The 72,089-nt window shown below is 40.5% G+C and overlaps 1 protein-coding gene across 1 annotated transcript; it reads left to right on the top strand.

The window, feature by feature from the left end:
- The first annotated feature begins 22,439 nt into the window (after positions 1–22,439).
- SLC17A6 (solute carrier family 17 member 6) lies at positions 22,440–51,584 on the top strand. The gene is made up of 12 exons (XM_046638162.1): positions 22,440–22,525; positions 25,156–25,408; positions 26,860–26,978; positions 37,900–38,014; positions 39,112–39,199; positions 39,733–39,819; positions 42,600–42,742; positions 45,392–45,541; positions 49,284–49,416; positions 49,834–49,944; positions 50,412–50,539; positions 51,249–51,584. Exons 1-12 carry the CDS (start codon positions 22,440–22,442, stop codon positions 51,582–51,584), a joined length of 1,749 nt encoding a protein of 582 aa, XP_046494118.1.
- Positions 51,585–72,089: the final 20,505 nt, after the last annotated feature.

The following is a 72,089-nucleotide window of genomic DNA, read 5'->3' as shown; positions in this document are numbered from 1 at the left end:
AGTAAAATAAAGAGGAGTGAATGCCTGATATTTGTAACAACATGGGTAAATATCAGAAATATTATCCTGAGTGGAAGAAGTCATATACCAGAGTACATATTATATGATTTCAATGACATGAAATTCTAGAACATGCAAAACTTATCCATAGTCACAGAAAATGGGTCAGTAGTTGCCTAGGGCTAGAGGTAGAGAGGGCACTGACAAGAAAACTGCATGAGGAAGGATTTAGGAGTTAAGGAAATGTTCTATTCTTGATCATGGTTGTGGTTACGTGCGTATTCATTTGTCAAAACTCATCCAATTCAACTTAAAATGGGTGACATATATAAATTATGTGTCAATGGCACTAACTAAACTTTTTAAAAAATGAAGTAGATATCACTATACCATCCATTCATGGAGCATTAAATATCTAGCCGTAGGTCTTCTTACAAGTATTTGGCAGAGCCGGGGTTCAAATCTGTGTTTCTGATTCTTTTTTTTTTTTTTTTGTGAGTAAGATTAGCCCTGAGATAACATCCACCACCAATCCTCCTCTTTTTGCTGAGGAAGACTGGCCCTGAGCTAACATCTGTGCCCATCTTCCTCTACTTTATACGTGGGACGCCTTCCACAGCATGGCTTGCCAAGTGGTGCATAGGTCCACACCTGGGACCTTTCTACTATGTCCCCACTTTCTGGCATTTTTATTGGAGGAATTTCTGCAGAATAAAAATAAGTGATAAAGTTCCATTATTAGCTTCTGCTAGAGCAGGTTATTGTAAGGGATGCCACCTCCTATCCCAGGAAACTTCCTTTGTTCCCAAGCTCAGATCCTTTGAGTATTTTATTGCCATGCTATTTGTCGCAAAATTTTCTAAGAATACATATTCTAGACCCACTCCTCTACTCTGTCAAAATACAGTCTTAGAAACTCCAGTGCTAGCACAGGTAGGAACCAGGAGGGGGAAATCAGCATTCCCTTATGTGCTGGGCCCTGTGTTAAGCGCTTTACACATTCTCTCGCTTTTATTTGTCAATGCAGTTTTGGAAAATAGGATTGCTATCTTCATATCAAAGCAGGAGCAAAGATACCAACAAGGGGCTACGTAAGGGTGGCTTAGGTTCCTGATACAGGAGACACAGCTCCAGTACATCAGCAGCACGTCCATTTGGTGAGTCTCTGATGGATCACAGACCTTGAGAGAGTAGGGCTTGATCCGTGGGAACATGATGCCTGCATCGCCTGTGTCATGGCAGCAGGAAGATTCCAGGGTGAAGGACACATGGGCTGGAAGCACTGTGCTTGCTGATAATTTCTTGTCTTGGCAAAATGCTCTTTCTGGGAAGACAGAGGTCACCTTGCTTCTTATGAAATCACTAACACATCGAAGAGAAAAAAAAATTACAAGGATTAAGTGAAAGAGTTTTTAAATGAGATGACACATGAGGGTGTAGCTTATAAGCAAGTCAGGTAATGTGTATTCATAATCACTTGCTTTTCATACCGGAACTCCAGTTTGGATTACTCTTTTCTTTCTCACATCCTTTATCATTTTTGTTTCTTTGTTCTTTTTCTCACTCTTTCCTTCTTTCCTTCCTTGCTCCCTCTCTCCTTCCCTCCTTTCCTTTCTTCCTTCTTTCCTCCCCTCCTTTCCTGCCTTCCTTCCTTCTTTCCTTCCTTCCTTCCTTCCCTATCCTTTCCTTTCTTTCTCCTCTCCTCTCTTAATCATCTGACCAGAGCAAACCAGTAAAATTTCTCACAACTGAAAACTGTCTCCTTCCTTGTTTGGAAGAGGCATAAGATGTTCCAAGGTATCTCTTCTAGGACGTAAAGTTTTGAGGGAGCAAAAAAGATGTAAAGTAATTCTTTAGTTCTGTAGAAATCTGTGCTGCAACAGAAATTATCCATCAGCTTTTACATAGCAATTTGTTTTTTACCATTTTTAAAAGTATTTTATGTCTAGTGTTTATCAATACATTCAAATATAACAACGTTTTTACTCTCATATTTTATTAAAATTTTATCAACCAACTCATATAAGACAGGGACCCCAAAATTATTAGAAAACAGTTCAAAACACAGATGAATGAGGCTTTGTGGGAAAAGGGGATGGGGCATCCAAGGAAAGTTAGGGTTCCCATCATCATAGATGCTGTCAACCTACATGATTGGCAGAGACAAATGAAGTCACACAGTACTGAGTTAGGAAAAGAGCAGGTTACATAATAGCATGCTTATCATGAGCCCATATCAGTTAAGACAGCTACTTAACTGGAGTACAATGACTTCAAACCAGACATTTGTAATCTCAGGTACAAGGAATCTTATAGATAGGCAGTTCCAGGACTTGTTCATTGTTTAATCATACCAGCAAGAACGTAAGCTCATTCTTTCTTTCTACATCGTCATCCTCAACTGTCGTTTTTTGTCCTTGTTTTCATTTCATCTTACAAAATGGCTACTCTATCTCTAGGCGTCGTGGTAGTATTTGAAGCAGGAAGAAGGAGTATTGGTAGGGGACCTTGGTTGAAAACAATAAGTTCATTCTTGCTAGTTTAAGCTTAAAAATAATTTACAATGTATTCAGCAGCTTGTGAAACCATTGGAAGTGTGGGGGAAAAGACCCTTGGCTGAGATTCTGGAAGAAAATCCGATAAACTGACTGCAAAACACACCAGAAACTTCAACCACTGCCATTGCTTAGCACTAAATTTCAGGATCTTGGTTGCACTGAAACTTGAGTTTACTACTAAACCTGCATGAAGCATGTCATCCTAGCCTTAAGGTAACCAACTACCCAGATTTGCCCGGGACTGAGCAGTTTCCTGGGGACACAAGACTTTCAGTGGCAAACTGTGAAAGCCCTGGGCAAACTAGGATGGGCAGGACACCCTGCCTCACCACCACTAGGAAACGGCCACCATTGCCACTGATGATGCCAAAATCCATCTACCTCAACCGTCAACCATCCGTGATAGCAAGTGGAAACTCCATAAGAGCTGTTTTCCAAGAGCGCTCACTTTCACAGCCTTCTCATGAGGATGTCTGAAGATGGAGCTTAGATTGTATGCCTGCCCACTTACAAGATCCTAACTTCTATATCAGGCAATTCAAAAGATAATGAGTAGTCATAACTGTGATAAATGTCTGCCTCCAAGGCTGATGGCGCAGTGGGGATCAGTTTCCCCCTTGTACCCTTTTGTTCTATGAGGAAACAGATTAGATTTCCCAGAAGATCTAGTTGCCCAGAACTGGATCATATGGCCAATAGTAACTGCAGGAGAGCCTGGCCCCTATAAGGAAAGCCCTATAGGTGAAGGCCACAGCGAGAAATGAGTTGGAAATGGCACTGGAGGAGCCAACCAGCCATGCCGGTCACAAGAACAAGCGTGAATTCGCATACCTTTTCCGTATTGATACTGAATGTTCTCTGCAGCAGTGATTTTCTAGCTGCTGTTTGTTTTTTGCTTCTAGACATGGTCTGCAGATCATCAGCATCAGAATTGCCTCCGATTTCAAAAACGTCTCCTGATATTTTAAATTTAGAATCCTCAACCCACCCTGGATACACTAAGTCACAATTCCCTGGGTGTTGAGCCTGGGAGATCTTGCATTCTTGCCAACTTCCTGGGTGATTGTGGTGCGCATAACTCTGAGAAGTGCCAGTATGGAGACGCATTTCCTAAAATGTAAAGAAAAGTTATGTCTGGGTGGGAGAATTTTAGAGGAATTAAAAATTTTTTGTTCTTATTTTACTGTTTTAAATTTTAGAATGAGCAAGAGCAACTTTTTAATGCTGTCTTTAAATTGAAAAAGGAAGAATCAAACAAAAACACTCATAATTTGCTCAAAGTAAAATGAAGGAAAGAATGAAGCAATGAATGAATATATGAATAACATGACAAGTGGAAGCAGAATCAGAAGATTCTATGGGAACAATGCCAAACTCCACATGCTGATGACACCCCACGGAAGAGTGGTGGGGTGGGCCCCACGCAGGTCGAGCACAGAGGGCTGTAACCAAGCTGTGTGAAGACAGACTATGGTTGTCAGATGGCTTGGCCTACGAAAGAGAAGGTTAGAAAGTGAGGAAATGGTTTGGTCAGAGTTCTTAATGTTAATAACCATGCTGCTTCACATCTTCATCAGACACTATCTTTCATGAAGTCATCCCTCACTTCTTATCCTATGTGAGCTCGCAAGCTACTCCACTCCAGGAATGGGGCAGGTATCATGAACTCTGTTCCATATCTGAAAAAAGGGGCTATCAGAAATTTCAGCCATTTTTCACACACTGTGAATTAGAAACAAAGTCGGCTCTAGAACCTTGGTGAGTGTCTCCCTCCCATCCTGCTTCTACCACTGAGTCACGCAGCCGCCTTGCTCGATGCAATGGCACCAAGAAAAGAAAGGGAATTCTACACGGTGATGGATGCAGCTCAGTGCCATTTCCTCCTGAGACTCATGTCACTGTCTAGATGGAAGAGACCTTTCTCTCTTCATTGGCTGCTCCTTCTACAGTCCCCTAGCAAAGTTCTCATAGCACGTCATTGCAGGAGTTATTTTTATGTCTGTGTCCTCTGCCAACTGGATGTTTCTTAATGGTAAAGACAGTCTTATTTATCTTTGTTTTTTCAGTATTTAGAATAACACCCAAGACACTGATTGCTTAATAATATTGGAAAATGAAGGATGAAAAAACATAAATGCATATATGTGTACCTTGCTTCAGATGAATCTGAGTTTAGGTCCTACCTCAGACACTGAAGAACTGTGGGACCTTGGGTTTTTGTACGTTTCTCATCTGCAACATATTGCATTACTATACCATGAAATATTATATTATCTCATATCATGTTATGTAATGTTACACACCTACTTCATAGAGTTGCAATGCAGATTAAATGAAACATCATTTATAAAGCATTTCAGTGTCTTGATCTTGATAAATGGTTGATGATTTGTAATGCTTTCAGAAATTGGGATCGCATATTGCTGTGTTTTATCTTTCCAACCAGAATAAAACTCCATTACGATGGAAAATTGTCTGTCGCGTTCACCCCTTTATCCCTAGTATCTGGAATAGAGTCTGGCACATAGCAGATGCTTCCTAGATGTTTTTTGAATAAATGAGCAAATTGAATTTTGATGGAAATACATTGAGGAATCCATAAATGCCTAAATTCTGCCCTATGAATCATGTTTCTCCTCCTCTGTATGTTCACTAAGGAGACTTTGTACCTAAGAATTCCGAAGATGAACCAAAGGACTCCTTTATTATAATTTTTATTACAAGTGTTTATAAGTTTTATTATAGGTGCACCCCAGTTCAGAGCTCTGAGATGGAACATGAGCTTGTGACCTAAATGACAAATGATGCCTTCCTCTCCATTTAGTTTTTGGAATTGTACCAAGCTCCGTATAGTCACGTGAAGGGAGAAAGTCAAAACAGAGGAGACAAGAGGGTCAAATCCTCTTCGTGGAGCAAAAGAAGTCTTCCTTAAAAAATATATATATAATAAATTTTATATATATTGTTTGTTTGTTTAGAAATAAAACCATTTTTATTTATACTCACACAGCCTTCCCAGTTATTAAACACAGTCTGTTACTAACAGAGCAAGAGTCTAGCTTCTTTCCTGGGTCACAATACAAACGGAATCCAGGGAGGGACTCTCACCTGTGGGGGTCATAGAACTGTGCCCTTGGAACTCAGTGAGCAGGTGAAATCAATCCTCACAGCCCTTGTGGTCCAGGAGTTGCATGATGCTGCGTCTGAACCTTAGATGGAACAGCTTCCCCTGGTAGGTGAGCCAAGGGGGCCAGGAGGATAGGTCTCTGAAAACTGTGAGATGACCTAGTTTTGAATCCTGAATCCAAAATACCAAATTGCCTTGTGACCCTGGGCAAGTCACCTAACCTCTCTCCTCCTCACGTCATTTGTGAACTAAGGGCTTTAGACTAAAAGTTCTAAAATTATGTATCTCAGCAAAAACTGTGTTTCAGCTACCTCTATTTAAGGAAATATAAATGACTTCAGCCATCAAATCATCAACCCTGCAAAGTGGATTGAGACCTGTGTGATTCATGACTCACTTTAAAAAAGAAAGTGACACTGCCACCAGAGTTTTCAACTGGGTCAGTCCGATGGCACAGCCGTGCCGCTAAGTTGTCTCTCCTGCTGTACGGGCAAGGCAGAAACAAATACGGCATGCTCTTCAATTGGTGTATTTCTTCCAGAACACCAATTCATTCTCAGGTAGTGAATAATTTTCTTTTAAATTTTGAAGCTGTCTTTTTATGTTCAGGCGACATTGTTCTGTCCCTGGACTGTAGAGAAGCACAGGAAAGGCCACACTGTCCTGATGACTTTCTCTCCCTCCTCCGCTGTGGCGTTGGTGCCTACAGCCATGCTTCACCTGCTGAGGAATCAGACTTGCCCTGGCCTGAGCTTTCCACCGCCTTCCCGGAAGCCTTGCTCCGTCTCCGGAAGACCACCCTGCGGCTAGAAACAAATTGGATTCTCTGAACCTTTTTTTTTTTAATTTTGGTTCTAAATGGGATTGTAAAGTCTCTAATAGAGGAAATTATTTGGGGGCAGCGGTGGCAGGCAGCTCTTCCCTTGGGCTTTCTAGCTCCTCTGGTTAGAGAAAATCCCTAATGAGGACAAGGTCACTAGAACCTATTGAATTGCCACACTATTCCAGGGCACAGGTTGTATTCCTAGATTTGGCCAATAACCTGGCTCATTCATTTGGCATTAATTCACTCACTTAACCAGACAGATGCCAGGAGCTGAAAGAAAAATTAATACTAATTAGCAGTTTCTAAGCTCTTAGGATGTGCCAGGCGCTGTGGGCTCTGTGTGGTACATACAGGATCTCATTTAATCCTCACAACAATTGCTGGAGGTAAGTAATGTTATTATAGCCATTTCATACAAAGAAACTGGGACCTGAGCAGATTCAGGAACTCAGCCAAGGAGGCAGAGTGAAGGGGCCAGGATTGAATCCCAGGCAATCTGAATCCATGTGAAACTGAACAGAGCCCTTTTTCCTCTGGAGTGGATACCTCCACGGGGAGCCGGCTATTAAATGTTAGTTACCTAAAGTGCATTAAATTATTATTTGATTGTAATAATTAACCAATCATTATATAATTTTAACAGGGACTGAGGTCTGTTAGATTCTATTGAGATGTCGGAGAATGCCTCCCTGAGGAAGTGACACCTCAGCTGAGACACAAATGTCTAGAGGGAGTGAGTCGGGTAAAAAGTGGGAGAGGTGGTGAGTTTTCCAGGCAGACAGACCTGCCCTATTAAAAAGAAAAAAGAGATAAAAGAAGGGGCCAACATTTATTAACTGATTAATAACAACCAGGCTACGCTAAGCCCTTTATAAGGTTTCTCTCTTTTCATCCACACGGAAACTCTTTAAGGTGGATATTATTATTATTATCTTCATTTCACCTGTGCAGAGGCTGAAACAGGGTATAGGTAAGCAATGTAAGCAATGTAACCAAAGCTACACATTGTGTAAGGGTGGGACAGGCCTGCACCTCTGCAGCCCAGCTAGAATCCATATTCTTCATCATAACGTAAGTGGGAGGGAGCCTTGTACATACTTGCAATGGGTTGAATAGTCTCCACAAAGTTCACGTCTACCCAAACCTCAGAATGTGACCCTATTTGGGCCTTGAGATTAAATGGCTCTGGATTTCGGGTGGGCCCCAACCCAATGACCGATGTCCCTGTGAGGAGAGACGACACAGACACTGAGAAGAAAGCAATGTGAAGACAGAGGCAGAGATTTGATTGATGCATCTACAGACTAAGGAACTACAAGAATTGCCACTGACCACTAGAAGCTAGGAGAGAGACACGGGACAATCCCCCTCACAGAAGGAACCAGTCCTGCTGACACCTTGAAGTTGGATTTCTAGCCTCCCAAACTTTAAATCTCTGTTTCTTCTCCAATATGTGGCAATTTGTTATGGCAGCCCCAGGAAACTAATGCAATATGCTTTGCCACAAGGGGAGCCTAGTAATAAAGTTTAGGAACATTATTTATTTATTCAACTTTATTCACTGTTTATATTGTTTGTCAGATATTTTGGCAAGAGGAATGAAAAATGCACGTGGTGCAAATATGGACTCTATTTTCAAAGACTGCAATGGAGAAAGTGACAAGGATCATATAAGAAGTATAGGTTACAAGGCTGGCCCAGTGGCATAGCAGTTAAGTTCGTGTGCTCTGCTTTGGTGACCTGGGGTTTGCCAGTTAAGATCCTGAATGTGGACCTACATACCACTCAACAAGCCATGCTGTGGCAGGCATCCCACACATAAAATAGAGAAAGATGGGCACAGATGTTAGCTGAGGGCCAATCTTCCTCAGCAAAAAGAGGAGGATTGGAGGCCGATGTTATCTCAGGGCTATCTTCCTCAAAAAAAAAAAAAGTAGAACAGGTTAATAACAATATTAACCATCATCATAATCACAATTGCTCTCATATATTAAGTACTTACTTTCCAGGCACTGTGAGAGGTGGCTTACATGCATTATTTAATTTGATCTGCAAAAGGTAGATATGACTCATTCTATTTAATAGATAAACTGAGGTATGATGAAATTTACTTACCTTCTTCAAGAGTGTGCATTTCTGCCAATGACTAGGCAGGATCTCAATTTCCAGTGAGGATAAAAGAAGGGACTTCATTAGAGAGCATGCCTTTGATCTGGGTCTTGAATGATGAGTGACGTTGGGCTCTGGTGAACAGAGGGCAGGGGAGAGGGCATTATGAGTGAGAATGACAGTAAGTGTGAAGGCAGAGGAGCAGAGATTGGGGATTTGTGACTAACAGAGTGCTCCACTTTGTTGGAGTGTCTAGAACACTGACAAAGAAAGTGGGAAATCAATTTGGAATGATAGATTCAGTTGTTGACCAAGGAGCAAATGTCAGGAGGAACTGGGAAATTATTCTTTAAAGAGATTGAAGTTCAGAAAGGTTTTGCTAAAGCAAGTGGAATGATCCACATGTTGCTTCAGGGAGCTGAATCCCACGGGGTGTGAAAATGGACTGCTAACTGGGAGACACTGGCCACCAAAGATCCATTTAGGAGCCAAATGTCATAAGAGAGAGGGGCCAAATCCATTCACATTCCTTAGAAAATAACTCTAAGTCCAAACTCCAATTACTCACTTATTCAAAAATGTCCATTGAGCCTGTCTATGCTACCCAACAGGGTTCCAACGGCAACGTCCTGGGTTCCCATCATAACTTAAAGGGAAACTTTCACAATGTTTGGAGCCCTTGATATCCTGAAAATGAAGAAAGAGGATGTCCTCAAATTTCTTGCAGCAGGAATCCACCTAGGTGGCGACAAAATTTGACTTCCAAATAACCATACGTAAAAGGAGATAAATGATGGCTTCTGTGTCATAAATATAAAGGGGACCAGGAGAAGCTTCTGCTGATGGCTTGTGCCATTGTTCCCATTGAAAATCAGTGTCATATCCTCCAGGAATCCTGGGCAGGGGGCTGGGCTGAAGTCTGCTTCTGCTGCTAGAGTCACTCTTATTTCTGGCTGCTTCACTTCTGGAACCTTCACTAACCTCATCCAGGAGTCATGTCTTCTGGTGTTACTGATTCCAGGGCTGACCACTAGCCTCTCACAGAGCTGTCTTATGTTAACCTGTCTACATCACTCTAGTAACATAGATTCTCCTCTGCACCATGTGGACATGGCATCCTGTGCAACAACAGGGGGTCTGATGTGGTGGATGCTGGCCCAGGAAGAGGTCATGCCTCTCTACAGAGATCCTGAAGAAATGGAAAAGGAAGAGCAAGCCTCTGCTGAAAAGGCTGTGGCCAAAGAGGAGTTTCAGAGTAAATGGACTGCTCCCGCTCCCAAATTTTCTGCTCTTTAACCCAGGGTTGCAGACTGGTCTAAAGGTGCGTGGGTGCCTTCCGTGTCAATCCAGCAGTTCCCTACTGAAGACTGGAGCGCTCAGCCTGCCACTGATGACTGGTCTGCAATTCCCACTGCTCAGGCCACCGAGTGGGTAGGAAACACCACTGAGCGGTCTTAAACTGGTCTCCCACAGGCTCTTACACAGAAAAACAGATATATGATTGACTGAAAATAAACATCAGTTTCTTTAAAACAAACAGACAACAATGACAAAATGTATTGAGTGCCTTCTTTGCAGTGGGGAGAATTCTAGGTGCTGGGAATAGAATTGAGCATTAGGATGGGCACAGTTTCTGCCATTTAGGATTTTTCTCTAGTTGGCTTGGAAAGATACAAATACACAAAAAAACAAAGAACCCACAGACAGTGTGGTAGGCAGAATAGGCAAGCTGTTCTCGTCAAAAGCCACAGCACCATGAGTATGTCTTATGCGGCAAAGGGGACTTTGCAGATGTGATTAAGGATCTTGCAACGTAGCAAGTGTCCTAAATTATCCAGGTGAGCCCAGTGCAATCTTAGGGTCCTTATAAATGAAAGCGGGAGGCAGTGGAGTCAGAGAGGCAGATGTGGTAGAGGAAGCAGGGGTCTGAGTGATTGGACTGGTGACTGGAGGCCACAAACTGAGGAACGCAGGAAGCTTCTAGAAGCTGGAAAAGGCAAGGAATGGATTCTCCCCTAGAGCCTTGAGAAGAATGCAGCTCTGCTGACAGCTTGATTTCAGCCCTGTGAGACCCGTGTCAGACCTGTAACCCACAAAACTCGAGATAAGAAAATTGTCTTTTAAGCCACTAAGTTTGTGTCCATTCGTTACAGTAGCAACAGGGAACTAAAACAGATAGGAAGCAGAAAAATAAGGTATTTTGGGGTAATGATATGACCTAGAATGAAGAAGGTATTAAAAAGGATAATATGGTAGTGAGCCAGGGAAAAGGCCTGGACACAGAAAGGCACCCGGCCTGTGTTCATGGTGTGTCCAGAGCAGGAATGGGAACAGCTGAGATGAAGATGGAGAGGTAGCTTTCACTGGAGAGGAAGTGCTTTAAAATGTGTGTAATCATCCAAGCTTGGTCACAGTGAGGAAATTCAAAATTGGCATAAGCTCAAATAGTAGAATTTTTTCTGTGATGAATGTTGTTATGTTTTTTCTACCCTTGAAAATGAGAGACATGGGCCCTCCTTCAAAGTTTACACAGTAAATATAGTTAATATAAAATTAACACTTTATCTTTTTAGAGAACTTTTAGGTTCACAGTCAAATTGAAGGGAAAGTACAGAGATTTCCCATATACTCCCTTCCTCCCCCATTATCAACATCTCTTACTAAAGGGTACATTTGTTACATTGATGAATCTAGATGGACATGTCATAATCACCCAAAGTCCATAGTTTACATTAGGGTTCACTCTTGGTGTTATACGTTCTACGGGTTTAGACAAATGTATAATGACATGTATGCATCAATATGGTAACGTGTTTTCCCTGCTCTAAAAATTCTCTGTGCTCCAGCTATTCATCCCTCCCCTCCAGCCCCACTCCCCATACCCCTGACAACCACTGATATTTTGATTGTCTCCATAGTTTTGCCTTTTCCAGAATGTCATATAGTTGGAAGCATACAGCATGTAGCCTTTTCAAATTGGCTTCTGTCACTTAATAATATAAATTTAAGGTGCCTCCATGTCTTTTCATGGCTTGATAGCTCATTTCTTTTTAGTTCTGAATAATATTCCACTGTCTAGATGGACCAAAGTTTATTTATCCATTCACCTACTGAAGGACACTTGTTTCTTGGTTGCTTCCAAGTTTTAGCAATTATGAGTAAAGCTACTAAAAACATCCATGTTCAGGTTTTCATGTAGACATGTTTTCAACTGAGTTTTGTTTTAAGTATAAAATGGACACAGATTTCTAATTGAGTATGATTGAACATATGGGTCTATGTTCATTTTCTCTTGGGACCTCACTAAAATGATAGGAAAGCAGTTTTTTAAAAAGCTATAAACCCTCAAAGATAAAGAGAATGAGGCCACAATATTTAGAAGATGTCAACAAGAATTCAGAAGATGGAAAGCTAATGGGCAAGTGGAAAGTGACCCAGATAGCGAGGAAGGATGAAATCTAAATGCCTTTTGGGGGAATCGAATAAGGAGCACTCTGATTGGTGCACAAACCCTGGAAAAGCTTGCCAGTTGAAATGAGCAGTAACTCTGGAAGCAGCGTTGTGGGCCCGGCGTTAAAACCAGATGGTTTGCTGCAATTCCATGTAGAGAGGACTTTGACCTATCCCAGCCTATACAGACAAGCAAATGGACCCCATCTATCATGGCAGAATGCAGAAATTCGTCTCTGGAGAATCATATAGACCCAGGCCTCGAGGACAGCAGGCACAGCTGAGGTCTGGAGTGAGATGCCTTACTTAAAACAGGAGGAGAAATGATGGTTTGAATGCTGAATAGCATGACTCTATCCCCAGCTCCTTTCTCCACTCAGCTTCTAGGCTGCTGGTTGCCAGATGTATAAACTTCTCTCAGAAAGAGATGGGAGGACTCCTATAGGAAAGAGACTGGAGAAGCTCATCAACTAGAGAAAAAAGTCATATTGTTGCTATCTGGGGCCTGTAATTGAAGGGGGAGCTCTCGTGTGATTAATCTCAGCTGGTGAGCTCCATCCCCACAGCGCCTTGCTGTTGAACAGAAATGGATAGCGAGGACCACTAGAAATTTAAGGAAAGACTAACAGAATCTAAAACAAACTGAAAAAGAGGAACTAAACAGAAACAGGGAACAGAAGAAAACTAAAAATAGAAACAGTTAAAATTAATATTTTCAGAAAGAGAAAATAGTGCATCCTTCAAACAAGAATAAGATGCTGTTGGAAGGAAGATTCCGAGAATAAAGGGCTCTTAGAAATCAAAAATCTAACAGCAAAAGCTTTAAGAATTAATTGATAAGTTGGAAGAAAAAAGAAGGAAATCTACAAAAAAAATTTTAAGTAAATAAACAGTTGGAGAGAAGAAGATCCTAAACATTAAGGATCAATTCAGGATGGCCAATAGCCAACTAGCAGGGTTCCAGAAAGAAGAGAAATTGGAGGAGAGGAAATTATCAAGAATATTGAAGAAGAGCATTTCCAGACTTGCAGGACATGAAAGTGTCTGCCTCTGAGGGACAAGCAGAGAGACTACAAAAAAGTCCCCTATTAATATGTGTCATAAATTTTCATAACACTTGACACAGAGCACCATAAAGTTTCCAGAGAAGAATTTCTTAAAAAGTAAACACAATGCTCCTGGAATTAGAATGACATTGATCTGTTCAATGACGACGCTAGGTGATAGAAAGCAGTGGGGCATTGCCGTCAACATCATCAGGGAAAATTACTGTGCTTAGAATTCACAGAAGCACAACTACCAAGTGTGAAGATAGAAAAAGATCAATTTTCAGATATGCAAGTTTTCAAATAACAAGCCCTTGTTATTAATTAATAAATGAATGAACAGAGCTTTGTTTCAGGAAACTGCAGGAGTATGTAATCCAGGAAAGATATGGGATCCAGAAAACAAGAAGGTGACTCAGAAGAAAGGCAGAAAGACCTCCCAGAATGCTGGTGACAGATGACTCCAAGTTGGCATCTGTCTAATAGAACTGGAGAGCGTCTGGTTCAGACTGAGGCAGGAGGGCGAGGAGCACCAGGAGAAATATATCCGAGAAGAAAATGGAATCAATAGGTTACCTGAGGAGTTTGATTATATCCAGGGAATTTTATGGTACTCTTGGAATGTTTTGAGATGGATTGATGGCAGGAACAAAGAAGCATAAGAAAACCACATCAACAAATAGAAGGATGCAATTAGGAACCCTAAGAAAAAGAAAATGCTGTTTAAGAAAGGAAATGAAAGCAAAGTTGCTGCACAGTTTGGCTGTGAGAAATAAGATGAGGATTGCTTGAGTGGCCATTCTAATTCTGCCGCTGAATTGTGTGACCGTGGGAGAGTTGTTTAACATCATTATGGTTGTTATATAAACATCACATTTTGATTTAAATAAAATTAGTGAGAGGATGAGGGATGGTAAGTGTGTGTGTGTGTGTGTGTGTGACAGAGAGAAAGAGAAAGAAAGAAGGGGAAGCACAATTAAAATTAATTCCTCATCTTTCATAGGAGGATGTCAATAAACATATCAAAAATTGAAAATCAGCCAACAGCAGTGTAATGATTACAATAGCTGACACATATAGTGCTTATTCTAGTCCAGAAAATCCTTCATCCTTTAAGACACACACACACACACACACACACACAATCATCTAATCTTCTCCACAAACGTGGTGCAATCTTGTAGCAAGAAATGTCAGCAGGTGAAATAAGTCAAAGGATTCCTGCTTTTAAAAAATGATTTAGCTTTTAAATCTACGTACGTGCATCACTTTGATAAAATAAAAGCTAAACTAAATGTAAAATATGTAATGGATTAGAGATATTTTGTATTGTCTTGTTTGCTAAGATAGAAAAGTGCTTTAAATTCTGTCATTAGCAAAGTTTTGCCTCCCTTGAATATGAAGTAATGAGCTGTTGAAAATTACTGTCCCTGCCACCCCCCTGCCTCTGATGTTCCAGCCTTCGGGGTGGGAAGCACTATAAGAATACTGAGCTCCATTCAAATGGTGGGCCTGCTATGGTATACATTTTGCAATTCTGATGTTGTTTCAAGACCCAGGTGAACCTTGTAGGCTTTCCCTAGGATAAAAACACAAATGGCCAGAAAATGGGGGTCCATTTGCTTCCAAGTCAACCCATCTAAGAGGAGTCAGTCACACCAGATCCACTGTCAGCTGTCCTGGGGAGGAATGTCCTGTGGGAGGCACAAGGGTAGGAAGAGTAAGGACTGTTGATTGATGCCATTTGCCGTTGACATTTCCTCTTGTCCACTCACTAAATAAATGCTCTTATTTTTTCTTTTATAATGTCTGGGGTCATACCATTTATGAAACAGGAGAGTCAGCTAAGGATAAATGAAATATGCTTGCTAGAAATTAAGTTATCCACAGAAGCACATCTGAGTCAATAATTTTCAAACTGATGTAAGCAATTGTTCTAATTTTGGCTCTGGTGTACTATCTGTGTGTCCCTGAGTGAGTTGAAACCCTGATCATCATGTGGGAAAGAAGACTAATTTTTAAAATCTTTTACCAGCTGACGCATAGACCATTGCAAGAGACTATTGTCTCCTGAACCGAGAGCCCTGCCTCCATCTTCTCTCCACGCAATTTATCACACTTTATTGCCTGGTTAAACTTTTAAGAATGTTACTGTGCTTGATCAAAGCATCGCTTTGCTCATAATTAACTTTTTTATCAATTATCCATAAGAAAAAATCCAAATTTCTCAATTGAGATCTGAGTTCTCTGAGAGCAAGATCTATGTCTTATTTACCTGTTTCCCTGGTGTCCCACAAAAGGCCCGGCATATTGTCATAACTTAGAAATGTTGAGTAAAAGTTTAATCGAATTAGCTCAAAATTCAAGGTTTTCTTTTGTCTTACTCTATTCTGCTTTTCTAGTATTTTGTTCTGTGGTTACTCTTATATGACCTTTCCTTCCTGCCAGTGCTTTAAATTATCTTCTAAACCTTGGATCCATCTATCCAACCTTTTTTCCATTCATCCATTCATCCATCCATAAAATACTTTTAAGGTGATATATCAAGATTCTCTCAGTTGCAAGTAATAGAAACTCCAACTCCAACTTAAATATTAGTTAAATGGGGTTCATTGGCTCAAAAGTTTGGAAAGTCAGTCTAGGTAGAGATCAAGTTTCAGGCGTGGTTTGATCAGATCTCTGACTCTGTTTTTCCACAATGAATGACTGAAGGTGTTGACACTCAATATCCAAAAGCATTTCAGTGACTGACCACAACCTCTCCATTTTCCACAATAAGATTTGCCCACCACGGTTCTCACCACAGTCTAACAGTGTCTTTACCATTAGTATAATCCACAGGAAGGCACAAAAAATTAAGTTGTGGCACAATTTTTCAATTCGGATTTATCAGCACCCTTCTACCTTTGTGCTAGGGGAAAAAAGCCACACATTTTATATGAATATTATTTGGAACATGTTTACCCACTCCTTTCAAAACAATGTAAATCAACCTGCTTTAGGTTTGCCTTTTTAAGGCAAAGACATCTTTTTCTTTTTTCACCACAAGAGGGCAGCAGTTAGAAAATATTTCTAGCCAGCACTGCATTTCATTGTTTTTGTTGTTGCTATTGTTAATGTTTTTCACCTCTCCAAAATTATGATTAGAGTATGCTTACAGCAGTGAAATATTCAATACTTTAAATATTCTGTCCTATTACCAAACTGTGTATTCAGATCTTTACTTTTGAAAACGTCACTCTAAATATTCTGGAAGTGAAATCCCCCGCCTCCTGCCTCTGATATCTTAAGTAACTTAGAAAATAGTGTGAAGAAGTTAAATAGAAATTCTCCAGCTGTTTGCAGCCAAGTGGGAGATTTCTATGATGTTATAAGCTTTCCTTCATGGAAGATAATGTTCCGCAATCTGCAATGATAAACATGGTACCCAAAGGAAGGGATCAGTAACCTGGGAGGATGACAGCTGAATAGGACCCCTATAGGACCCAGAGAGAGAGACGTTTCAATGAGGTGAGATGTCATCAGACTCGAAGAATATTACATAGCACTTGTCATAGAATCTATTTATTTATCTGTAAAATACCTTAAGTCATGGTGATCTCTTCTTTGGTCTCCTTCATATTGAAGTGTATATTTCTTTTATTCTCTTTCCAAGATGCATCTCTTTCCCATTCTTAATGTTTCCCAATATTGCCTTATACAATCATATCTTTTACTTTAAGAAAATATTTTTTGAACGTTTAAAGAGGCTAATATTTTTAAAGTTATTCTGTAATTTATCACATTACTCTATGTATATAGTGCAGGATTCAAAATTAGAAATACTTTTCTGGAATTAGAAGAACACTATTTGGTCTCTATTCACTTTAAAACTTAGGTTTTTCCAAGGCACAATGGCATGTAGTGAATAAGTTATTTTTCCTTGAGTACAGAAAGAAAAGACTGGAATAAGATGTATAAATCTTTCTTGTGGCAAATTATACAGAGTAAGATGCACACAAAAAGAAAGATACTTTGTGTATATGATTATACACTGTACATACATTTTTGGAAGTTAAAACCTATACTCAAGATTACAATGTATCTTTATTTAAAACTTCTTGCTTCTAGTTTTTTAATCAGACAGGTCACAGAGAAATCAAAAGATGTTTATACTAGGCTATTAAATATAGCAGTGAAAAGTATTGAGTTGTGTCCACAGACATGAGGAAGACAAACTAAGTTATTCTATCTCTGGCTCTGAAGAAATTGTATAATCATAATTTCTTGGAAATGTCTCTGAGGCTAACACTGCAAAGTCAAGTCAAATAAAGCTGGACTAAATACAACCCACTTAAAAACTGTGGATAAGAAAAAAGTCACAGATGAATCTTCCAGCTTATTTGTACAGCCTCAGCCTGAAAGAAGTGTGTAATTATGAGAGTGAACGTTGATTTAGGAATTCAAAATCAAATAAAGCGATACTGTAAAAAAGCTTTCGAGGCACTTTTCTCTTTAAGAATGTGCAATCTCTACATCTATTATAAAAAGCTATACAACTGGCCTGAGTTAATTGGTTTACTATATCCCAGAAGAGGGCCTAGCCCACAAGAGGTGCAAAGTATCTGTTGAGTGAATATTTGTTGAAATAATATATAGAAAATATTGTATTTAAAATACCCTCAGAGTTAGACAACTTGAAGTATTTTTCTAAACAAATTTGCCTTGAAAACAGCCTAGCAATGATTTATGAGTAGCGGTAAATATAATGCCTTTAAAATAATTTTTGTGGTAATGGGGAAAGAAGCATCAAACTTATACTACTATTTCAAAATATTTATAAAATTATCACAATTTATTCTACTGGGATTAGAAACTTTAACCTATTCTTTCCCTATGTGATAGCCACACCATTCCTAAATCTTGATAAGAGTTAAGTTTCCTTGTAATAACTCTTTGGTTAACTGAGAGGTTCTCAGACAATCAAGTTATTTCTAAAGACATTTAGTACCTGGTCAGCAATTGCAAATGTATTCCCTTCATATTTTTAGGTGTAGATATTAATTTAACAAGTACAAAGAAAAGTGGAAAGAATACAGTAGTTTTAATTACATAATTAAGGACTACATTTGCTTCTAAAATAATAACATGTCCTTCCACCAGAGGGCAACATTTGCAAGACATTTAAATGATCTGTCAAAAGTATTTCCTCACTCAAGGATATACACAAGTGCAAACCTATCACATTGCTACTGGTGGTATCTTATGCAAATTTCAAAGAATACTATGAAGACAATTGTTTAGACTACTGCAAATAAAACTCCATATCTACTCATAGTAAAACAAGCAATAAATTTACTCTTTTCAAAATATATCAGAAGACAGAACTTCAGAAGGGAGCACATTTCTCTATATTATTAGCATTTTTTCAGTTCATTTTTAAGCCTTTAGCTCAAATACAGTGGAATAATCTCAGGGTAGAATAAACAGAGACAAAGTAATTTTACATTGATAGTTAAATTAATGAAACAGTCATAAAATTTTATAGGTGGAAGGGATAATAGAGATCGATTACTATAAACCCTCATTTGTGCAAATAAGGAAACTGAAGTTTATTAACATTAAGTGATTGATTCTTAGCTACAGGGATGATAATCAGCAGAATCAGGACCCAAACCCAAGTCAACTGATGTCACATTTCAACGTTCACACCATTGGTATTCAAAGTGTGACCCACTGGCAGGTGATCCTGGAAACTTGTTAGAACTGCTGAATCTTGGGCTCCATTCTAGACCTATTGAATCAGAATCATTAAAGATATTAAATTGTGAGAAACTACTCTAACCCATGCTGCTTCATCACTGGTTGCATGTCTTCCGGCAATTCATTAAATGTCATTTGCCACCTCAATAAAATGGGAATAAAATGAGTTTAGTTTGAAGAAGAATTATAAGGATAATTGAGATCATGTAAATGAAAGTCATTCATAAATTGTAATACACTACGTACGTTAAGTATATTCGATGAAACTTTCTCCTTTTATTTTTGAGTGCTTGGGAAGAGGGGACAATTTTTCTCCAATAGGAAAAGTTGTCTAATAATTCAACTTAAGGCACTGCTAAAATTGGGTGGAAGATGTTGGGGGTGAGGGAGGGTGTCCAGAAAAAGGAAGGCTTTTTCAATATCACTAAATTAATACCATATATAACTGCTAACATTTCCTTGCATAAAGAATAATCTAGTGAAGTAGGTTACAAAAGTCTATGTTTGGAGTTCGGATTTTGGGACCACACCTGAAGAAAATTGGTTGGATTAGTAAATAGTGTCTGAATATGTATCTCTCGTATTCGGAGTAGCTATTAATTTAAGAACAGCCTAAACGGCATTCTTTGGTCTCAGGCAGCGTAGTAAAAATTCTTGTAATTTTCCACATACAGCATTTTTCCCTTGTTTATGACTTTGCTCAAGATGTCCCCTCTAGCTGGGATACTCTCCAAGTAGCATCATCCCTCCCCACCAATTGCACTGGGCTGCCATCATCTTCATAGGGCTAAGCTCCTCTTAAAATATTAAGACAGACAAGGAAACCTCACCTCCTGGAAGTTTTTCTGTCCACTTTCACTCCCAGGCTGGGTTGTTTAACTTGTCCAATTTCACCCATAATTATTTGTAATTGTATTTATGTGTCTATTTCCCATGTAGCTTGTGAGATCTTTTAGGGGACATTCCCAGAACCTAGTGCAATTCTTGGTGCTAAAAGAATATTTTTAGAATGAATAAATCAATATTAGAAGTAATTCTGATTCAAGTACTCACCTTGTTATCAAGAGAGTGGAAGAGAGAGTCAGATGACATTTATTTCAATAAAGGTGAATGTAAGCACTTTACTCTGGAAAGAACGCTGTCATGTTGGATTTGTGTTGCTTTGTGCCCCTTCAGATGTATACAGTGCAGACTTAGCAATCAGGTTACTGGTGGGTTAGATCTCTAGTCCTCTGGAGTCAGACTTAAGCAGGAGTGCTTAGGAGAATCATTTTTATGTCATCATCCTGGCTTCACAGATATTTATTCAACTTTTATTTTTTGCATAACTTTTTAGAATTTCAAAATCATGGGTATCCTTAAATGAATTAAATTTAATGAATTTGGCCCCCAAAGAGTTGAAAAACATACATATTTTGAAAAGCACCTAGATGAGTCAAGTCCTGAGCAGCTTGAATCTTTTGTTTGAAAGGAGGTAGTTTAATGTGTTTTTATATCCTCATACTGATCGCCTTTGGGGATAGAAAATATTCTGAGGCATTCCAGAGTTTTAGAAAAATCTGGTTCAGTTTTTTATAGGAGATGTATATTTTAATACGTATTTATCAAAATACTAGAAAGATGCCTCTAGTGTCCTTTTCTTTATCATAATTTATAATGAAATATGACTATCAAATTTAATAATGGCAGATCATTTTAGCTACTTTTGATAATTTTTCCACCTATCCGTTCAGTGTATACATATCCGTTATATTATTTGGCCTATTCAGGAAGCATTCTTACATGAATCTGTATTTAGATCCATACTTCTGAGATTTGGTCCCAGAATCCCAAAGAAAAATTTACTCCCCCTGTTGGCTTAAGTGAAATCCAAGGACTTCGACCTTGAGAATGTGGTTCAAGGACAATCTGTTTTGTAATCATTTGCCTGAATTACATCTAAAAGGTTTGTGATTCATGTCAAATGCATTAATAATTAAACTAAGCTAGCATAGTTTTCTTGCTTTGATTAATGAAATAGATTCATTGATGGGATACCTATACATGAAAACAGGAGTCTTACATGAATATCTGCTTTAGGAGAAGATAGCACAAAGGAAAAAAGTCACATTTTAAAGGAATATGAGTAATTTAAAATCAATCTTGAAAATATCGTCAGTGATAATTTGCTGACAAGCACAAGGTATAGCCACAAATTTCATCAGTATATTGATATTTCAGTAGTGTGCTGTAAATTAGTTAAGTGAAGAATCACAAAATTCCAAGGAATTTCTATTAAATTGCCTGTCCTTTATTTATCCAAGGGCACTGAGGTTACAGCTATTCTTTTTCTCTTTCTCTCCTCTCTCCCTCCCTCCCTCCTTTCTTTCCTTCTTTCTTTCTTCATCAGGGCTTAAAACAAAACACATGAACAATATAATTATGCATTTTGTGTACATATATTTTGTATTCAAGGGGGCCCAGGTGCCCCAGAAGACCACAAACATAAGTGTAATGTGCTGTACCCATCCCTCCCTGTGACCCTCTCAGAGCTGGCATCAGCGTGCTGGACAGAACGTAGGAAACTAGAAGTAACTTGTCAATTTTTAATAAAGTCTTCCTCCCTTGCAGAGCCAAATGCACCATTCTCTCTACAAACTCTGGCGATGATGACATCTTCCCACTTGGTTTCCATAGCATCCGTTCCTGAAGATCCCCAGAATGGTCCTTGGTCAGGGCGATCCGCCCAGCTCCCCTAGAAAGTTGGAACCCTGGCCAGCCCAAAGAAGCTTCCCCTTTTGCTGAAACTTACTCTGTCCGTGGTGCTGAACCATTCTGCCGAGACGCGCCCAGATGGGCGCTGTCAGCCGTGCTGAAAAAAAATCTTTCCTGACGCTGCCCAAATCAGAGCAGTGTATCTGCTGTTTACTCACGTCCTCAAAGAGCAGCAAGCTTTCTCCATCTTAATTCGACTCTACCGCAGAGCAGAGTTGCGCCGGCGTGATGGGAGGGGATCACAGGCAAGGAGGAAAAACTAACAGCAGCATTGCTCACCTGAGACCTAAGATACTCCCGTGAGTTTTGGAAGCCGCTCTGCTCCTTACAGCAAAGACACCATTTTCAAAAGTACTATTCTTTTGACTTTGCCCTTACACAAGGGTTCTGTGATATTTCTGCCATCCGTTTAAAAGCCAGAAGATTTGACAGCAATAAGGCTTTCAAAACCGAGAATTTACATTGTTTTTCCGTGGACTGACTTCCAGGACAAGGACTTATCTGCACCCGCCCAAATATCATGGCACTGCGTGCGCCCTTCGCCGCCGGATCCTCCCCTTCCAATGAGACTTTCTGATTGTGTCTACCAACTCTCCTATTAGGAACCCCGTGGGTTGCATGCAGCTATTCTGTTGTATTCTCGTTCTTACTCTCCCTCCCCTCTCTCACTCACTCTCGGGCTGGAGGCACACCAATACCATTCTGCTGAGAAGGAAAAGCCCACAACTACCTTAAGAGATTAAGGCAATATGCGCAACCTTCGCCTTTCACCTTTCATAGCGATCACTATTTAAATCTGGCAAGAGCCGACACCAGTCTTTGCAAGAATGGAGTCGGTAAAACAAAGGATTTTGACCCCAGGAAAAGAGGGGCTAAAGAATTTTGCCGGAAAGTCCCTTGGCCAGATCTACAGGTAAGAGAAAGCAAACCCATGTTTGCCTGGGGCTCAGCATGAAAAAATCTGCAGGGCTATTTCCGTGAATCCTGGTTGCTTAGAGAGATTGTAATACGATCAGAAAGTCTTTTTTTGTTGCTCATTGCTGGAGTGGGGCTGCTCTGGAAACCTGCTTATTAATTCAGGAATGTTGAACTAAATGAACCTGTCCTCTTTGTGTATGTATGTGTGTGTGATTTTGGTTTTGGTACCTGCAGATTCTCATCCTTTCCTTCCAGGATTTATCTCCCTTTACAATTGAGAAATGACGAGCACCTGTTCAAAGAACCTTTCTTTTGGTGCTTATAGTGACACCAAGTTAAATTCCTTTGATGCAGACAAATTAAAATATACAACCCTCTAAAAAAATTAACCAAGAAATTTCAAAGAATAATGGCAAAAAGAAATTTAGATCCCAGCTTCAAAACCACTCGAGTAGAGAACCCCCCAGTGGACTCTTCCTCTGCACTGAAGGAAGAAGAATCAAAATATATAAATAATTGATGCTGAAGCAATTCCTTTCTGAACCCAATACCATGTATATGCATTTTGAGTTATTTGACCCATCCTAGAAGTCTGTTTCTTGCATGGGAAATGTCACAGTGCTTATAAGAAAAACGATAAATAATAACCAGAAAAAATGACTTTGAAAGTACTAGAAATGGTTTAATTGTTTTATCCTCCCTGTAGTAACTGTACTAATTATGCTGTAAGTTTCACAACTTTTAAATTCTTTCAAGAATATTACGTGAATACACTTTTTCTTAGTAACATGAGCAAAATCGAGAAGAGGGGACAGAAACAAAAGGATAAACGAATCCAAGAGAGCGCTCATTTTCACATTTGGGAAATTGAAGCCTGTAGAAATGTATAGGAAATGTAAAGAAAATGACAAATGCACCTCCCAGTTTTCCAGATCTCTTAGGTTCTGGGGGGCTTCATGTAGGCAGGATCATGCACCTATGCGGCAGTACATACCGCAAGGGCCCTGCAGTCCGCAGTTGCCCTGGAGAAAGCAGTTCTTGCCCAGCCCAGCTGCCATCAGGTGGGGAGTTCAGGTGCCCAGTTCAACTTTGCATATATGAGCCTATGAAGCCAATAGTCAAAAGATCACAGTAGCTGAAATTTTCTATCCCAGAATAAATAAATTGCCATGTTTTCTAACATTGGAACTGGCTTTTAGGACTAAGCATTAACATAGCCCCAAACATCTTTATGACCTATTCTCCAGGTGATATTTTGCAGAATTTGGAAGTCTGATTTTTTTTTTTCTGGTAGCCGCAAACTGCTTGACAGCCATCTCCCAAACTGTGTATTCTTGGAATAGATCTTAAAATTTCATTTGCTTTACCATGTGAATGAAAACAACTGTGTGGGGATATATAATTTTAAAAGGCACACATAATAATAAATTATAGGGTGGACTGGAAAAGATCTGCAAATTGTAAACGGAGAGGTTCTTTGTTTGAATATCGAAAGTCTCCATCTCAGGGGCCCACGGTGACGTTCCGGCTCACCTTCTTCTTTAACAGAAATTCCAAGGATCTATTGTGAACTAGAACTACACTACCAGCTTTAAGTAAAACCATTCCGCCTCTCCTCTTTCCCCTCCTCCCTTCCACCTTCCGCCAAGGACAAAAACCTAAAAGGAATTGAATCAGACGGGTGAAATACTATGCAAATTTAAAAACAAAACCAAAGCCAAATGTGAGATCTTCTACCCCGGTGGGGAACATCTTGCCAGAGTTGATTTGGGGGCGCGTTTGTCTATCTGGGAGTACCATTTTACGTCTTTGGAAACGGGCCCATGACATCTTTCGGTGTTGGTAACCGAGATAGTAATGACGCAAGATTGTGAATAATTAATTATTCATGTTCTGGCGGTAGAAAGCTTAGGTGTCGGCCATATGTTGCGGAGGCCTTTGTTTCAAACTCGAGTAACAAGGAGGGAGAAAGTAAGATGTGTAACTGGGGAGTAAAAGTTGCACTGGCACCGGGGCTGGAGGAGGGCAGGTGGAGCGTGTGACACCCTCAGAGGGCGTTCGCAGACCCTCTCGGCGCGGGCTCTGGACTGGGGCGGCCTTGGTCTCCCGGGCCCGCGCTCCGCTATTGGGCGCGATCGCCGCGTCCTCTACCCGGGAAGGAAGGAAGAAGGGGCCGCGCGGGGCAGGGCTGAGGCTGGGCCCGCCCGCAACAGAGGGCCCGCGGGAGGCTGGGCGGCTGGATGAAACCGCCTGTCGCTGGGGTAAACCCCTGCAGGTGGGAGGCGTCTACGCAGGTGCTGAGAAGGCCCGCCCGCATAGCCCCTTCCCTCGCAAGCCGCAGTCCTGCAGGAAAGAGAGGCCCAAGCCGTGCAGGGGAACCCGGGCGCTGTGGGAGTATCCTGAGGGATTGGGGACTGCCCTCCTTAGGCCTGAAGGTATTAAATTTGAAGAGAGGCCGCCGCGGGGAGGGACACCGGCCCAAGGCTGGAGAGCCTGGGAGGTCCTGAGCCCAGTGTCCCCTAGTACCCTCCCCCCAGCCCTGGCGTGTCCGGGTAATTGGGAGTGGGCCGGCGTCGGAGGTGCCTAACCCGCGGCGTCCTTGCCTCCCCCTGCTCTGCTGCGCAGGGTGCTGGAAAAGAAGCAAGAGACCGGGGAGACCATCGAGTTGACGGAGGATGGGAAGCCCCTGGAGGTGCCCGAGAAGAAGGCGCCCATGTGCGACTGCACGTGCTTCGGCCTGCCGCGTCGCTACATCATCGCCATCATGAGTGGCCTGGGCTTCTGCATCTCCTTCGGCATCCGCTGCAATCTGGGCGTGGCCATCGTGGACATGGTCAACAACAGCACCATCCACCGCGGGGGCAAGGTCATCAAGGAGGTGGGCACCTGCTCACTGGCCTTGTGGTTTCCACAAAGCCAAATCACCTGTTTGAGCCCATTTCTGGGGAATGAGGAAGGCCTGGATGCTCCCTCGGCCCCCTTCCGCACTGCCCTTGTAGAACGCACCGCGGTCGTGGTACCGCCTCCCTGTTCGCTCCTGAAGCAAGTCGCTTCTGCTCTCTGGGCCTTCCTTTCTCATCTGCAAAGTGGAAAATAGCGTCTAGCTCACTAGGTTTTTGTGAAGTGTGACTTCATAAAAGAAGTTGGTGCCTAATAATGTCCGCTAAATCTAAATGGGAACATTTTTCTTTTGCTCGGAGGAATAGGACAGCATATCAGTTATAATGCCCTCCCCCTGGCTTCCTCCAATTCCCGCCAAATATTCTTAATCAAAATGAAACAAATCAAAAAACAAATCAAATCAACTGTGCGCATATCAGCAGCTTCCGCCCGCGGGCCTCTAGGTGCAGACCACCTAACGAGCCGTGAGAGGACCCACAGGCAGCGCAGGTGTCTGAGGTCGCGGGGAGTCCAGGCCCGCGGTCTTATGGCGCGTGTGTTGGGGAGACGCCCGGGGAATGAGGGTCAACGTCAAGGTCACGGAAACCCGTGGGTCTTGACTTCCTATTCAGGGAGATGAGAGACGGTAAGCCAGGCAGAGCAAGGGTTGGGAGGAGAAAGGGAGAGGACTGTGGATGAGAAGCGGTGAGAGCCGCTGGGCCCTGGAGATTCCCGGAGGCCCTGCAAAGTGCAGGCTTCAAAATTTTACTCAAAGAGGGGAGAAGGATCGCCAGTTCCCCGGCAGATTCGCTCTCTTTCCCTTCCGCGATGCAGATACGTCGCTCCAGTTTACTTTGAGGTTCACCTTGTGGGGCCGCCCAGCCTGGCAAGGGCGGAGTTAGGCCTCGACCTTCAGACACACCCCCTCGCCGGCTCTCTGAACCACCCCTGGGCAACCCCTCCCTCTCCCCCGACTCCCCAGGCCACTCCAAATCTTCTGGCCCACGCCCATTGCCATTCTGCGGGACCGCCCTTCCCCCTCAGCTCCTCCGACCTCCGCACCCTCACCCCGGCGTCAGCTCAATGGGGCCCGGCCAGGCGGCTAACGGAATCTCTTCCTGGAGGGTCCAGATTTCCCAAACTCAGGCCCTGCTGATGCCGCATTCATCGAGGTGGTCCCACCTGCCTGACAGTATCGGGGAGCAAAGCCAGGGCTCCCAGATTCGCTATTAATCACAATACATTTCAAACGAGCACCGTTTTTCAATTTTCGATAAGAAGGTATAGATTCAATTTTGTTAGGAAACGAAAGTTAAGCCGCTCCCCGCTGGAATGCAGGGAAGACCCGGGGGTTGAAGGCTCTTTGGTCCGAGAATGACTGAACGTGCATCTTCAGCCCAAGCACTGACTCTGCTCTCTCCCTCCACCCGTTTTCTTCCTCCTCCATAGAAAGCCAAATTCAACTGGGACCCGGAAACCGTGGGGATGATCCACGGGTCCTTCTTTTGGGGCTACATCATCACCCAGATTCCAGGCGGCTACATCGCGTCTCGGCTGGCCGCCAACAGGTAAGGCGCCGGGCGGCGGGGGCTCGGGCCGTGGGCTTGTGCCCTCGGAAGGGGCAGCAGGGCTGGGGCAGGGCGGGAACCCCTGGGCGGAGTCTCCTAGGGTTTGGGCTCTGGTGACGAGTGCACGCTCTCTCGCCCTCTCTGCGCTGCTGAGCCGGCGTTTCGTGCAGTGGTCGACGTGCCTTACAGCCTGGTGAGAGCGGAGGCCGGGGAGGGCCAGGGCGCTGGGTGCCCCGAGGGCTGGGGGTCGCGTGCTGCTCCCTCGCCCGCGCGTCCCGCGGGGCCCCGGCTTTCTGCCACGCAGACCTCCCGGCAGGGCGCGTCGAAAGCCCGGCGGGGAGCCCGCCCAGATGGTGCTCTGGGTCTGTAGGATTTGTTTCTATGGAGGCGGGCGGGATTTCAGGCGCCTGGGGTGCGATTCCACCTGTTAATGAGCTCCGCTGAGCAGGGGCGGGGGTGGGAGGGCGCTCAGCTGCGTCCAGCGGCCTCCGGCCCTGCTGCGGTGGCTGCAGCCGAGGTCCTAGCGCCAGCCTGCAGAAGCGCCCCAGCGCCCCCTGCAGCGACGACCCGAAGTGTGGGCATGAGGACTGACGGGGTGGGGGTGTCAAGGAGCACACCCTCGCACCGCGATGAGAGGCAGCTTCGTTGCGTGTACTATGATAAATGAAAGTAAATGCTCCTTAAGTCTTTGTTATGCTGAGAAAGCACGCGTCTTGCAGGTATTGCTGCATAGAGACCCTAAATAAGGACTTCAGGCTTCCTTCAGACCTTGTACCTAGGACTTCACCCCTTTCCCTCCCTCCAAAAGTCAAATTTTGCGGGAAGAGATCTAAAACTGGCAGCTCTCTAGTCTTGATCTTCTCTCCTCTTCTATAAACTGGTCTCTCCTCATCTCTGGGTGAACACTCTCCCAGCCCCCTTTCCCGGGCTTCTGTCAGGACAATCCCATTCCCCAGAGGTGTCTCGGGCCCAAGGTTTCTCAGTCGTCTCGGAGACCTAGGGAGGAATTCTTGGAAATAGATTTTAGGCTTAAGGATCTTAGGGCGAGGATTTTTTGGACAGTCCTTCAAAATGTCAACAGGAGAGCAAAACAGATTAGGAGTAGCACCTTTTGAACGTCATCTTTACCCTAACAGCACCATGGTTAGCGCACAGACCCAACAGGGGACAAAATATTCTTTTAAAAAAGGAATCAGTTTAAAACGAAAATCATTAACTGTGTAGAGAACCCAATTTTACGGATGGGATAGATCAAGGAAAAAATTATTAGGCAGAAAAATGTAAAGGAAATATTCCCTTAAATATTACTGGTAATGAACATGTTACAGTTTTGACTTTTATATCCCTAATGCATAGTGTCTTGAACCTTTTTTTCCTGAAAAGTATTTTCTAAAACAAAGTAAACTTCCCAGAAAGAAACTCCAAATATACATATATAAAATATTTTTACTTCAGGGGGAAAACATCCAATAATTCACCAAAACCCCAAAATGATACAGGAAACTCAATATAGTATGAAATGGAAATATAATGGCTGTGCCTTTAAGTTTTCTTTGGAGTCAAAACCTTCAGCTTGCCAAATGTTAAAATGCTAACATTTTCCTGCCAGCAAAAAACACCAGGGATGCCTGGCTTTCCCTCTTTGTAACACTGGGAGGGCAGGAACAGGTTTTCCTGGTTGGAAAAAAAAAAAAAAAAGCAAGCTCATTGCTATCATTTGTGTCATGTTTATTAAAGAAAAGACTGATACTGACTCAGGGTCTAATTTATTTGATAGATTTTCTTCAAAGAAAATATTTCTGAATTTTAAAATTCTTATTTGGGTCTGAATTCACCTTACCTTTAGATGGGTATTCAAGGGAGAGAGACAATATTTTCACATACAATGTTTTGTGTTCTACAAGATGGAGAAAGTTAAATCAAAATTTATTGTAAAAAATATGAACAGATAGAAGACTATAGACTAACTCTTATCACATCTTAGGATTTTGACATATTCACTTCATTTTTTAAAATGTGATGAGCCATTAGAAATACAATTGAAGGCACTTGTGAAAACAGGTTTTAAAAGTTTATAACATTCCGTTTTCTGAATATATAAAAGTATTACATACTAAATAAGAAAAATATATAAAAAGAAAGGACAATAAAAATTATAAGTAATGTATTTACCCAGAGACATCTATTATTAACATGTTGGGAGATGGCCAGTTAGTCCTACACGTGCTACATAGAATTTTATCTCAGAAGGCTTTTTTAACACAACTTCTGAGTGCTATTTAGAATTGATTTGAAAGATATGTATTTCCTATTATGATCTGTTTTTAAAAAGCAGTGAAAGCAACACAGCAAGATCAGTTTTCCGCCTATAAGTATTGGATGGCCATTCAAATAAGCTTCTCCCCATAGATCATTTAATCATAGAACAAGATCTCCCTTGGGTGGGTACTGGGGACAGATTGCTCTCCCTCTAGATGTAAAAGCAGCTCACTTTGGAAAGTGTTTGACATCACTGTTCCTGGTGGAACTGGAGTAGAGGCGTGTGGAGACAACATCTCAAGAGAGAAGGGCTCCTGGTTACACCTCCTGGCAAATTTCTCAATGAAAAACAAACAGTAAAAACTTGGCTTCTCCACTTTATGGATTAAGCAAACATAGCCCCACTCTTGGTCAGAATACAGAATCTTGGTTCTTTTTCTGGTGAAAGTCTAAGTATTCATGCTTTCCTGCTCAAGGAGGGGAGGAGTGAGGAGAGGAAAGTCAGTCTTGAGAAGAGCTCTTTACTTCTTTCCTTTGTCTTTCTTTAAAGGGCTATTGCAATTCATGGGCCAGCTCACCTCCGTGGAGGGCCTTAGGGTGGAATCAAAGGGAGATTCCCCACAAAATCTGTGATGTTTTAAAATGAGAACATATTTAATAAGGTATAATAAGGTGATAAAAAGGTGTTGGGGCAAATGAATTTTGTCTTTAAACAATATAGGATATGGGGCTTACAGTAATCCAGATATTTACAAATCTGAACTTGCCAAGGACTATTTTTACCTCTCATTCAGAGAGTGATGAGGAGGCTGGGCAAGTATTTAATGGAGAAACAACAGAATTTTTGCAAAGGCCATAACCAAAGAAGGTCAGATTTACCAAAGGAAATTTGGGCAACATTGCGTTAATGGATGGCATAGTGCTCACAAAGACTATTCCTGCCTCTGTCTAGGTGGCAATTTTATTTAAACCCTACTTAAACATTTTCTCGATCTTGCTACTGTCCTCCTGATTTGCCAATTCTGCTTTAATTTTTTACATGGCATGTTTTGCTACTTGTCATACCAATATTTTAGTTGTTTACTTGTTTGTTGAATGTCTGCCTTTCTCCAGTAAGATGCATGCTCCTGGACTGCAGACAGTTTCTGTCCACGTTGCTATCACGCTGTGTCCCTAGCATTTCAAATAGTGCCTGGCCCAGGGTAGATACTCATTGGATAAATAATACAAACATCACAACAAAGTGTTTTGGGCTTTTAACAAAAGGCAGGATGGCAAAGTGGTTGAGATAGAGGATGTCCAGCTAAGCTGTGTGGGTTCAGATTCCTGAATGTGCCGCTTAATAACTGAATGACGTAAACATTATTTAACCTCTCTGAGCCCCAGTTTATATTTCTGTGACAGGGCGCTAATCCAAGTGCCTGTCTGATACAGCTATCATGACAGCTAAGTAAGAAAGTGTGTGTAAAGTTCTTAGACGTGCCTGGCACTCAATAACTATTGGCTGTTGTCATTTCTCATTAATAAAATCTTAAATTCAGAAAAAAATTGAAAGAAAAAAACTCTTATGACCATTCAGCATTACTTGTGTTTAAATTTGCCTTAAGTATTAGTAGTGCAAAAGGACGATTTTTTCCATTGTGATAAAAGCCTACCTCTTTTCACATGTCAAATTTTTGCCTTTAAAGTTATTTTCCCATACACATTATTCACAATTAAAATTGTTGTCACTGATATTGCCATGAGTCTCATTTGAAAGCTTTTAAAGAGCTAGCTTAAAAAATATTTTTACCAAGAGTATAGAGAGTGCTAGTAATTTGGTGCATGCAATCTTTGAATTCTAGCCAAATATTTTAAATACACTTAGAGAAATCCACTTAAGCTTGAGGTTAGATTTCTCTGCTGGAAGTTACAATTTATATCCCCCGTCCCTACCCTTTATTTAGAGAGGGTTCAGTTCCTAGGGCACCATTTTGTCTTTTTAGGTATTTCTTGGATTTCTAACTTGACTTTTGCTAAAGAAAAGCAGTTCTTTATTTGAATAAGAGACTGAGGGTCCCATGTTTCTGAAGCATAGAATAAACTCTGGTAACAGAAAGAACCTGTGTTAGAGCTGCACAGGGCTCCTCCAATCCAGTCCTCTCATTTCACAGACCAGGAAAGGAAACAGAGAATCACGGAGGCGGTGACTTACCCAAGGTCACTAAGAGACTGTGACTAAAATGAGGTGTGCAGTAATACATGACCACAGGTTATCGCTACATTGAAATTTAACATCTCTGCCTGGCGTTATGTGCTTCATCCCAAATTCACTTTCAGCAGTGGCTGAGCCATCTGCTCTCTGAATGAGCACCTACAATCTATCATGTCCCAAATCCGGGACAGAAATCCACGAATTAGAGAGAGAAGCCTTTAGCAGGCCCAAGGGATCCTTAGATTTTTGTGGCAGGAGAAGCACTGTATTTCTGTGTGTGTACAGGCTCCCAAAATATTCGGCCACAACATGAGTGGTTCTGTTCTCTGCTCTGCAGAAGGCAAAACCCAAACGTGGTGATGTCTTAAACAAAGAGTCTGATTTTCTGTAGAAGAAAACATAGTATTTAGAACTTTTGCTCCCTGCCTGGCCCCTTTGGCAGTTTGGGCTCCTGGAAGATGGCAGGGGTTTGAGCACGACTGGGAGCGATTTAGGTCTTTTGTCTGCAAAGAAGAAGGGTGCATCCTTGGGATTTTGATTAAAAAGTTCAATTCATCCCACTGATATAATAAAAGAGAGAGTAATTTATACTTAAAAATGAACAAATTCAAATGCATGGATTTTAAAGTTGTTTACTAATGTCCATTTGCATTTATAAAAGTGAAATTTGATATACTTTAGGTAAATATTCTGGCTTGCCCGATTATGAAAAATCCTCTTGTGAGAATGATTTTCAGAAAGAGAGGTACAAAGAGATTTAAAAGGCGACATCTTCATATTTTAAGCACAGGAATAAATGATTTTGCCATTGCTATTCTGTTTTTTTCCTTCCCAGAAATAAAACAATGAGGATCTGCTTTATTTATTGGAATAAGCATTGGAAGTGAATTCTTAGGTTTCACCACCAAACACACACGTGCACCAACATACTCTATCATCTATCTATCTATCTGTCTATCTATCTATCTATCTTTCCATCTATCTATCTATCTGTCTATCTATATTTTTTTTCCTCTCTGCTTACCTATCCATTGCAACAGCCATTGCAATCAGGGGTTCCTTAACCCTTCCAGTGAGAAACATTTGCAGATTCCTTTTGTGTGAGAAAATAATTCAGGCTATGAACATAAAGCCTGCTGCAAGGGACCACCATCCTGCTATGGTGGAAAAAACAGTTTATAGCATCCAGTCTTTTAAGGCCAGAGGTGACTGTCTCTATCTCATTCCCCCAGCTACCTATCAAACATCTAGCCACCTTCCAATTGTGGGTCTTATAGGGTAGGTATCTAGGGCAATGCAGAAGAGGCCTTCCTTTTTCTGACAAAAGAAAATACCCTTTCTGCAAGATGAATAGAGGGATTGAGAGCGGGAGGGGTCCCCAAGGGCTTGCACGTGGTTTGCTGACACCAGCTTCTCTCTCATTCCCCCTCCTCTCCTCTCACCCCTTTATAGCTCTGGCTTCCCCTGCGGCTGCTGCCGTGTCCTATGTGTGTGTGTGGGGGGGGGAGGCAGGGGGGGAGCCCCTGGAGGGGAGGGACATGATTTTGAGGGAGGAGAGAGTCAGGTGGGCAGCTGGTAGAATGATTCTCCCGCTGCCATATGCCACTGTTGGGGCTGCCTCATTTCTCTGTCATGAGTGATGAAGTCATTTTTACAACTTAATAATGTACCGAGGGACCCACAGGGCTGGCTTGTGCTTGTGTATTCCTTTTTTAATATGGAAGAGGGGGCATCAGATGTGAGAAAGGGAGGTGCCTGAGCCCAGATTTGATTAGATTAAATAGATTAACCAGCCTGAACCAGTCTATTCCTACACACCCTCCAGGAGGGGATTAGCACCCTAGTTCCCTGTTAGGTGACAAGCCATTGCCCAAATGGAAACTGATTGACTGATTCAGGGAAAATGGATATCATCTGTAGAAGTGACAGGTCACCAGTGTTTGTCACCTCTTCTGGGCAAGACCTTGTCGGGTGGGCTTGACACGTGAGGGTGTTTGTGGCTGTGGGTCATAGAAGACGAGTATGACTGGGAATCTCAGAGCTCACTCGCTCCGGCCCACACTGGATGCTAATCTTGAGGCAGGGGTGAGGCAGGTTTGCAGCAATTACATTTGCTTTCCCAGATATTTCTGTACTGGGGGGATACTTTATGCCTCTCAATTTTGACAATCTGTTTAGTAATATTGAGCCTCCTAACACATGCATACACACAGACACACATACACACCAGTGCTCTTAAAGTGATTCTCTGTAGGGGAATATAATCATTTCACACTAGAAGACAAAGGAGGGAAAAAAATGTGTGTGTGAGTGTGTGTGTGTGTGTAACAAGCAGTGGAAAAACAAGTAGAAATTAGGTTTTAACTTGAAAATAAGCAGATTGAATTCATTTTAGTATGTCATTTGCTGCAGAGGAAATCATGAGGAAAACAACAATTTTAAGTAGCTTTCAAGTGGTTTATCATTTTGGAAAACGATCTTAATAAGCAAATGGCCCTTATTTTATTTCATGGAGATTATAATGATGTTCTTCGAGAAATCGAGAGCACCCATCAGTTTCTAGTTCTGTTGTTAAGGCATAGAAAAGCCAAGAGTTTCACATTTAGTTTGCAGATACTTTGCTTTTTTTTCTCAGCCCAGTTACTGATGGCCCATCTCTGACTTATATTGAGACCAGGAGTGGGTTTTTAAGGTAGCAATTTAGTTGCCAACTATGAAAAGAAGGACTTTAAGCAAAATGAAATGTCATTCTAGTTGAGCTTCAACTTACTGTTTGGAACTTCAAGTTCAGCAATATTTACCTAATTGATAACTGCACAGTCTGATGATTTGTTCAGCAAAAGCGATATGTTAGCTTGTTGCTGAAAGAATTTGTGTAACTTGCTAGAATTTTCACTAATGATTTATTTTTATATATAGTACTAACATTAATATAAATACGCTGATAGAACTATACTGCCTGATGTTATAAAGACCCTAGATTTACAATTCAAAAGTAAAAAAAAATGGACAAATATTTATTCGGGGAAATTTATTTATTTCTAGAAAGTGTTTTTTTATGTGAGTATAGTATTTCTTTATTTTCTCATACATTATTCAACTTTATCAGGAAGAAGCGGTGATCAGACCTTGAGTGAGTTTCTTAACTGAAATGGACTATAAGGCAAAAAACAAAATAAAGCAAAAACCCAGAATATAAATCAGAAGTCAGGTTAATTTTACAAATGTGTAATTGATTAATTGTATTGAATAGAACCTTAAATTTCTATGGGATCATCACCAATTCATTAAAATGTCCTCAGATAAATTATACTATTGTCTGGTATGTTATAAAATTTAACATTTATCTTATGGGGAAACATTGAAAATGCACCTGGAAACATCCACAGTGGAATTCTAAGACAAAAAGATTATGAAAATGAACCAAAAAAACAGCACAAATGTTCTCTTTAGGCCACTGATGTCAGGCAGTAACTCAGTCGCTTGGTTTTCATGATGGAGTACGGGGCAGCCTTCTCCTTCCCTGTAGCTAAAAAGAGTCTAGAAATCTAGCTTTTGGATTAAAATGGGGAAATACAGAAATCCAGCTCAACTGAGTGGAAACACAGAAGAGATGCTCTAACCGTGTGAAGTGGGTGGGGGCGGGGGTGGTGACTATCAGCCGGGCTTTCAATCCATGTGAAGCAGATCATTCAGGGATAAAATTTCCTCCTCTCCCTAAATAGTACATTTGTGCTGGGGGTGGGGAGAGAGAGGATATGAATCATAGATCATCTTCATAATTGCCTTAGTTCTCCGTTTCAGGAGGCAGATGAAATTAGAATTGAAGAGAATAATAAATATATGTATCACTAAACTTTTTATATAGTACATCACATTTCTTCCTTATAGTGACTTTGTAAGGCAAACACTCTTATGCTTGTTTTACTGATGAGAGAATTGAACACAGATTAGCAATGTTATTTTCCCAAAAATCACCAGCTGCCAAGAGGAAGAGTTGGGCCACTAACCCTGGTATATCTGATTTCAAATAATATGCTTCTTTACTAAGCACATTTCTCCTATCGAGTAGCTTTATTGTGTGCGCTTTTCTAAAAGAATTCACTGTATTACTTGGTGTGGGGCTTGGTCAACAAGAAAGAGCATGACTGTAGAATAATTTACAAGATGTATTTATTTGCATAATTTTGATTTTTAGACAAGTCTTTTGATCAGAGGGTAAACTTGAAAAACCTATTTTGGTGGGTATTGTTTTCAGGGCAGGACTGCTGTGAAACACAAGTATGTGTCAAAGTTGGGACCAGTGCTAGGGATAATAAAACACACAGGACTATTAAATGTTTCTTGGTGTATAATCTATTTCCTTCTGTCTGTTGAGATATCAAAAGTATATTCAATGCTTATGTTAGTTTGTTTGGTTCTTTTTTTTGATGAGGAAGATTGCCCCTGAGCTAACACCAGTGCCAATCTTCCTCTATTTTGCACATGAGACGCTGCCACAGCATGGCTTGATGAGCAGTGTGTAAGTCGGTACCCAGGATCTGAACCTGCAAACCCTAGGCTGGCAAAGTAGAGCATGGAAAGTTAACCACTATGCCACTGGGCCAGCCTTTATTTGTTTGTTTTTGTAACATCAGGCCAAATAGGAATGACGACTGTAGAGCGTAATACAGTGTACACAACTACATTAAGTACTGGTAAACAGTGAGATTCTTCAAGAGGACCATATATCACCTCTGAGGCATTACCACCTAATTTTGAGAGTAGAGCTTCAGAGACAGTGGTTTCAGAGGCTGATGAAGACGCCATGATGAACAGAAAGCATAATGGCAGCTGGTTTCAGGAGATTCTATAACGTTGTTTGGAAGACGTAAGGATGAAGCCAGACTGGGCCATGTCTGTCAGCGGCCATGCTGTGGTGGCACCTCACGGACAAAAAAAAGAAGAAGACTGGCAACAGACGTTAGCTCAAGATGAATATTCCTCAGCAAAAAGATAAATGAATAAAATAAAATACATTTTAAATCAATTTTTATAACAAGTTTGGATTCTTACTTTATAAAGATAGGTCATGGTATTTTTGCATTTATTTTCTGAAAAATAAATTCATATTTGGCAGAAGTGTAATATCACTGAGTGATAATGGAAGTAATCATTTCTAGAAATAGAAAGCTTCTATTTTGTGCGAAACATTTAGGAAATAAGTTATACTTTGACTCAAACCCAAAGATACCTATTCAGCAACTAGCACAGAGGAAGAATGGAACAGAACGTTCACCTCCTGAGAGACTATTTACCTCAGTGAAGAGAAGCCACTGAGGACAGGCGGATGTTAGGCTGCACCACGTAAACAAAAATATTTGACCTGGTCTATGATTCATAGAAAAAGAGCTGATCCACTTCAGCTCTTCGTAAAGTCATTTCTCAGATTTCAGTAGCAAGTTAATAATGTTCAAGGCCTGTTCCAGAAACTCAAGTCTTTAACAGTTTACATTTAATTGTGCCCCTTGGAAGAATTAGAGCGTCTACGAAGCAACCATCTTGACTGAATTCAAAACTCAATGTTCGACTTGAGAAAACTTGCACAGAACACAGCTTAGCTCATTAGAGATAGCGTGTCCCCAAAGTTCTCCGCAAGTACCTTCTAAAGTTACCCAGTTAGGGGCGTATTTCTCTTGCTTAGTAAAAACATCATGGAATATACATTTTTAAATGATGGCATGGAATTTTTACTTGCAGATGGATAAAGATGTTTGTGCCATATTTTCGGCAATTCTTTCTTGAATTGTTGTGTATGTGTGTGCAGCTAGAGGTGGCCTCAGACAGGAGTTCTCACCCACCCACACATAAAAAAAGAAAGAAAACCTGAGACAGACATATTAAGTAATAGTTATTTCTGTCATAAAAACATGTGCTGTGGGATCTCATCATGAGATTTCTTGGGGCATTTAAAATATGATTCCATTCATAAAATTTGTATGTATATGCTGCTTGTAGGGAAGTTGCAAATAGTTGTAGAATGGGAGGCACAATTCCATTCAGGCATTTATTATTTTTTCAACAACTCTTCAATAAGAATCTCCTATGTGTCAGGCACTGTGCTATGTATCGGGGATGGAACAGTGTATCTGAAAAACCAGCTCTTGCTCATAAGCAGCTTGTGTTGTAGCCTGAGATGTAGACCAAAAACATACACAATGATTCTTTGAATATTTGCAATTTTTCATTATATCTATGAAGAAAATAAATACAAGTACATTTAACCAGGTTTATTGGAGCCTTCTTTTATTTCCTGCGCTTCAAACAATGCATTATTTCAGGATAGTCCAAGTGTTTATTTGCAATGGTTGTCCAATCAAGTCCCGAATGTATCTTATTTTTTTTTTAGAAAAAATAATGTACCTTAAAATTGCTTGTAATTAGCTAGACCTGAGCAATTTCGATCTATTCACTCCTTTTCTTTTCCAGGGTTTTCGGAGCTGCCATCCTTCTTACCTCCACCCTGAATATGCTAATCCCGTCAGCAGCCAGAGTGCATTATGGGTGTGTCATCTTTGTTCGGATACTGCAGGGACTTGTTGAGGTATGGCATTGCAGGGTGGCATCATCCTAAGGTTGGCATGTTAATAAGAACCAGCAGATTCTCTTCGTCTTGATCTACAAAAAAATATATTTTATTAGGTTATATCTTGTAGTGTTAAAAAAATTGGAAAAGTTAGGCGATCAGATGTTCTGTCTTTAAATGATGCTAAACTGCAACTGTGATTGCTTACTTCTTTTTCTCTAGAATTGAGTGATGTTAAAGAAATGTTTAGTGACTATTTGACTTAAAAAAAAGGAACAGCGCCTCTATTAATGTGTCATGATAAGAATTTTTGAGTCCGTCCTTTGCTGATGCTGACCCTGAATTAATACTTTTTGTGAGTTTTATACAAAGTCCCTGCTGGCCTTGAATCATGATTTGAGTTTTCACTAGAATATTTCATTGAATGTGTTCTTTGGCCATCTGACTCTAATCAGTGACTTTGGCTCCATCAACCTATATCCTTTGAAAGAATATCATTTAAAAACTTAAGTTTGGCCTACCTTCTGCCTCTTCTCTTTCCGTGGAGTACGGTGGGAATAGACAAATCAGATAAAGTATTAAGGTGCTGAAAACAATCTTCTTTCTCTCCAAAAAGAAAGAAAAATGAGAGGATAAAAATAATAGAAAAAAGATAGCTATTTTAAAGGTGTTAAGTTCTAGGCAAGACTTTTAGGAAGTGTGAGCTTCAAGAATTTCAGCTTCGCCTTCCTTTATATGGATTCCTTATATTTGGGAATCACTGAGTTTAACGCCTCACAAAAGGGTCTCCCAAATTTCTCAAACTGTTCCGAATTACAGATGAACTGAGTAATATAGAATCTTTGCTTTTGCATTAATCACAAGAATATTGAAGTAGAAGGGAGACTTGAAGAGTGGGGAGAATTTGAACAGATCACTAAAAAGAGGTCATGTCTTACCTGGTCCGGGCTGAAAGTTCTTAAAACGGGATTTCAGGGAGTCAGCACAGGCCATAGGTAGCAGCTTTCCCTAAACCCTGGTGCCCATCCTAAGGAAACAGCATCAGAGAAGGGAATGTGCTTCTTTCGCAGTGATCCTGGATCCTGAATAGTGATATTTATCTTCCCCCCTCACAGGGCGTCACCTACCCAGCATGTCATGGCATCTGGAGCAAATGGGCGCCACCTCTCGAGAGGAGTAGACTGGCAACCACCTCCTTCTGTGGTGAGCACTGTGCGCAGATGTAGTCTTGGGGGCTAAAAGTTCAGGACTAACTTGGATAAGAATCGAAAGTTGGTAAAGCTCACCTGTAAAACCACCTGGGGAGTGTGTATGTCTGTGTGTGTACATGAGGGAAGGTTTTTTACCACCCATGTCAATTTCTTTAATTCTTATTAGTCTCCTTAAATCCTCTATTTCTTCTTGGGTTTTATATTTTTCTAGTTCATTCATTTCATCTAGGTTTTCAAATATATTCATGAATGGTTTTTATTATAGTCTTTTCAGTTTACTTTTTATGATAGCCTTTTATTATTTTTAAACCTCTGTTGAGTCTTGGGGAAGTAGGTTATATCCACTTGTGTTGTCCTGTATTCCTGGCTAAGCATTCATACGTGTGTTTGGAAGTATATGGGTGTGAGTACACATGTACCTGAGCATGCAAGTTGCGTTTCTGTGAGCCAACCCAGGGACATGAGATGAAGTCAAGAATTTCTGTCGATGTTACTTACCTTGCTCCCATTCTCCTTCTACTTTAGGTTCCTATGCTGGAGCTGTGATTGCAATGCCGTTGGCTGGCATTCTCGTACAGTACACCGGCTGGTCTTCAGTATTCTATGTCTATGGTATGTTGCATTTCTATACAATAAAGATAAAAGAAGTGTGCATAAGCTAAGACAGTGAGATAGCTCACTGAATATACTTCTGTGTTTACTCATTGAATTTTTTTCTATTCCTTATATCTTCTTATATTCCTTATATTCTATCTCCTTATATTCTTTATATCTTCTCCTTATATTCTGAGAAGATCAGGGAAAATGTTCTATCTCTATGATTTTCCCTGCATTGTAACTTAGGATTTCTAAAAGCAACCACATTACTGATGGGAAGTTTGTGATGTGTAACATATATTGTCCTTGATTACGAAGAAGAGGATTAAATTAGCTCTTGATTCAGAGCTGATTCAGAGGAAAGAGCTGGGCAGCACCCACTTCTCCTTGTGGCCCCTGCTTTCCTGGTCATTTCTGGGATCGTGCCTCCTCCAGACTGAATCTGGGCAGAGGGCTGGGAGGTGAGCGGAGTGTGGATGTGGCAGTGTGATTCTGGGGTGAAGTCTTAGCAAGTCGGCTGCTGCAGCAGCGCGTGCTAGTCTTCATTTCCCCAGAACTAAAGGCAATTAAGCCCCCGAGTGGGAATAAAAAATTACAAGAAACCCTAAGTTCAGACTCCCTTTCTGTTCACTTTTTGACCAGAAGCTAACAGCTTCCCACTTCAGGTTAGCCCTAAAGTCTCTCTCTAAGAGACGCTTTCTCAATAAAGAAGAAAGGAGAAATGTGAGGGAGGTGGAGTCCAGCTGATGTGGTCACGATCATTAGCATCTTGGGCATGGGCGTGAGAATCTGAAAGATTCATGAAGTCATGCAGTAGAACAGAACGGTATCCGGCTGCTTCCACGTTTCCCATGATGCATTCCCATCTTGAAATGTTCTCATCAGAGAAAATTCTGTTTGCAGGATGTTATTAAGTGTACTTTATAGTAGGGCCTCTTATCCTGGTTCAGAAGCCATGGACGGGTTTGGGATTCATGAATGCCCTAAATAGTAAGCCACACATGCATTTGTACATTTTCTTTTTTTCTGGGGAGAAATTTTTATCAGATTTTAATCCATATCTTTCATTAAATTTTCAAGAGTCCATAATTCAAAGAAAACTAAAACACTTGTTTATAGGGCGTATAGTACAAATTGGGATCGCCACCCATTAAATCCTCTGATGTGTGCCTTAGTCCATTACTTAGTTGGAGATATAATGTGACTTTAAAGTAAGGATATCAATTTCCACAAAGCACTCATGAAAACCAGTCTCATTATTTCGAGCTATATCTCATTTATCATTGAGAGGTACAAAGTTTAAATATTAGATAATCTGAAAATAGATCATAGCACTTGCCTACTTGCTGTTTGTAGCAAAAATTGGATCTTTGAGCCACACATTCAATATTGATATTTTAAAAATTAATAAGATAAGACCTGGCTAAAGTTAAAAAAGACAATGCATATAATCTGAGTGACTGGTGGATGCATTCAGTTAATGGTAATGATAATGATTAGTAAATTACAAGAACAAGAACTCTCAGTTACTGAGTGCTTATTTTGTGCCGTCCATTGTGATCATTGCTTTATGCATTATCTCCTTTAACATTTCTTTGCCACAATCTCATAAAAAAGGGATTATTCTCTCATTTTATAGTGAGGTTTAGAGACCTTCAGTTAGTGATCAGACCGTGTGGTTTCATGAGTGACACAGCCAGCATTTGAACCTGGGTGAGTCCGAGGCCATAACCACTACATGAGACCGAATTTCCGCACACGCTCTGATCCACAGGTGTGTATGCTGTCATGTTCAGTAATTACAAGGAGCATGGCACATCAGAAGCTCTGAGATTAAGGAATACTTCTTGGAGATTGAACAGGCAAAAGAAAAAGTATTATAGAGATCAGGAGCATTTAGATTGTTACCCAAGGGAAAAAGAGAACAGTAGGAGGCAAGAGTGAAATGGCCAGCTGCTGGGAAACCGGAATAAATCACTTGAAATTCTTTCTATTATTAATGCTTCTGATTTATATTGCACAATAGGGGTATGTTTTAATGGTGAAAGTGCTAAATAAAGAGGGGACTGAAAAAGGACTTGCAAATAGTTTATTGCACTGGAATTTATAACTTTCATCTATCCAAAGAATAATCAATAGGCAATAGTATGTACTGAAAATAATATGGTATACAGTCACATCAAGTGTCAAATGTTACTACATTAATAACAGAAGCCCATTTTTTCATGTACCATAGCCAGTTAAGCTAAAATAATCTTCTAGATTTGATTTAATAGTCTGTTTACTAGATATGGAAGTGCTAACAGGAGAGGGAAAAGAGCATTTCTTTTCTCTGGAAATACAGACTAGTCTCATATATTCAAGGCAGGCAAATAATAAAAGGACTCACCCCCAGCAAAGTTCTCTGAGGACAGGAATTTGGTCTTGTTCTTCATAATTGTCTCATTTAGCAGAGTGCCTTGGACAGTAATTGCTCAGTAAATGTTGTTGGATGTATGAACATGTTCCAGACCACACCATCCAATAATTCTTTATCGTGAGTTTCTTGTGTATTAGCGTTATTTAATAGTGACAAAGAGATAAAACTACAGGACCAGCCTTCAAGAAGCTTGAAGTCTAAAGGCAAAAGACAAGAAGAGATGGCTAAAGTCAGTTGGAGAAACATAAGCTGGAATTCACGTTCTCTAGAATGTTTGTCACATGATTATTGTAGTTTTATTCCAGCAAATGACGTTAAATGGAAGGTACTTGTGACAGTTTTCTCTGATGTCCTCCTCTTGAATTCTTCCTTACAGGAAGCTTTGGGATGATCTGGTACATGTTTTGGCTTTTGGTGTCTTACGAGAGTCCTGCAAAGCATCCTACTATTACAGATGAAGAACGTAGGTACATAGAAGAAAGCATTGGAGAGAGTGCAAATCTTTTAGGTGCAATGGAAGTAAGAACTTTATTATGGTGTATATTTTCCTATTCTTATTCTCCATCTCACCTCCCTCCAACCAACCAAACTATTTTATGATTCACTATTCAACAAAAATAATTTGATATCAATCGTTATTGTTTTCTTTACTCCATCCACAATCCCTGACTTAGAAATGATTGCTACTTCCTTCATCTATAATTTCTTTTTTTTAATTTATCTTTTCTTAAGCATCTTCAGATTTTACCTGCATTATGACTATGACTGTAAACCTAAACAAGTTTTTAACAACAGTTCGATATGGCCCATAATTTTAAAAAAATCAGTCAAGATTTGTTCATTTTAGACTGTAGGAAATGCTAAATGCCCTAATACAGTCATAAAAAGGGCTACTTTTTGTTTATTGAATATTTTAAATGTAAATTTTATACATCCATATTTATTTATATGTAGTTTAGGAAATACTAAAGCATTAGAATGCCAATAATAGATAGCTGACAAAAATATTCTTAATATAATAAAATCCGTTTATTGATAAAATGTTACCATTTTTCAGGATTATTATCATGAAGATCAAGATAATGTTGTGAAGTCTTTTTCTGATTCTGATTTGATTTCTTGGACAGGATCCACCTATGGAAAGAAAAATGCAGTTCTATGTCAAAAATGCAGATATTTTAGTCCATGTGACATTAATATATCATAAATAGTTATTAATAGCCATCTGATACTATAAAAAAGAAAAAACTGGTAAGCAAAAGTAATATATTTAGACAGTTTCAGTAATTCAGCACATAATCAGTAACTCAGTTTCCTTATGCTAAGAGTTGGTGATACCAGACACTGGCTAAGGACCAATGTTCCTTATACATTAAGCTTCTCCTCTTTCTTTTCAAGGCCCCTGCCGTCATCCTAATTGTATTTTATTCCAGCTCTGATTCTCTGCTTCATTTGTTAGAGAAAGCCTGTCTTTGACATCTCATCCTAGGTAAAAAGATCCATCACCCATTGTTGCCAAGGGTATCTTGGCCTTTAATTAATAAGAAAAATCCCATATTGCATATCTTTCAGAAGTTGAACTTCCATACTTAAAGGAAAACCCTTACATTCTAGTTGTTCCATGAACTGAATAGACTGGCGTTGGAACTTTTCCCTCCTGCTTCCTTCTGTAAATGGACTGATAATTTCTAATAATGGCTACTCCAGAAACAAGTGGTGGTGTGGCAGTGGCAGGGGGAGGGTGGGAGGTGTTGGTAGTGTGCCCTGGTGCCCACCAGCGGCAGCTGTGCGAGCAGAAGCTGAATATAGGCTGGCCTGTGGTGAGTTCGGAACTGAGCTTCAATTTCCAGCCAAAAATAATCGGATCAGCCTATAGATTCATTAGTTAAATATACTTCTTTTATTTACCCGTTCTTGAGAGATTGTATGTCCAGATCAGGCATAAGTTTTTTAAAACAATCAGAAATTTAGTTCTTTTGAAAACCAGTTTCTGGAAATGACCCCAAAGAACACCCACGAGGTTGATAAAACAGCCTAGATAATCTCAAACTCCCTATCTTCTATTCCTTACTGCTTTTCTAAACACAATATTTCACTTCTTGCTGATATTTTATACTTTCCTGTAGCTTCAAAGGAAATTTTTAAGACTGAGGTCAGGTGGGAATAGAACTTGTACTTTAGTTATTGGGAACTTTTTATTGTGAACAAATTCAGAACACAGTGAAACAGCAAGAACACCCACAGGAACACGCATGTCTCCACTGCAGACACACAGCTGTTAGCATCTTCCCTTATTTATTTTGTTTTTCTTTTTGCTGAATGATTTCAAAGTAAATGAGGTATCATAACACTTTACCCGTAAATACGTCACATGTATCTCTATAAAAATAAGAATACTCTCCTGCACAATTGAAGTAGTATCATCATATGTAACACAATTAGAATAATATCCCAACATTATATAATACCTAGATTATATTCAAATTTCTAATACTCAGTCCAAATTCTAATACCTAGTCTATAATAGTGTCTTTGTTTTGCATCTGGATCCAATTAAAGGTCACACATTGTAGCTGACTGTAGTATGTCTTAAATTTCTCTTCTTTTCTTAAAAAAATTAAACACAACATACAGAAAAAATGCATGAATCATAAGCTAACAGCTTGCTGAATTTTATAAACTAAACACACTTGTGCAGGAAACAGCTAGTTTAATAAGCAGAATGTTATCAGAATACCATAACTCCTACGGCCCCCAACTATTTTTTAACATATAAAATTAGATATTTTTCTTTCACATTTGATGAAGTGTTTTGTGACTTGAAGAGTAAAATTCTCAGTGGAGATGATCCTCGTATGAATAAAAGAAATACCTTCCCAGCAGGAGCAGGTTATTGCCTTCTAATAATTTTCTGAAGTTATTTCCTGTACAAATATAATATGATAATGTAGATATTCCTGTATTGGCTATTTTTATTTTCTGGAGAATAAGTATATTTATCTGGTGTCACTTCCCCAGAACATATTAATTTTTTAAGAAAAAATCCTGCACTTTTTGAATCCATCTATAATGCAGTCACTAGAAGTTTGTATCTACAGCGCCTATTATTCCCACTTAAGTTAGAAAATATTTAAAATAGGCAGAATGGCTCCTTTTTTTGAATTTCAGAAATTCAAGACTCCATGGAGGAAATTTTTTACATCTATGCCAGTCTATGCAATAATCGTTGCAAACTTCTGCAGAAGCTGGACGTTTTATTTATTGCTTATTAGTCAGCCAGCATATTTTGAGGAAGTGTTTGGATTTGAAATCAGCAAGGTATGTAAAAATTATCCTTATTCAACTAGTGCATTATTTTTGTCTTTAAGTGACTAGTAAGTTCCTCTGCCAAGATTTTATCTTCTAAATTTCATGAGTTATTTATTTATTCATTCAACAAATAACTTCTGGGAAACAAAGACTAATAAGGTATTTGAGCGTCTCCTGCACTCAGCTGTCTGCCAGGAGCTGCTCTTTGCTGCTGGGAACACAGACCAAACAGGCACAGTCTTTGCCCTCACGCAGCTTCCATGTCAGTCGACGTGGCCAGCAGTGTAGCCTTTTCCCTGTAAATAAACAGAACTCCTCTTACATCTCAGGTCGGAAACAATATGACAGTGAATGAAAAAGTGTTTTATTGAAGTGGAATTGTATTTATATAGTTACCAATCTAACTCTTCTTCAATGCTCTCAGAAATACGTCTGGCTAAAAGGTTCGAGGATAGCAAAAATATCTGAAAACCTTCTTGTATGTTGTTTATCCAGTTTATTCTTTTAGCATGCGTTTGTGGAACATTTATATGAAGCTTTGTATTAGTTCGGAAATAAAAACATGGTTCCTGTCCTCAAGAGTTACAATTTGGTGGTGTAGACAAAAACAGCGTTACCAATCACAGCACAGCATGCTAAATGCTACAGACATTTATTCTTAGCTATGAAAATATAATCATTTTGAGATTTGCTGTAAGGTTGAAATGTACATAAAAATAATACTTTATTTAAGGGTTTGAAATTTACAAGGTCCTTTGATATTCATGCACAACCTCGTTTGGCTGACCAGCTAGATAACTGTCTCATTTCTATGGGACCGATGGGGAAACAGAAACTAGGGAAGCTATTTAAATTTGCTAAGGCCAAGCTGATAGTAAATGACAGAATGAAGTTTAAGCCCAGATCCTCTGATTTATGTTTCAAGTCCTTTTGCTACGCCATTTAAATCCAGGTAAACCATATGTTCCTTTAAACTCGTAGCCAGTACTTGTTGAATGCCGTCTCTGTGCCAAGCACTTTGCTGAGTCCTGAATACACTTGTCTGTCCTGGCCATGGACTTGCCGTTTCTCTTCATGTCCTTACATAAGTCCAGCTGGGCTCACTATTCATATTATATCTCTGCTTGAAAGACTATCTGAGGCCTGGAACTGAGGAAAACCTGAGTTGAGGAGTAGCTATTCTGAGAGCTCTTTTGTAATCCCCGTTTCTAAGGAAACTGTTTCCTCCATCCCCGAGAAGAATGGCCGCTTTAGACAGGCCTCTTCTCTCTGGAGCTGATCAAACATTGTGGGGCAGCCTTCGGGAGCTCTGAGAGGTGCTATACTTCTCAACAAAGGCTGCTGGAGGTGTGAGTCCATTTTCATAATCTAGGACAAATATGACACTGAGAGGCTATTAATAAAGTCATGTCCCATGGGGGAGAGAGAAGGAGCCAACTGATGTTAATGAAACCGTGTGGTCATTCTGACCCTATAGCTCCAACTAATTGAAAATGCTTCAGTGAAAGTGATGATATTTTGCAAAAACTAAATATAGTAACCAGATGGGTTGATTTGATTCATTTAGTATATTTTTAACTAAATTTTGGATAAATTCTACACACACAGATTAGCCTGAAGATTTTAATTATACTGGTTAAAAACAAACAAACAAAAATCTCTGACTTACCTGAGAAATGTGTAAAAGAAGTGATGGAGGCCACAGAGCATGGGCTTTGGGTCCAGGCTGGCATGGCTCTGAGTCCGAGCTCTACAATAAACTATTGATACATAACCTTGGGCTGGTTTCTGAATAATTGTCAACCTCAGTTTTCTTCTCTATAAATAATGGTATTAATTGCATTTTTCAGAAGTACAGTGAAATTTAAGTGAACTAAAATACTTACATGGAGGGTAGTTCTCTCCAACCTTAGTTAAGTTGGGTGTCCAACGGACAAAACCACAAGTGCAGTGGCTTAATCTTCATTATCCATCGATCGATCTATCTCAGCCTATGCTCATATATAACATTTTTCAGCCCCTTGAAAATGGCATAGCCAGGGAGGGCCAGTGCTTGGATTAACCAGCTCTTTGAGAGTTCAGATCACAGAAGCCCGCCAAATGACAGGAGACACTCATTCCTTTTGAACTTCACATTTAGGAGTGGAGGAGAGCAGTGTTGAGTGGCTGCTCTTTGTTGACGGGTAGACTGCCAGTTTCTGAGCAGAATATGGAACAGATCGGGGAGAGAAATGCAGACTGTGACCCAGAGAAGCAAAGTGGAGGGTGGGCCAAGTCTGATAACCTGGGATTTCTATGAAGCTGAGCTCAGTTTTTACACTCAGGCAGAACTGGTTCAAAACTTGGTTCTGACAATCACTTAGCCCTTCTGAGTCAGTTTCCTCATCTATACAATGGGAATAATAATGTAAAAAGCTTCCATCCAGAGTGAAAGAGAGAATTAAATAGCTTGGACATAAGCTATTTTAGAGTCACTTGCTATCTTGATTAATCGCTACAACAGCCCAGTCCGTGGTGGCGACACCACAGTATACCCACCGCAAAATAAAGCAGAATCTTTGTCTCCACACTCCAATGGTCTAATTGGAAAGATATCTTTATACACAAATAATAAACATTTCTCTGGTACTTACCGTTTGCCAGGAATTGTGCCTCAAAATATACTCAGTAGACACTCCCTTATGTGTTTATATTCAAAATTTACTAAGTCCAGATACGTGGTAATACACAAGTAAAAAGCATTTTATCATTCTTTCTGCCCCCATGATTCCCAGAGAACAGTGCCTTGCATGTAATTATTGATCAAAAAATGTGTGTTGAGGGGCCGGCCCGGTGGCACAGCAGTTAAGTGCACACGTTCTGCTTCAGTGGCCCAGGGTTCACTGGTTCGGATGCCTGCTGCGGACATGGCACCGCTTGGCAAGCCATGCTGTAGTAGACATCCCACATATAAAGTAGAGGAAGATGGGTACAGATGTTAGCTCAGGGCCAGTCTTCCTCAACAAAAAGAGGAGGATTGGCAGGACTTAGCTCAGGGCTAATCTTTCTCAAAAAAAAAAAAGTGTGTTGAATGGACGGTGGCTGGGTAGGTTTTAGACTGGGCCACTTAGTATGAAATTAGTTCAGAAGCTATACATCACTGTATGACAATGTGACCGAATATTGATATTTGACATAGAAAAATACCTAAAATGGAAGAAGTGACCTGCATTTTCTGGGCTTTTAATCTACAGAACCTAATATAAAACTCATATGAGATATAGAATTAAAATGCAACTGAGGCTTTTAGCCTTCTTATGAATTAAGAAATGAATTTTAAAGGACAGGCTCTTCAAGGTTTGTTGAACATATTTCTCTTCTCTCTGACTCTGTCTCTGTCTCCCCGTCTCTTGCTAGTGATGAATTTTTGCAAACACATTTAAGAATATAAAATAGGCACATAAATGTGAATCACTCTGCAATAAGATTCAGGATAATTTATTCATAAACTCAAAATTTACTGACTCATAACAGAAAAAAATGTATTCTCCTGGAAGAAAAAAAGAGGTCAAAGCAAATTTACTTAGCTTTTCTCATTTATTCTGTGAAAGTTATTGCTTATTCTAGGAATGAGTAAGTGGTCATTCGGAGACAGTATTTTTTCCTTCCTTTGTCTGTAAAGAGTTTACCATGGATTAAAAAAACCAAGACTGTTAAGTGGCCCATGTTACTTACCGTCACGTATATTTCTCCCGGTGTTGTGTTTCGTCAGGTTGGCATGCTATCTGCTGTGCCACACTTAGTGATGACAATTATTGTGCCCATTGGAGGACAGATTGCAGATTTTCTAAGAAGCAAACAAATTCTTTCAACTACTACAGTAAGAAAGATCATGAACTGTGGTGGTAAGTACATAAATGATGTTGAGGACAGGTTTTTAGTTCGTGAAGTTCTGATCTACATGCGTGAGTACCTTATTCTATGCCTATCAAATCTGCAGTGACATTTGTGCCTTCACCGCTCATTTCTGATCATCTCCCCATACTACTTCAAATTTTCACAACTCCTAATTTTAAACAGCTGTGTTACTAACTTGACCCTTCATACCACTGAAGCTTAAGGTTGTTTTTGATGTTTTTATTAAAACACAACAAAGCCTTCAGTAATCCTTGCACATAAATTATTACTGTTATTATTATTTTTAAGATAGACTCCCTGAAGTGGTTTGCTAGGTCGAATAAGCATGAGCATTTTTAGCAGGTTTGGCTCATTGAAAAAATTTACACAAACTTCTGCAGTATCCCATGTGTTTGTTCCTGAAGGTTTTGGCATGGAAGCAACACTGCTTCTGGTGGTCGGCTACTCTCATACGAGGGGGGTCGCTATCTCCTTCTTGGTTCTTGCTGTGGGATTCAGTGGATTTGCCATTTCCGGTAAGAGACATTTTTTTTTTTTATTTGTACTTGTAACATCTTGATGTTTTCTGGTGATAAAAATTGTATATATTCTACTTTCCTCTTTAATATTTTGATTTTTGAGAAAGTTTATTCAGCATATTTCCACTAGGAAATAAAAACAATACAACATTTAGAAATTCTCATTTAGATTTTTTACTACCCACCTTTCCCTGCTTACACTTAAGTTTGGTTTTTCTGGTGTTCTTGTTAAGAGGACATCTCCTTCTCTGTGCAGTGAGCACCACGTCTTACGTGTTGGGGAAGAAATCATGCCTCATTCCACTCTATCCCTGACCTGAGTTATCAAAAGGTAGTTGTGAAGCACATGCTATGCAGCTGGTATCTTTTAAGGAGGGTGGTGAGTATGGTGGAGGATGCTCTATAGGCATCTGCATCTAAGAGGTTTAGGACTCTCTGAGTCAAAGCTTGTGTGTGTGTTGCAGGTTTCAATGTTAACCACTTGGATATTGCTCCAAGATATGCCAGTATCCTAATGGGCATTTCAAATGGCGTTGGCACATTGTCAGGAATGGTTTGCCCTATCATTGTTGGTGCAATGACGAAAAATAAGGTAAGATAGAGCAAAAGAGATGTTCAGTGGTAGAAGCTTCTCTCTCAGGGTTGGGAAAAGTGTTAATACCTACTGTTTGGCATTCTCCCTGTGGGCCAGTCACTGTATCTCTGAGTAGGGTAAATAATCGAGGCTCAGAAGGAGATCTTGAAGAATACTGAGGAGCCCTCTTCCCCAAACAATAAACTATATGCTTTTCAACACCTTTTAATATTCCTGATATTCCTGGTGTGGCAAAACCACAACAAACCCTTTTTCTCCTAGCTTGTTAGAGTAGGTGAGCAGAAGTCTTCTGAGCTTTATTTGTAAACCTCAATTCAGGCTTCTCTGCAGTTAATGATGGAAGAATATTATTATTAGCTACTTGTCCTTAAAAATTATATTTACCAAAAAGAAATAAACAAGTGTGAGAAAAAATAAGTAAATCATTGGAAGTTAAAAGAGACATTATGAATACTTTAAAAATTAGCAGACCATAGATATATTTGGGGTTTTATTTCAGAATTTTAGATTTAAAAATTTTTAAATAATGAAAGTCATAGTATTAGAGAAAGTTTCCAGCACAGTATTCGCTTTGTATAATCAGAACAGAGGTTTCCCCTGAAGATAGCGCTGTACCAAAAGCTCGATGGTGGGGCATTCAGCGAAGACGTGAGGCTTTTCAGACGTGGGGAGTTTGTTCTCACAGCGCCGCTTTTTGTCCCTGCAGTCACGTGAGGAGTGGCAGTATGTCTTCCTGATCGCTGCCCTAGTCCACTACGGCGGAGTAATCTTTTATGCAATATTTGCCTCAGGAGAGAAGCAACCCTGGGCAGACCCTGAGGAGACAAGTGAAGAAAAATGTGGATTTATCCACGAAGATGAGCTTGATGAAGAAACAGGAGACATTACTCAAAATTATATAAATTATGGTACCACCAAGTCTTATGGTGCCACAACACAAGCCAATGGAGGTTGGCCCAATGGTTGGGAAAAGAAAGAGGAATTTGTACAAGAAGAAGGACAAGGCTCATACACCTATAAGGATCGAAATGATTATTCATAACAAAGCTAATTGCTGGGTTTATTTTTAGTGTTTGTGATTAAATTAATTGTGATTGCACAAAAATTTAAAAAAACGTGGTGTAAACATGTAATATCAACCAGGCAAGTCTTGCTGTAAAAATGAAATCAAAAGAAACTCACGAAGTTACCGTCAAGTGCAATCTGTAGAAGTTGTGAAATTCCATCATTTCCATTCAGGTCATCCATCCTCGCATTTGTGACTTAAAGATTGACTGGTCGAAACTGTAGAAGCAAGTAGTTCCTCACTGGATTTACATGAGCTAAAACTCATCACCATTTGACAAAGCACAACTAAAACAGTTGGCACATCCCGTCCTACAAAGGTTAGGAAGCCAAAGCTACTTGGTCATGCAAAATGCACTTGTATATTTGTTACACTGTATTGCAAGATATCAGGCAGAAGTCCTGTGGAAAAAACTATGTTGGCTGCATCAGGTGTTGGCAACATTTATTGAGTGTAAACCATGGAGTTGGGATATCTCTCAATCGGAGAAGAATATTGTAGGCTAGCAACTAGCAAGGTGTACGAAATAATTATTGTTATTACATAATGTGGAATATTTTGTTGGTTCTCAAAATGAACATCTTGCCGTGTTTTATATGAAATGCTTGGGCACAAACGCTTCTATATGTGAAAGAGAACTTGTAAAGTGAGGGGTATGCTTCATGTTCTTCCATTCATGTACCGAACAGTATAAAACACTTCACGTTTCAAGAAAATCTGACTTTTCATGTAGCATAGCACATAACTCTTTTGCAAAAAATATAAAAAAGAAATAGACTTCAATGTATTTTTTATTACAACTTTGTACTGGTTGTAACTTGCATTAGAAAAACAAAAGTGCACACACTGTAAAGAATCTAATAAGAAATTTACTATGGAAACATAGCCCTTAAAATGCAATATTAACAACAAAAGAGAAAATGATTTAGCTCTCCTTCTTCCTTAATAATTAAATACTATATGAAACTTGTGCCACAGAGCTATATAGAGTATGAGAAGATAAATAGACATATTGTAAGTAGACAATTTTATTATTTAAAGTCCCATTTAAAAGATATTTGTCTTAAATATATAGGACACTAAATTATATGAAAATTATATCTATATATATCTGTATATCTTACACATATCCATGCACAGAAACATAATAAACACTCTTCACAAAAAACCAAAAATAGCATACACCTAATGTTGGGTTAGGGGATTGCAATTTCTACTTTCCTAGAGTCATAGAATTTTAGATGGGGCAGAGGCATTTTGCTTGTCATTTCTTAATATAACTCAACAGGAATTGCAACATTTGTGTACCAAGCAATAAGTGCAATGCGTAAAATTTCCTGTCTGTATACTATCTTCTTTTTGCTTGTGGTAGCTGTTTGGGTGGTTGGAATGATCTTTTTCCTTTTAAAAATGTTAACATCAGACCTCTTTATAATGTTCTAAAATGATAATGCATTTCCCGATTCAACTAAAATATTATTGGTGTATTTAATTGTCTCTTCCGGATATTTGGTCTGTTTATTGTATTGTGCTAGTCACTGGAGGCCCTGCTACTGCAAATCTAAACATGAAGTTTGTTTTAAAAACGCAAACCATTCCTGACCTTAAGAAAATAAAAGTGTCTTTTGCTTTGTGTCTCAGAGTGACGTAATGTGATCATAGCTTTTCCTGTGTTGAATGAAAAGATGTGGACTATCATTTGTTGCTGCAAAAAACAGTGTTAATAAAATGCTCTATTTATCCTTTTGTAAGAAAACAATACATTAATGCTGGTTTATTTCATTTAGTTTGTAGCTTTCATGTGAATTGAGCATGTGCATGCTCCAACGATGCCAAATCTAGGCTCAAAAATAGCAGCCTTTTTAGCCACCTGAGATTTAATGGAAGAAAACGACATTCTTTAGATTGTACAGGATGTGTTTTTGTAGAGAGAGTTTTACATCAGGAAATAGATCTCTCAGTCAAACTCTATCTTTCAATGACAGTCTTCTCACAAGTTCTGCTAAGCATAAAGAAAAATTTAGGAAGAGCCTCAAAACTTGCCAGGTCAATGATGCTATCCAATTTTGGCTGCACACACCTACCTTATGCTGAGCACTGCCCTAAGCATTTTGTGTAGAATATCTTCCGTAACTCCACAGTGACCCTCCAAAGGAGGTAGTCTTGTTATCCCAGATTGCAAATAGAGAAACTGAAGCTCAGAAAAGTTAAATAATTTTCCCAAGGTAAATAGAGTAATGACATTATATTATAATGTGTCAGCCACACCAGTGAGGAGTGAGCGAGATTCATCAAGGCAGACAACTGAAGGTCCGTGTCACTGCAAAGCCGATCGTGTAGATCAGCTCCCCTAATTTACGAATGTGGGGAAAGGAGAGACTGGAACTCTGCAGCATGGGGATCTGAGACTCATAGAACTCTGCTGCTCAAGGGGACTTAGTGGGTGATGTATTTGACACCCCTTATTGAACGAATGAGGATGCTGAAGATCAATAAGGGAAACTGGCTTGATCAAGAGGACACAGAGGATGTTATGGATTTGGAAAGAAGTTGTTATGGTTAGCTGTACTTTTGTTTTTATTTTCTTTTAAATCAGGTTTTTTTAAAGGAATTAATTAAAGAATATTTATTTCTTTAACCGTTACCCCATACTCACCACTCACATAACCTCAGAGTGTGTGTGTGTGTGTGTGTGTGTGTGTGTGAGGGAGGAGATGAGAAAATATATTTTCTCTTCCCGCAGTCCTCTGCATAGAGAAACAATGGCCAGAGCTCCAGCCCAGTCCTTACGGAGGCTCACGTGCCACCTTTGCATAACGTGATGGTAGAAATGAAAATGTCTTGAATCTAACACCGTATAATTCCCCCAATTCCATAACACAAAAGCCTACAGTTCCTGTAAGAAAATTGTTCTAACGATGTCTTCAGATATCACCACTGGCCACACTCCTTTTCTCGTATCTCAGTCATGCATCTTCCCCTTCTCCTCCTCGTCTTTCCGTTTCCCTCATTTCCTTCCTCACCTCAATGCCCATCCCCATCTGGATTGTTATATGTATCTAGTGTTTTGCAATTTGCAAAATGTTTCCCATGCATTCCCGCAATTTGTCCCCACATCTGCCTTGCAAAATTATATATAAATATTAGTATTTCTAATTTCTAATTATCGTATAAATATTAGTATTTCTATTGCTCAAGTAAAGGCACCAAGTCTAAGAGGGTGTAGTTAACTTCCTAAAGATGCCCCAGGCAAAGTTACAACAAGAACACAGACTCCCTGGCCGCAGCAAGAGAGTAATTTATTTTTACTTTTAAATGGCTTCGCTACTCTTCTGATTATAAAGGTAGTTTGAAGGGAGCTTCGTTAGGTAAAGACCAGTATTAAAAACAGTGAAAATAAAGGTAAACAATAATCTTGTTATCCACGGATAAGTACTGTTAACATCTCTAGAATCTTTTTTATGAAAATTACATAGAAAACTCACATACTATGCTTTGTAATTTGCAAATTTGGAAACAGTACTTGACGTACTGTTGCAAACTACTTTTTCCATTTAACAATACAGCAGGTGCATTTTCCTGTTTGAATAACAAAACTCTATAGTCTGATGTTCTATCATGTGACGTGAGCTATAGTTAATCTATTTATCTAATACCTTGTTTATGAACACCTCATCTTTGCAGCCTTTTCCCTTTCTCTTTCTGCTCACGTGGATCTTTTTGGGAAATGCGAGGTCACACATACACGCCTTTAACCTCCAGAACCATGATGGACATTTAAGCTGCTATCTGTAGTTTATTATTCCTGTGTTTGTCCACAGAGAGTACGACTGGCAATTGGCTTTTCTGGGGTTCGTTTACTAATTCACTTATTCACTCAGGAGGCGTTTATGAAGCACCTACACTGTGGAAGTCTCTGGGGATACAGTGGTGGGTGAACAGACCCAGTCCCAGCTCTTGTGGGACTGGGAGTCCAGTTCCCTCCCAGAGGTATTTGCAGCACCTGCAGCTGCCCAGTTCGGCCACAGAGATGTGACCAAAAGAAGAGGCTCTTGGACATGGGGTCCTGGCTAACCTCCCTGAGAAAGGATTTTTCTTTTTGCTTTTCTTTTTTTTTGCTGAAGAAGATTAGTCCTGAGTTAGCATCTGTTGCCAATCTTCCTCTATTTTGTATGTGGCTCACCACCACAGCGTGGCTGATGACTGGTGTAGGTCTGTGCTCGGGATCCAAACCGACGAACCCAGGCTGCCAAAGTGGAGAGCGCTGAACTTAACCACTAGGCTGAAAGGATTTTTCACAATCCCCCAAATTCCCAAAGTTGAAAGTTGGACAGTCTTCAAGGTGTTCCCACATCAATTTCCTTTTCCGTTTCAGCTTTGCTCAGACTCAGAGGTCCCCCACTGCAGGGAGTCCAGGCCGTGGGGGGAGATCAGCATCTCTGCATGATGGGAGATGGGTGGGCTGACCTGCTTAAGCGCCTTCTCCAGTTCTCCTTCCGATCTCTATTTGTCCTCCTCCTCTGGGTCTCTAGTGACCTATGCATTTTCTCCTTCCATTTTTTTTCCTTTGTCTATTGCTCCCTGCCTCAGTTTTAACCACAAATAGTGGCCTTTGAGGTTTAATTCTTATTATAGTGATAGAGTTAGCAGGGCTGTTTTTTTCTTTTCTCTCCATCCTCATGCAAGACCTCAAACCTGAATTTTCATTCAGCTGCTGTCAAAAGCACTTTATTTGTGAAGGTTCGTCCGCATCATTCAGTCCCCTGCTCAGGCTTCTCCGAGCTTTGCCCCGAATGCTGCCAGGCCCCTAAAAGCTGCAGAATGTGGACGTGTTTCGCTGTCCCTTGTCCACGTTCTGCAGCTTTTATTGATTGAAACCGTCCGCGTTCACCGGGAGCAAGCAAAAGGCAGACCCTCACCAGTTTCGTTGAGTCACAGCTGAGGACGTGCTATTACTTTGCTCAGCGCGCAGTGCATGAAAATCGCCGCGTTTCTCCGCGTGTGAGCCACGCTTTTCCTGCCGCATTAGTGCACCGCCAACAGCCAGACGTGAAAGGGCCCGGCGCCCCACGGCTCCTCCTTTGTCTCCTTCTTAGAAGTCTCCTTCTCCGGAAGCGTAGAGACACACGTTGGGGCTCCATTTCTAGATTTCTTTTCCTTCCTCATTTTCATTTACTGTCTCTTTTTCACTATTTGTTTGTTTAGGTGTTATTTACCTTAGATTTTATTTTGGAGGGGGTAGTGACTGAGGGATCCAATAATAATAACAAGAGGAATCGTTTATATAGGGCTTATGAAATGCCAGGCACTGTTCTCAGGGTTTTATACATATATTAACTCATTTAGTTTTCACCATAACCTTCTGTGGTAGATGCTATTGTTAACTCCATTTTATAAATGAGGGAGCTTAGGCCCAGGGAAGTTAAGTAAGTTTTTCAAGGTCATCCAGCTAATGGAGGCAAGTTAGAAGGTGAACCCAGGCCGCCTGGCCCCAGACCCTGTGCTCTTCCTTACTGGGGTCCACGGCCTCTACATTGCTGTGTGGCTTTGGGAAGTTACTTAACTTTCTTGAGGCTCAGTTTTTTCGTCTATGATATGGCACTCAATACCCCATTTGTAGCTAGTGTTGCCATTAAATCAAACAACATATAAAGTGTTTAGCCGTGCACCACGCACATTACCTCCCTTTGCCCTTTCCCCACAGTGCTAAGCACATGTCTTAATTCTTTAAGTAAAACTTCAATGTCAGATTCATCAAATGGGCCATTTTGGAAACTGTTTTGAGATATTTTTTATTTTTACCATAACTAAATTATTTAGATTGGTTACCTAAATTATTTTTCCATTTAAATTTTATAAATTTTCGGGGCTGGTCCTATTACACAGCGGTTAAGTTCGTGCACTCCACTTCATCAGCCTGAGGTTCGCAGGTTCGGATCCCAGGTGTGGACCTACACACCGCTCATCAAGCCATGCTGTGGCAGGGTCCCATATACAAAATAGAGGAAGATTGGCACACATGTTAGCTCAGGGTCAATCTTCCTCACCAAAAAAAACAAAAAGAAAGAAAATTTTATAAATTTTAGGTGACACAAAACATGTGCAGAACAAGAGGCACTATAGGATGATATTTATGTAAAATCTAATATATGTATTTATAAAACTATAAGAAACTATATGCTGTGTAGTAAGAAGATAAAGACACGGTTTGGAAGGATACACACAGAAGTATTCATAGAGGTTGCATCTGGTGAGCAAGGAAGAGAGTGGACTTGGGAAAAGCATCAAAGAATCTTCAAATTTGTCGTTTTTTAATTTGAAAGAAGATCTGAAGTAAATATGAGGAAAATATCAATATTTGTTTATTCTGGGAATTCATATATAGCTTTTTATTATATTTTTCATGGTACTTTTCTGTACTGTAAAACGCAAAAACAAGCAAACCAAATAAGATATTTTCTCCAGAGAACACAACTCCTATTTCTCGCCAGCTTTATTTTTTTTTAATCTCTGAGCTGCCAATGAAGATATTGTCATGATCTTCAAGTGGATTTGAAAGTTTTCTGAAGCCATAGAATTTAATGCAACAGCTTTGGGAGAATGTTTTTATCTTATAAAGTCGAGGTGAAGGTAGAATTATCCACATTTATGAATAGGTTTATGAATCCAAATGAAGTTCTTCTGCACAAAGCCAACAAAAGTGTGCATGAGAATAAATGTCACAGATGAAGGCCATCTTTCTGACAGATCTCATCAGAGTCGATGGGACTGCTTCTTGAGATTGAAAAAAAGGGGTGTAGGGGGACACGTCCATCTCCATGAATGCAGAGTGAACATGAGTCTATCACCGTTAGTCTCAAGGGATGTCAACTCTCTCAATTCCTGTTGCAATGAGACAGCAGAAAAAGCAGAATTGTTTGGGTTCAAACCCTAAGTCGGCCGCTGCCCCTTTATATAATCCAAGGCAAGTCACGTCAGCTCTCTGGGCTTCAGCTTCTCTGTCTGGAAAATAAAGGAAATAGTTAGCATCATTGGTTTCTAAAGATCCCCCAGCTCTGAAGCTCTGAAATTTCCTGACTTTGTTCTCACTGACAAATAGCTGAGTTCCTGGTCAACTTAAAGAAGTATTATAATCCTTCTCAGAATTCCAGTAAATGTTAAGACTAAATGTATACTTTCTGCCTACACTCCTATTGCCTTTTTTTTTCTAATTAGCTACCGTCCTGATAGTTGACAGGATGGACATTATTCGAGGTTCCCTCATCCTGATGGACTTCTTTCCATGATGCTCCTTTGTTCCTGACTCTTCTGGAAGAAGTCTGGACTTGGGAATTTCACGAAACTCTTTACCAAATAAACACTCTGCAATAGGTTAGAATACTTGAGTGAAAAACATGTCGAAGTTCTAACAACAGGTCACATGCAACTTTTACTAGTTTAATGGAATAAGTTATAGAGTCCTGGTGCTGGAAAGGGTGGAAATGCATGCTCAGACCCCTTCATTTCATTGATGGGGAAGCTGCAGCTAGAAAAATGAAGAGACTCCTCAAAGTCTGCCCAACTCACCAGCGGCAGAGGGAAAGCTGGAACATACATCTTGGGATTCACAACAGTGCTTTTGAGAAAATTAAGAACCACTCCTCCATTCAGTAAGTTAGGCAGTTTATCAAGCAATAAGTAGTTATTGAGAATGTGTCATGTGGCAGGTACTTGGGGACAGTGGGGGACAATGGGGAAGAAGACTAAATGGCTCCCATCCTCATAAAACTCCTAATGCAGTGCAGGTGATGGACGGCAAAGCCATGAACAGAAAAATCAATCACAGTTGTGACAGATGCTGTGAAAGAGAAGTACAGGTGCTTGGAGAAGTTCGAATGGGGCACTTGGCCTAGTCTATGGGTTGAAGAAAATTCCCTCAAGGATGTGACATATGACGTGAGACCTCAAGGTGAGTATGAGTTAGGCTGGCAGAGCATGATAGGAGGAGAGTTTCACAAAGAGGAATTGATATGTTCAAAGACCCCCAAGGTAGAAAGAACTGGGTCAGTATTTAGTGTTAGCACTACCAAATGTTAGTGAGCATACATACAGAATGAGTGGGATTTATTTAATATACAGAAACGCTAATCAGCGAAGCTTAAGCCTAGCATACAAAAACATTTTTTCAAGAACTATAATATTTGCTGTGCTTTACTTCATTCAATATCTGTTAAGTTATGTGCAGGTTTATTACTGCACTATGGGGATGCAAAAGTGAATTAAGTGTGGTCTCTGATCTTGAGAAGCTCAAGATTTAGAGGAGACAAAGGAGATAAATAGAAATAGGTATAGAATGTTATCAGAGCAAATAAAAGAGAGCTTCACATACACAGAATCTCTCATTTGGGCAGCAAATTCTGAGTATCAACAGATATTCACAATCTTTCCTTACGTAAGTGTATCACTTAAAGTTTTCAGAATACTTTTGCATATGATTTATCACAATTTGCAGTTAGACATTTATTAGTTTTTAGAACTTTAACATATTTCTCCCACTAAACCATAAATGCCATTAGGAACATCTTTTGTTATCCATACTATATCTAAGGCCTAATGTAGATAAGGAACTAAACAATGCATAATGAATGGAAGAACGCATGTCATATTTGATATGTACAGAAAATTATAGAGGTAGGCAGGATGAGATTATCCTTCTCAATTAAATTAATTCTTCTTGTCAGAAGGGAAGTCAGAGGAAGATAGAGAGAAGACATAAAATTACACTTTGAAAGTGGAGTAGATGTTCATCAACCTTGTAAGTGGAGAGAAGGCACAGAGGCAGAGGCCATACCATCAGCGGATCGTGGAGGGGTACCTATCGTGATGTGTTTGGAGGAGAGAGTGTGGTTGGACTATCAAGTGTGCTGAGGAGCACGTCAGAGGCTGAACAGGATGATTAGGCTGGCTATGCATTGCCCTGGATGCCAGACTAAGGTGGTCAGATAACGTCTTATAGTTGAAGGAGTTTTAAGCAGGACCTGAGATGCTCAGATCTCTCTTGCAGAATGTTGCACAGGTGTAGGGAGAGACTGGAAGCAGTTTCTGTACAAGAACACCAAGGAAGACATGGGGGGAAGACGGTGTGCACTGGAGACCGTGTTGTCTTTCCACATGTAAAGACAAAATCTTGGCATATTCTCTCTCCATACCCACCCACTCCCAACTCAAACCCCAGAGCAAGATGTGGATAATCAAAACATATCAACAAACACGTGATTCATGCTTTCTGCACCTTGCATAATGATTCCAAGGCAGAGTGGTCTACTTGTCCTTGGCATCTACAACTCTAGACAGAAAGAACCATGCACAATATTTATGAATAATATTCTCCCTTTCTCTTCCTTCTCTTTCAAAATCCTGTCTGAAACTCAAGGTTATACACAAGGAAAAGACAAAGTGTCTCAATTTTGGCTTTGTTTTCTCTCTAATTTCTAGGGGCATATTTATTCCAGAGGTATCCCCAAGTTAACCTGATTCCTCAAGGAAATCGATGCATTCAACCCAGGGAACAATAGACTCTTCTTAACGGTAGATTCCCCTTAACCTTTGACCACAGCCCCTTCATTTTTTTGTGTGCTTTTTTCCATTGTATGTTTTCATTTGCTCTTCACAGAGCATGGTTCTTTATGGGGTGTTTAGAAACATAAATGAGAACTTGGTGTATCACCAGAGGGTTTTCAAGGTCGAAATCGCACTTCATCGTCAATAACAATGGACATTGTGGTCGCCTGTATTAAGGATTTATTTTGAAAAACATCGAAAGGACTGGGTGATCCAAAACATCCCCCTCACTCGGGCTTGCCAAATGCAGTGAGACGAGCACTGGACTAGGCTTTCACATCACACCTCTAATCACTTACAAGCAAACCACTGCACTGCTCTGAGCTCAATATCCTCCTCGGCAAACAGGCCTAGCAGCGCATCTTTCACTGAATTGTGATAAAAATGAAGTGCCGTGATTTGATTTGTAAGCTTTGTAAATCTTTACAAGGTGCCAAACAAATGCAGGATTCCAAGTCAGTTCATTTGGGTGGAGGTGGTAGCCCCCCCCCCAGAGGCTCCTGGGAAAGGGAATTATTTAACTAGAAGTAAACATATTAGACCATTAGGAACCAGGAATGTTCTATGACACATTACAGGTTTTCAAAATGCTTCCAGACATTCTCCCTTATTTGATCCTCAAGCCAATGCTTTGAGGTAGAATGGGGAAGGGTCATTATTCTCATTTTTTCAAATAAAAACTATTGAGAGACAGAGAGAGTCTTCGATTTGTCCAGTTTGGGGCTGAACCCAAACTAGTGCTAATTCAGATACACCACAGTACTCATTCTTGGATGGGATAAACACAAGAGAAGTCAGTCCCAAGAGGGGTGGTAATTGGAAAGAGCTGCTCCCCAGGGAGGGCAGTTTCAGTTGGGCCCCCCGTGGCTGGGGGCGGGCAGGGGCAGCCACCTGATTGAATGGAAATCCCCTGCAGCGTGAGGAGAAAAGGAGCACTGAGGAGGAAGGGGTGGGTCTGGAGGCTGGTATGTCATGCTTTTCTCTGCTCACTGGCAGCAAGTTAATTCTATTTCCATGTAGCCTGTATTTATTATTGTCTTCTTATTTGTGCTTAAATATGCGCTCCCCATCAAACTCACTGAAGGTAGGAATCATGTCTTATTTCTCTTCTGTTCCCGCAGTACCCAAACCTATGCTGTCCACCTAATAAATCAAGAATCAAGTGGAGGGTAACTCAGAACACCTCTGTATTTGTTCTCCAGGGCTGTCATAAGAAAGTGCCACAAATTGAGCGGCTTAGAAAAACAGAAGCTTAATGTGTCACAGTTCTGGAGGTCAGAAGTCTGAAGTCAGGGTGTTGACGGGATCACGATCTTGCTGAAGGCACTAGGCCATGATCTGTTCCAGTCCTCTCTCCTAGTTTGGGGTAGTTCTTGGCTTAGGGCGGTGTAACTCCAACTTTCACATGGCATTCTTCTCCCTGCTTGTCTGTCTCTCCACAAGGCATTCTTTTTATAAAGATAACAGTCATATTGGATTAGGGACCTACCCTAGTCTAGTATGACCTCATCTTAACTCAACTAATTACATCTGCAATGATCGTAATTCTAAATAAGGTCACATTGTGAAGTACTGGGGGTTAGGACTTCAACATATGAACTTGGGGAGACACAATTCAACCCATAACAACCTCCCTCTGGTCTTAAGAGAACCTACAAGGCTCTCAGTTGTTAAGGACTTGTTTGATTAGTGGCCACCAAGCATCTACTCTTAATGATCTCTCCATTTCTCCCTGTTATTATGGGTAATAAGACTCTTGCAAAATGCTGTACACTTAGCTTGTTGTGGGCATTGTTTTCCCAGCGTGTTTTCCAAGGCATGCAGGAACGAGATCATCTGATCCCACCACTAACACAACCAGAAATGGGAGAGTGAACATGCATTCTGGACAGCGAGGACGACATCACAGAGACGCTGCACGGCATTTTGCTGACAAGGAGTCAGTCTGACAAGACACGTTGTCGATCCCCTCAAGGATCAAATGGCAGAAGTCCTAGATCAAATGGGCAAGAAATGAAATGAGCACTGGAGACAAGGGCATAAAACAAGTGTACTGGCTGTGTGACTGGTGTCCCAAATCACTCAAGAGTCTGATTTCCTCCACTTGGCGGTTTGTGTCTCGGTCTATGCTTAACATCACTCAGAAAATTCAGTAAAGCTGTCCAATGTAATGGCAACACCAGTCACTGCAGAAGGTAGAGCTATCATTTGGAGTAAGTATTTATTTACGAATCAATAATATCTCAATGTGAGATCTGCAGAGTATATGAAACTAAGAAGTTGCTTGAAAATCAAATAAAATCAGAATTCTAGATCATTCTACTTCTGGGTTCTAATGCGATCCCATTCAGTTAAGCCTGCAGTCTACTCCTGGCTCAATGTGCAACTTTCCTTTTGGGGACCTCCCCGTGGACTGCCATATCCATCTGAGTCACCGACTGGGCTTCTACTGTATTTGGTGCCAGAGAGTTGACCCACCCATGGGTCACTACCAATGCTACTACTAGAAGTTCCAGCAGGAGCTCCTCGTTCTTTCACCACGCTCGCCTGAGCGGGTATAGTTCCTGCATGGCCAGAGCTTCTACATGTGTCCTGCCCTTGGCCCATGAATGACAAAGAGGCAGATAAGACTTGAAAGGGACACCTCTCCTTTCGGCTGCTTGGTGTCAGGTACATGGCTTGGCATGCAGAGTTCTGGCTGAGTTTTAGCCCCAGTGGCTCCCTCGGTCTGTCCCTCTTACCTCTCTAATCTCTCCTTTAGTTACTCACAGCACAGCTCTAGACAAGCTGAAGATTCTACAAAGGTTTATCAAAGAAAGGATGCAGGATTATAGAAGATTTCAATATAGAGATTTTCACCTGGTCACTACTGTGTTTGGAACTCAGAGGCCTGTAGGGACCAAACGCAGCATGCAAAAGAAGGAGGAAGGCTAGTGGGGATGTGGTGGAGGGAAAACTCACGCCCAGCCGAAAGCAGGCAGCAGCTCCTCAGTTCCAGTTGCTTGTAGCCATTTGGAAATGATGCCGCTTTTTTCAAGAGAGGCTGAAAATCCAGGTATATGTGCGACATCTCACTTTTTTTTTTAATATCAACAAACATGGTGGCACCTTAACAAACAATGTGAGCTAAACAAAATGTCCCTAGGCCAATCTGGCCCTCAGGCTCACACTTGGGAATCTCTGGGCTGGCAGTTCCAGAGGCCATGTGACTTGCGAATTCCTCAGGCATCTCTTGCGGGGTGGCCCACACTCGTTACAGGCCTGATTTCCTGGCGAGGTCTAGGGCTGGCTCCCTGCCTTGCTCATAGCCTATGACCTTGGGGCAGAGGTCCCCTTTTCCCTTTCACTGGCAGCTATGATCAAAACATGGACCCACCTCAGAGGCCAGGCTTGAGAGACAGAAGTCCATAGAGAGGAAGCATTTCCCTCCTCACTCAAGTTTAAACCTGCATTCCATTCATTCAACAAACATGGGCTGTGGACCACACAGGCAGGTTCTGTTCTAAGCATATGTATGTGTGTCATGGAGTTAATTACCTGTCTAGGAGACAGATTTTTTTATACTCAATTAAGCATAAAAGATAACTCCAGAATGGTATGTGATAGGGCAAAAATAAAAGAGGGTGATGAGATACAGAAGAATGGTGGGAGGGTGGAGTCCTACCTCAGATTCAGTTGTCAAGAAAGTCTCTCAAAGGAGGGTTCCTTAGAAGCAGAGCCTGAGAGGGGATTCCTGGGTGTTTTGTTGAAAGTGTGCTCTCAGGAGCAGGGGAACTAGGGAAAGAAGAGGGTGGGAAAAGAAAGCAAAGTAGGGAGGTGGTCTCAGCTATAGGTCTCTTAAGCCTGGTCCCACCAGGAGCTTTAGAACATGAATTGCACCATAAAATTTGTACCATCTTGAAGCAAGAGGGCTGGCCCCTTCTATCTCCCTGTCAGTCATTGGTTTCAGTCAGCCCCCTGGTGGTGGGGGTGGGCAAGGGGAGTGGGCACATCCTCTTAGGCCAGGGGGCTGAGGGCAATTCTTTGTAAAAGGTGGCAGCTGTGAGCTAACTTGGGTGTGAGTTAACCCATATACCCAACAGCTGGGGAAAGGTGCATAGCAATAAGGATATGAGCAGGCACCAACCATATTCCTATGGAGGGTGACATTTGATTTTGGCTCTGGAAGTAAGAAACAGCTAGTCATGCAAATATCTGGAGAAAGAGTGCTTGGGGCAGAAGAGAGGCAAGCGTTCCTCTCTATCATGGGAACAAGCTTGGCCAGTGCTTCTGGGCTCAGTGGGAATGGGGAACGTAGGCTGAAATGTAGCTGGAACCGAGACCTCTATGTATTTTCCTGTAAGTGCTATGGGAAACTCATTATAAGGTTTTAAGGGAGCAGTGACATGATAAGTTAAATTTCAGAATAAGACCTGAGGTTACCTTGTGGAGGATAAATTGTAGAGGAAGCGTGAATAGAGGCAAGAGACCAGTTAGGTTACTGTAGTGTGCAGGTGACAGACAATGGGGCTTGGACTGAGAGAGTAACCATAGAAAAGATGAGAAGCTGTTAGAATTGCAAAATATTCTGAAGGAAAAGCTGACAGATTTCCTGATGGATTGGATAATGAGGTGAGGGAAAAAGAGAAATCAAGGATGACCTCTAGAATTTTTGTCATTTGGGTAGGTGCTGGTGCTGTTAATTAGCTTGAATTAATAGGGTAGACAGGAAAAAGGGAAGGTTTAAAGGGAGGAAATGAATAATTCTATGTTGGGCATGCTAAATATGAGATATCTCTTCAACATTCAACTGCAGAGTTTACATAAGAAGTTGGATAAGTGAGTCTAAAGTTCAAGGTGAGGTCAGGGCTACAGACATAAATTTGAGAGCCATTAGCCAATAGATGATATGTAATTTTATGGGAGAAAGTGTGATCAGCCAGGGAGAGAGTTTGGAGAAGAGAAGGCCCAGGGTCAAGCTCTGGAACATGCGATGTTTACAGTGTGGCTAGGGGAGGAGAGCCAGTCATGAACGCTACAAAGGAAATGTGTGGAACAAGAGACTATCTCACCCAGGTTGTATTTGACTAACCTTGTATTCGTTAACCATCACTGATTTCACCCCTTTTTCATGGTATGGTGGCCATGGAATTTGAGTGGGATTCACTCTGTCCCAAGAAAATGCCCCAATTAGTGTGAATCTCTCAAGATAATCTCATTTCCCCTGACTCAGTAATTGGTTTGGTTTCCCTGGCTTGAGTCAAGTAGTGCATGACATTGTCTCGACTCTAGGATTCCATTCTAGTCTGTTTGAATCAATATGAAACATAGGTTTTTATTTTTCCATAGTTAAAGAAAAGCTGTCCTTTCTTCCTGGTTGTAAATGAGGAAGCTATTAACCCTAGATGTGCTGGAAGCTATCTTGTAACCATAAAGAGCATATTGACTTTTGGAGAAGGGCAGAGTTGAAAGAACCATGTATAAATGGATCCAGAGCCTGGACCAAATTCTATTTGAATCTATCCTATGCTACCTCTGAACTTTTCATATTTGTATAAACCAATAAATCTTTATTTTTTCAACCAGATCTTGTATCATTTAGTAACTTGCAATCCAAGGCCTTCCAGTTGGTGCAGAATTCAGAAGAGAAGAGCATTTCAGGCAGGAAGGGGTGACCACACTGTCAAATGCTGCTGAGAGTAATTTAAAGGAGGACAGAAATTAGTGCTTAGGTTTTGCAACATGGAAATCGTCAATAATGTTGACAAATGTTCTCTTGTGACAAAGCAGTCCAAAGGAAGCCCATATAGCTCCACAAATTATTTCAGAGGCACACCGCTCTAAATCCTTACTTGGAAATTAGAACTTCTCTGAAGGAAACATGGTATTCAGAGATGCAGCTAAGCCCAACATCAACAAACATTCATGTTAGCACATCAAGCAGTTTAGCACCCTAGTTCCACAGCTTCCGAGATGCTTCTATTTCTATTTCTGAAACTTTATCTTCTCTGCAACAGACTTGCTCCAATAGTCCCTTCCTCTTCTGCTGTACTCTTTCAGCTTACTGAGTTCCCCAATAAGAATGCTTTCTTAAATTTTTTTTCATTTTTGATATGTTGTTGCTTCCTAGATGTCACTTTGTTTTCTTTTTGTGGAGTGGTATTTCCTTGCACTGGTAAAACCTAAATTACTCCTCATATCTCCAGATTTATTATTAGTTGAAACTCTTTGTTAAAAGAGACAGAAGCCTAATCCTAATTGGAATGTATTGGCTTATATAAAATGGAAAAATCCATTGGTTTACAGATTTCAGGAATAGATGTATCCAATAATTAAAATGTTGAAATTAGGAATCCAATTTGCTTTCCTCTAAATTTCAGCCACTTTGAAATAACTCCGTTGGAGAGGGGAGTATGATGCTCTAATCAGCCAGATGTAGGTTTAAACCACATCCCTGGAATCACAGGGACAGTCAGTTCCACTTGGAGTTCATGACCTGAGAGCAGTGTAGGGCATGATTTCCCGAAAGGAAACAGGAGGCCATTCACAAACACGAAAAGATGAATGTTGACAGCTTCCAAATATTCATTCTGCTCCCCATTCCTCCAAATGCGCACCAACTTCGGGAGCTAATTAGGTTTCTGCAGGTTCAGGTTTTGAGTAGAAAATTCTTCACTAACACTATGGCGAGATGCTGCAGTGGGAAGAGAGAACAGAATCAAGAAATAGCTGGGAAGACAAAATGGAAATTTGATGAGATACTTCCAAAAACAGCAATGGAAGCTGGGATATAGAGTCAGCAACCTGAGAATCAGGGATATGAGCATCAGCATAGGCAGGAACTGTCTATGGAATCATTTAAAGTCACATTTTCAAAGAATATTTACTCACAAGGGAAAATACTATGTTGTAGAGATAAGCAGATGCTCACCCAAACTGTGACCTTTTCTTCCTCAGCACACAGCTAAATTGCACTCCCCAGCCTCTTGCATTTAGCTGTCCCCAAATGTCTGAATTTTGGTCAGAATGCAGGTAGAAGTCATGGATGTCATTTTCAAACCTTAATCCTATGATCTCCTATGAGATCCTCCATGCCTTCATGCTAACTCTTATCTGCCTGCCACATCCTGAGCCTCTAATGTAAGACTTTGAAGCAGCAGAAATTGTCATGGCCATGAGATGGAAGGAGCCTGGGTCCCAGAATGACCGAATGGAGTAAATATCCCAAATGAACCATATTCAACTATGAGTTAAGTGAGAGATAACCTTTGTTATGTTAAGCATTGCAACTGGAGTTGTTTGTTATAGCAAGTGGCATACCCTGACTAATACACATAATATATAGTTGCGTTTTTAAATATGAAAATTATGTATTATTACATTTATTTTGAAAAATAACACAAATGAAACAGGAAAATACAAATCAAAATACTATGAATAGTACTGGACTTATTGGTAATTGCAAATTATTTTTCGTGGGATTTAAGATAAATTTTTAGTGACAATGAACTAATGTTATATACTATAAACAAAGTTTTGTTTTAAGAAAAGCTAAGTGGAAAGGGTATTAGGAAATTATTTAAACTTTATGCTCTTCTTTATTGGTTTGGTTTTCTATGCCATCTGCAACAGTAGTTGAGATGTAGCCTTGCTTGTTGTAAGAATACAACTTCAAACATGATGGTTTAAAAGGTTTAAACAGGGGCCGGCCCGCGGCTGAGTGGTTAAGTTCGCATGCTCCTCTTTGGCGGCCCAGGATTTCGCTGGTTCGGATCCTGGGCGCAGACATGGCACCGCTCATTTGGTCGTGTTGAGGTGGCATCCCATATAGCACAACCAGAGGCATTCACAACTAGAATATACAACTATGTACCAGGGGGCTTCGGGGATAGGAAGAAAAAAAAAAAGATAGGCAACAGATGTTAGCGCAGGTGCCAATCTTTAAAAAAAAAAAATGTTTAAACAAGATCAAAGGTTACTTCCCGCTCATCTCCGAGGAAGGAGTCCAAGGCTGGTAAGATGACTTGACAGTACTGAGGACCAAGGCCTGTTCATTTGTTGCTCTTCCATCTCAAGGGCATTGCCTTTACCTGATGTTCACAGATGGCTCTCCTCCATTTCCACAGGCCAGTCCACAGGAAGAGGCATATTCCAGAAGTTAGACAAGTTGCTCTGTCTATTCCATCAGCCAAAACCCAGTCACATGGCTATGCATATCTACGGAGGAGGCTGGAAAATGCAGTCTTTATCTGAGTGACTATATATGCAACTAAAATTTCTCCTATTAAGCCAAACAAAAAGGAAGAACAGGTATTAGGAGTTAACTAGCATTATGCAATATACACAGAAAGATCCTGGTCAATAAGAAAAGAGAAAGAATCGGATTGGACAAGAACTGAGAATAGTGGAGAAGGGAGAAACCTTTAAGTTAAATCTACGCTGTGTATTATTTATGGCTTACTCCATATTGTTGTGTTAAAATGAGCTTTCATGTTTTTTTAAAAAAGTTCATAGAGTGCATTTGACGACTTTCAAAGTCCTGAGTGAGTGAAGGAAATCTTCAGAATATTGCTATGCATCTATAAATGGAGTTGGTTAGACTACATTTTCTTATCATGAATTCTAGGCATGTCACTTATTAGGCAAACAGAGCTTTGGGCGGACTCGGGAGCTGACGTGGCATTGGTCAAAGTGTCTGAGAGCAAAGTTCTTAGCTGGGAGGTTCAGAGAAACCAAGAAATGAGATAAAAGGCAGCCAAGAAAGGTGAAACAAGGGGAAGCCCCTCAGCCAGGACTGCTGCCTCCCAGCCCCTGTGACAGTCTTGACGGTCTTTACATGAAGCCTCTCATCTTGGTAAGATGCAGTTCGTCACAGGCAAGACCTTGTCTGGCAGGCGGCAAACAGACACATGAGGAGGATTCAGATTCTTTTTCAGCAGGATCCTTTCCTAGACTCTAAGAAAGCCTTCTTTGGAGGGACTATGCTTTGGACCTGCCCTTTTCAGTCCTACAAATATGGGCAATTGTAGGAATTAGATTACTTTCCTCCTTCATTCATCAACCTTGACTGTCTCCCACTGATGCACATGTCTTCTTGCTGGGCCTGTTCTTTCCCCCTGCCACAAATCCACACTCCTTTCCCTTGCCATTTCTCCCCTCTTCCACTTATAATTTATCTTGGTGTGACCTTTGGATAAGCTTAAGAACCACAGCAATATGCGCTCTTTAAATACTAGAGAAGAGCATATATTTAAAAGAAAAGTTTGATTAAGACAGACAAAGTTCAGCCATTTTTCAAACCCACTTGATGTGAAAGATATTGCCTGTGAGATCATGATCAGGAGAAATTTCACAATTAGTCCACTGGCTTGTGAGGTGCTCTGGCTCTTCTTTGCAAAAACAACTGGGAATAAAGAAAAGAAATCCAGGTGCTGTTGGAACAGAGAATATTTTTTGCTAAGGGTTTCCACAGATTTCTCATTGGGATGCACTGGTAACTGAGATTGGAATCTATGTATTATTCATACATGCACTGGACACCTTCTCAGGACCACGAGACAACCCAGAACTTAAATGCACCTTCTCTCACATTAAGCAGACCTTGCTACTGCCTCAACCACTTGAAAGCTGTGTAGCTTGAGCCACAAACCTCTTTGGTGCCTCAGAAACCTCATCCATGAAGCAGGGATAATCAGAGTATCTACGTGATAGCAGTTATGAAAATTAAATGTGAGAGAATGCATCAAGGACGTAGAGCAGGGCCCGGCGTATGGTTGGTACTCAAGACACAAAAGTCATTGGCATAAAACAGTGCTATGACTTGGAGATTCAGTGACAAATGACAAGATTCTTGGATTTCAGGGTCTTTGATGGGTCAGTATAAAGAAGATTCAAGGACATAGGGGAGAAGATCAGAATAAATTAAGATGGAATTTCAAGTTTTATCAGTTGATAAAATCTGAATGAGAGTGAAAAGTTCAGGAGTAGGTTTTGAGAAAAGGTAGAGAGAAAAATAGGATGTTAGGCACACCATGGGAGGGTGGTTCAGGCTGAGCTGAGAAGACCCTGTCAAATTCACAATGTTCCTGAGGGCCATACTGGAGCCTGGGCCTGACGACGATTTTCTTTGATTTCTTGTCTTTTCCTTTCCCTGTACTTCTGTAAGATTCTAGGTCTGCAGACAGTAACAACAATAATGAAATTCACCAATATCTCTATTCTTTGAATTTATGGGGAAAGTATTTAATAGAAAAATAGAAATTCTATAAGTCAGATATTCTGCACATGGCGACACAGTGAGATAGAATAAATGTTTGGGCAGCTGAGCATATTTAATGTTGGGAACAGTGTTTCTGATTAGCACAGCGATGTCTATATTATATTCTAGGGTTTGATCTCTTAGGCTGTCAGGACTAACCAAAGAGAGGCTTAGCTTACTATTCAACTTTGTTATAAATTGGAAGTATTTCTTGACAATTGAATAATATGTTTTAAATTTTCTACTTATCCCACACAATGTGGAAAGTCAAATTAACATTTTCTTTGATTTAAGCAATAATTTCCAGATACTTCTATTCATTGCTTTAAATATATGTATATATTTAAAATGTATGTTATACATGTTTATACAGAGCCAGGTTCACATCAAGATGCAACATGAACAAAATAAATGAAAAGGATGTTATTACAGATCTATTTACCAATGTGGGCTTGGTTGAAGGAAACCACCAAGAGATGGCGAAGCGCTCCTGGGGTAGCAAGCTCAGAGAGGTAAGGAGGCATTAGCACCTCAGACCCTAAGGGGCAAGGTGAAGGAGCACTGAGCTGAACTGGAGAGTCACCGCAGATGTGGCTGCAGGAGGAGGCCCAGGGAGAGGCCACCGGACTGCAGCTACGGCTTTG

This window comes from Equus quagga, chromosome 14 (assembly GCF_021613505.1).
Source record: "Equus quagga isolate Etosha38 chromosome 14, UCLA_HA_Equagga_1.0, whole genome shotgun sequence".
NCBI classification, from domain to species: Eukaryota; Metazoa; Chordata; class Mammalia; order Perissodactyla; family Equidae; genus Equus; species Equus quagga.
This window is presented reverse-complemented; position numbering and strand designations above follow the sequence as displayed.

Excerpts from the sequence above, each read along its gene's own strand:
- SLC17A6 (XM_046638162.1), top strand. The coding sequence starts at position 22,440 with ATGGAGTCGGTAAAACAAAGGATTTTGACCCCAGGAAAAGAGGGGCTA. Across the intron at positions 38,015-39,111 it reads TACTGCAGGGACTTGTTGAG|GGCGTCACCTACCCAGCATG; the intron begins GTATGGCATTGC and ends CCCCCCTCACAG. Across the intron at positions 49,945-50,411 it reads CAGTGGATTTGCCATTTCCG|GTTTCAATGTTAACCACTTG; the intron begins GTAAGAGACATT and ends TGTGTGTTGCAG.